The sequence below is a fragment of the Triticum dicoccoides genome, chromosome 6B (genome assembly GCF_002162155.2).
Source record: "Triticum dicoccoides isolate Atlit2015 ecotype Zavitan chromosome 6B, WEW_v2.0, whole genome shotgun sequence".
Lineage (NCBI taxonomy): Eukaryota > Viridiplantae > Streptophyta > Magnoliopsida > Poales > Poaceae > Triticum > Triticum dicoccoides.
Window position 1 is genome coordinate 91,427,237 of NC_041391.1, and position 56,986 is coordinate 91,484,222.

The 56,986-nt window shown below is 44.7% G+C and overlaps 2 pseudogenes; one reads left to right on the forward strand and one right to left on the reverse strand.

The window, feature by feature from the left end:
- The first annotated feature begins 24,566 nt into the window (after positions 1-24,566).
- On the forward strand, positions 24,567-25,687 carry LOC119321090 (annotated as a pseudogene).
- Positions 25,688-30,771: 5,084 nt separating this feature from the next.
- LOC119320825 lies at positions 30,772-47,748 on the reverse strand (annotated as a pseudogene).
- Positions 47,749-56,986: the final 9,238 nt, after the last annotated feature.

The following is a 56,986-nucleotide window of genomic DNA, read 5'->3' on the forward strand; positions in this document are numbered from 1 at the left end:
GAAAGTTAGTAGGTTATTAGGCAAATGGAAAACCAAGGTTGGGCCTTGCTGGAGGAGTTTTATTCAAAGCAAACTATCATGGGTTTCGCATAAACCCGACCGAGTGAGGAACGCAAAATCAAGGAACATAACGCTGGTATGACAGAAACTAGGGCGGCAAGAGTGGAACAAAATATCAGGCATAAGGCCAAGCCTTCCACCCTTTACTAGGTATATAGATGCATTAATTAAAATAAGAGATATTGTGATATCCCAACATAATCATGTTCCAACATGGAGCAATCTTCAACTTCACCTGCAACTAACAACGCTATAAGAGGGGCTGAGCAAAAGCGGTAACTTAGCCAAACAATGGTTTGCTAGGAAGGTGGGTTAGAGGCTTGACATGGCAATATGGAAGGCCTGATAAACAAGTGGTAGGTAGCGTGACATAGCGATAGAGCGGACAACTAGCAAGCAAAGATAGAAGTGATATCGAGGGTAATGGTCATCTTGCATGAAATCCCGCTAGGAAGAAGAACGAGTCCATGAAGTAGACGAACCAATGTAGTCGAACGAATCCTCACAACTCCGGAACGAAACCGAAGCTATCAAGAGAAGCAAACCGAAAAGAAGCAAACAACATGGTAAACCAACAAGCATCACATAAACAAGGCACGATGCACAACCAAGTATAATGCATGTCCGGTTTAAAAGCATGGCAAAGTGCAACAAATAATACTACAAGTTAAGTGGAGCTCAATATGCAACAAGTTGCATATTGACGAAACACCACATGCAAGTATTGAGTTCACTCTCATTTGGTACACATCAATATTAAATGTTGGTTAACATGGCAAGAGGTGAAGCATAATAAAACTACCTATCTAGGCAAGCTTAAATGAGGCTGGAACAACAAACAACAATTCTGGAAAAATCCCCATGTCATTTAGCAGTTTTAAAGCAAACAACAATTTCAAACATTTTAAATGTTGTTATCATGATGCGGATGACATATGCAAGTTTTATGCAATTTTATGAAAATGTTGACAAGAACATGTTACGAAGCATTTGGTCACCATGGCAGAACGAAAGGGGTTCCACAGTAACGACAATGGAAATGGTGCCACGGCAACATTCCGATGATCCGACAACTCATTGAGATACCGGTGCAAAAAAGCAAGTGTGCAGAGGTGCGGAACATGCTAGAGATGGTGGGGTGATCCCGGTTACCGGGATCCCATGGTTCGACGGCATGGCAAACGAGGAGGAACGTGCAAGCAACAACTCGGACATGGTGCAAACACAGTCATCTCATACATCACTCATGCATTTATTCGCGGGTTGTCGTCTCAGGGTTATACCTTTGAAGCGTGCGTTTCGAGGTGGAGCGAGACACCTCGTCATCCTTGCGGATCGGGATGGAGCGTATGTTGTATTTGTGGCATAGCTCGAGGGATCTTTTGCGACTTAGGCGAGTTCGGGGTCGCGTCTAAGTCCTCAAGTGGGAGGATCGCTCTCCACCCGGACTTTTTTAACTTAGGCCAGTACGGGGTCACAGCTAAGCCCCCGAGTGGGAGGATCGCTCTCCACTCGAAAAGTTTTTAACCTAGGTGACTACGGGGTCGCAGCTAAGCCCCCGAGTGGGAGGATTGCTCTCCACTCGGAATGTTTTTAACTTAGGCAATTACGGGGTCGCAGCTAAGCCCCCGAGTGGGAGGATTGCTCCCCACTCGGAAGGTTTTTAACTTAGGCGATTACGGGGTCGCAGCTAAGCCCCTGAGTGGGAGGATCGCTCTCCACTCGGAATATTTTTAACTTAGGCGATTACGGGGTCACAGCTAAGCCCCCGAGTGGGAGGATCGCTCTCCACTCGGAATTTTTTTAACTTAGGCGATTACAGAGTCGCAACTAAGCCCCCAAGTGGGAGGATTGCTCTCCACTCGGAATGTATTTAACTTAGGCAATTACGGGGCCACAGCTAAGCCCCCGAGTGGGAGGATTGCCCTCCACTCGGAATGTTTTTAACTTAGGCGATTACGGGGTCGCAGCTAAGCCTCCGAGTGGGAGGATTGCTCTCCACTCGGAATGTCTATAACTTAGGCGATTACAGGGTCGCAGCTAAGCCCCCGAGTGGGAGGATTGCTCTCCACTCGGAACGTTTTTAACTTAGGTGAATCAGGTTCGCGGCTAACCTTCCGAGTGGGAGGATGGCTCTCCACTCGGAATGTTTTTAACTTAGGCGAATCATGTTCGCACCTAAGGTTCTGAGTGGGAGGATTGCTCTCCACTCGGAAAGTATTTAACTTAGGCGAATAAGGTTCGTGGCTAATCTACCCACTGGGGGATTTGGACACAAATGATTATGGGGAACCGATCATTAAGATACTGTAAAAAATCTTGTCTTTGGAAAGCAAACTGAAATACTCTTATTACAACTCGTCGGTCGAGTGATTCTAAGTATAGAAAGGACGAAGCAACTCTGCGTTCCATGCACGCGGCTCGTCCATGTTCTTGGCTACATTGTAGATGTGGTTAGCTCCATTTTGAAGCACCTTGGTGATGATGAAGGGGCCTTCCCAGGCCGGAGTGAGCTTGTGAGGCCGTTTCTGATCCACTCGGAGCACAAGGTCTCCTTCTTGGAATACTCGACCTTTGACATTGCGAGCATGGAATCGGTGCATATCTTGCTGATAAATGGTCGACCGAATCAAAGCCATCTTGCGTTCTTCTTCCAAGAGATCAACTGCTTCTTTGCGTGCCTGCTCTGCTTTGGCTTCAAAGAAGAGTTCCACTCGGGGGGCATTGTGCAGCAAATCACTCGGAAGCACAGCCTCAACGTCGTATACCAAGAAGAAAGGGGTTCGGTTAGTCAACCGGTTCGACATCGTTCTGAGCCCCCATAAGACAGATGGTAATTCAGTCACCCAAGCTCCATCAGCGTGCTTGAGGTCGCGCATCATTCTGGGTTTTAACCCTTTAAGGGTCAAACCATTCGCAATTTCTGCTTGTCCATTCGACTACGGATGTGCGACAGATGCATAGTTGACCTGAGTGCCTTGGGACACACAGACCATCATGAACTCGTCAGAATCAAAGTTGCAGCCGTTATCTGTGATAATGCTGTGAGGAACTCCATATCTGAATAACTCCTTGATGAAACTGACGGCAGTGCCTTCGCCAAGATTCTTGATGGGCTTAGCTTCGATCCATTTGGTGAACTTCTCGACTGCTACAAGTAAATGGGTGAAACCACTTGTGCCGGTCTTGAAGGGGCCAACCATATCCAATCCCCAGACTGCAAACGGCCAGATGAGTGGAATAGTCTTCAGGGCAGACGCAGGTTTGTGGGACATGTTGGAGTAGAACTGGCAGCCTGCGCACTTGTCGACTATATCTTTTGCCATCTCGTTTTCTCGAGGCTAGTAGAATCCCACTCGATATGCTTTGGCCACGATGGTCTGAGAGGACGCATTGTGACCACAAGTCCCCGAGTGGATATCATTTAGGATCATTCGACCTTCTTCTGGGGTGATGCAGCGCTGAGCCACTCCTATGACACTTTCTCTGTAAAGCTGCCCTTTTATCACTATGAAGGCTTTGGATCGACGGACTATCTGGAGAGCTTCATCCTCATCCTCCGGGAGTTTCTTCTTGAGAATGTATGCAATGTACGGTACTGTCCAGTCAGGTGTGATCACCAAGACCTCCATGATTAAATTGACCACAACTGGAATCTCAATCTCAGTTGGGTTGGTTGAACTTATCGGTTGCGGGGGCTCTTCCTTGAAGGGATCTTCTTGTACTGACAGGGTGTGGAGATGCTCCAAGAACACATTGCTGGGGACAGGATTCCGAGTGGAACCTATCTTCACCAAATCATCAGCATCTTGATTCTTGATTCGTGGTATGTGGTGGAGCTCTAACCCCTCAAACTTCTTCTCTAGCTTTCTCACTGCATTGCAATAACCGGTCATTATGGGACTCCTGACGTCCCATTCTTTCATTATCTGACTTACCGCTAAGTCTGAGTCGCCATAAACCATCAAGCATCGGACGCTGAGTGAAATAGCCATACGCAACCCATACAATAGAGCCTCATACTCAGCTTCATTGTTTGAAGAATCAAAGTGAATCTGGAGGACATAATTGAGATTGTCTCCTCGTGGGGATACTAAGGCCACTCCTGCAAAAGAGCCATTTAACATCTTGGACCCGTCGAAGAACATGGTCCAATGTTCCGACTGAACTTGAGTCGGCTGCTGTTGTTCTGTCCACTCTGCGAGGAAATCTGCAATTGCTTGAGACTTGATGGCATTCTCTGCCTCAAACTTGATATCTAAAGGAAGAAGTTCAATCACCCATTTCGCCACTCGGCCGGTTGCATCTCTGTTATTCAGGATTTCTGACAAAGGAGCGTCGCTGACGACTAAAATTGAATGATCGGAGAAATAATGTGCAACCTTCTTCATGGATAGGTAAATCCCATAAACAAGCTTCTGATAATGAGGGTATCTCTGCTTGGACAAAGTCAAGACCTCTGACATGTAATAGACTGGGCGCTGAACTTTGAAGGTGTTGCCTTCCTCTTCCTGCTCGACCGTGAGCACTATGTTGACAACTTGTCCTATGGCTGCAATGTAAAGCAACAAAGGCTCTTTACTGACTGGAGCATCAAGCACCGACTGGGTGGAAAGCAGGGCTTTGAGCTCTTCAAACGCTGCTTCGGCTTCATCATTCCACTTGAACTTGTCAGACTTCTTCATTAGTCAGTAAAGAGGCAGTGCCTTTTCACCGAGGCATGAGATGAATCGACTCAATGCAGCCAAACAACCAGTAAGCTTCTGAACATCATGCACACGCACTGGGCACTTCATTCGGAGGATTGTGCCAATCTTCTCTGGATTCGCGTCGATTCCTCGTTCGAAAATGAGAAAACCGAGTAACTTTTTCCGGGGACTCCGACTATGCATTTAGATGGATTGAGCTTGATATCATACCTTCTTAGATTGGCAAAGGTTTCAGCAAGGTCACTCAGTAGGTCGGAACCTTTGCGTGACTTAACCACTATGTCATCCATGTATGCTTCCACATTCCGACTGATTTGAGTGAGCATGCACTTCTGAATCATGCGCATGAATGTGGCACCAGCATTCTTGAGGCCAAAGGGCACAGTAACATAGCAAAAACACACGAACAGGGTGATGAAAGATGTCTTGATCTCGTCGGGTCTGAACAGTCAGATCTGATCGTACCCGGAATAAGCATCCAAAAAGGACAGTCGCTCACAACACGTAGTTGAGTCGAATATCTGGTCGATGCGGGGCAGAGGAAAATGATCTTTCGGGTAGACCCGGTTGATGTGCTTGAAGTCAATACACATTTGAAGTGATTTGTGTTTCTTGGGCACCATAACGACATTGGGGAGCCATTCGGTGTGTTATATCTCACGGATGAACTCAGCGGCCAGAAGCCGAGCCACCTCCTTGCCAATTTCCTTTCTTTTCTCCGTGGCGGACCGATGAAGATGGTCCTTAATAGGTTTTGCCTTTGGGTCAACTCGCAAATGGTGCTCAGCCAGTCCCCTGGGTACACCTGGCATGTCAGATGGCTTCCATGCAAAGATGCCCTAGTTCTCACGGAGGAACCGGATGAGCGCTTCTTCCTATTTGCTGTCGAGTGTCATTGAGATATGGGTCGGAGCAGCATTGGGGTCGGTCGGGTGAATGTGAACTGGCTTGGACTCTCCAGCCGACTGAAATGCGGACTCCGAGGCAGGTCTCTTAGCATGCAACAAATCACTCGGATCTGTGGTCTTCTAATACTCTTGAAACTCCACAGCTGCCATCTGCTCATCTGCTATCTTCGCGTTGTCCTGAAGACAATCCTCTGCTCTTTTTCGGTTATCGGAGACCGTTATCACGCCTTTGGGGCCAGCTATCTTCAACTTAAGGTACATATAACTCGGTCGAGCCATGAAGCTAGCATAGGCAGGTCTGCCCAAAATGGCATGATAAGCACTCTCGAAATCCACAACCTCAAACGTCAACTTTTCCTTGCGGTAATTCTTCTCGTCACCGAAAACCACATCAAGAGCGATCTGGCCGAGTGAATCGTCTTTCTTTCCTGGGATGACACCGTGGAATCTCATATTGCTCTCGCTGAGTTTGGACATCGGAATGCCCATCCCTTTGAGGGCCTCAGCGTACAGGATATTGAGGCCACTGCCACCATCCATCAGAACTTTGGATAGTCGAGTGCCTCCAACGACTGGGTCGACCACCAGCGGCTGCCGCCCAGGGGTAGAAACTCGTGGCGGGTGACCTGACTGGTCGAAATAGGGGTTTTCGACCACTTCAAGTACTTCGGTGTTGCCGGAGCAACCACGTTCACCTCTCTGTTAATGACTTTCAGTCGACTTCTGCTCTCAACATCAGCAAAAATCACCAGAGTGGCATTAAAATCGGGATAGACACCATCCTCTTCTTCCTTGTCTTCTTCCTTATCAAAATCTTTATCCTTCTCGCTAGGCTAGCCTTTCTTCTACAAACTTTGAATCAGGAGTCGACACTATTGAGTGGTATGCTGATACGTCTCCAACGTATCTATAATTTATGAAGTACTCATGCTATTATATTACCCATCTATGGTGTTTTATATGCATTTATATATCATTTTATATAATTTTTGGGACTAACCTATTGACCTAGAGCCCAGTGCCAGTTTATGTTTTCTCCTTGTTTTTGTGTTTTACAGAAAAGGGATACCAAACGACGTCCAAATGACGTGCCAATTTTTTAGGATTTTTTATGGACCAAAAGAAGACCACGGAGCATCGAAGTTGAGCCATAAGAGCTCCGAGCTACCCACGAGATAGGAGGGCGCGCCTCTGGGGGGGGGGCTGTCTCCTGGACGGCCCGGAGACCCCCCTGACGTGAAACCAATACCAATAATTCCTATAAATACTGAAACCTTCGGGAATTAACCTAGATCGGAAGTTCCGCCGCCGCAAGCCTCTGTAGCCACGAGAAATCAATCTAGGCCCTCTCCAGCACCCTGCTGGAGGGGGCCATCAACATCGGAGGCCATGGAGGAGGATCTCGGAGGGGCCATCATCTTCATGAAGGCCAAGGACCAGAGGGGGAAAGCCATGGAGGGGGAAGCACAAGGGGGAGAACCTCTCCTCCTCTCTCTTGGTGGCATCGGAGTGCCATCGGGAGGGGAATCATCGCCGCGGTGATCGCATTCATCAACATCACCATCATCATCGCCATCCACATCTCTTTTACGCGCTCCACTTTCCCGCACCCCGCTGTAATCCCTACTTGAACATGGTGCTTTATGCCACTTATTATGATCCAATGATGTGTTGCCATCCTATGATGTTTTGTGTAGATATCTTTTGTCTTTGGGTTGATTGATGATCTAGATTGGTATGAGTTGTATGTTTTACTTTGATGCTGTCCTATGGTGCCCTCCGTGTCGCGCAAGCGTGAGGGATTCCCGCTGTAGGGTGTTGCAATACATTCATGATTCACTTATAGTGGGTTGGTGAGTGACTGAAACACAAACCCGAGTAAGGGGGTTGTTGCGTATGGGAATAAAGGGGACTCGATGATTTAATGCTATGGTTGGGTTTTACCTTAATGATCTTTAGTATTTGCAGACGCTTGCTAGAGTTCCAATCATAAGTGCATATGATCCAAGTAGAGAAATTATGTTAGCCTATGCCTCTCCCTCATATGAAATTTCAATAGTGATCACCGGTCTTGTTAACAATTGCCTAGGACAATTCCGCACACCGATCCACCATTATTCCACACTCGCTATTTATATTATTTAGTAGTATATTCTAACTTTATGATAACAGCACCTACTTTTATATTTTAGCTCTCCGATATCATACAAAGTTATCATCTTTATACCCACAACACAGTTTTATTTCTTGTTTCTTGTTGGAAGCAAACATTCGGTGCACATAGAGTCGTATCAGTGGCAATAGGGCTTGAGAGAATATTGATCTTACCTTTAGCTCCTTGTGGGTTCGACACTCCATACTTATCACTTCCACCTTTGGGAATTGCTACGATGATTCCCTGCACTTGGGGATTATCAACCTCTTTTCTGGCGCCGTTGCCGGGGAGCAATAGCGTGGGGTTGATATTCTCGTGTGTGCTTGTTTGCTTTCTCCACTTAGTAGATTTTTTTTCCTTTTTGTTTCTATTTAGTTGTGGGTGAAACATACAAAAAAAATTAAAAAGAATGAAAATACCAAAAAATGTTTACTTGCCTCTCATGCCTAAAAAGGTTTTTCAAAAAGAGAAGTGATTGGAAAGTTATGCATTGAAGAAATGAGGGTCGACCTTGAGCACTTGTGTTCATGCTCACGGAAACAATGTAGAATTTTTGATGGAAGTTTCTATGTAAATAATTATCCTCTTGTATATATCCATTGTATTATAAAAATATTGTGCCAAGCTTTGGTTTTAGTATGATAAGATTGCTTGCTTACTATGTGCAGAACAAAAACAGAAACTTTGGCTATAGTGCATGAATTTACATTTTTTACTGGAAAGTCAAATGGGTCTGAAACGTTTTGCACATTATTTCATATTTTTTGGACTTACAGAAGTTTACTAAGCTTCCAGATTACTACAGACTGTCCTGTTCTTAACAGATTCTGTTTTTCGTGTGTTGTTTGCTTATTTTGATGCATCTATGGATAGTATCGGGGGGTATGAACCATAGAGAAGTTGGAATACAGTAGGTTTAACACCAATATAAACAAATAATGAGTTAATTACAATACCTTAAAGTGGTAGTTTGCTTTATTACACTAACGGATCTCACAAAGTTTTTGTTTATGTTTTTGTGAATGAAGTGTTTGAAGAACGAGGAGTTACCGATGTGAGAAGAATAAAGAGAGACAAGAGTTTAATCTTGGGGATTCCCAAGGCACCCCAAGTAAATATTTCAAAGGATACTCAAGTATCTAAGCTTGGGGATGCCCCGGTTGGCATCCCATCTTTCTTCTTCGACAAATATCGGTATACCTCAGTTTTTGTTTTGTTCACATGACTTGTGTCCTTTGTGTTTGTATTTTCCTTTAAGATTAATACTAGTATGAGCTAGCTCTTCATTGATTTACAGAATTATTCATGTGCTTCACTTATGTATTTTAAGTATAATCTTATAGAATTGCTCTTTGTGCTTCACTTAAATCGTTTGAGTATGGTTTTATAGAATGCTTCGTACGCTTCACTTATATATTTTGAGATTGTATGTTGGCTAGTCTATATTAATTGTAGAATGCTCCAGGAACTTCCCTTATATCTTTTGGAGTATGAATAATACTATAGTTTAAAGTGGGTTTGGAAGAGAGTCAACTTTAGGAATTAGTGATCCCACTATCTTGGAGGGTGTTGAATCTCTGTACGATATTTATGAAAGTGGATTTGGAAGAGTGTCAACTTTAGTTAGTATTCCACTATTTCGGAAGAGGTTCCAATTGAGTATGAGAACAAAGTTGCTATCATGATGCTACTGAAAAAAATTATTATGAGGGAGGAATATGTGCTTGTAGGAGTTGCAATAATATCAAGTTTCCTCTCTATGTGCTTAGAGTTTTGAAGTTATACTTGTTTTGCCTTCCTATGCTAGTTGACTTTTGTTCCTATAGATTGTGTGCTCACGAAATCCCTAGGCATAGGAAGTGAGTTAGATTTAAATGTGCTAGTCATATTCTTCATGATGCTCTCTTTGTGTTTCAACTCTTATCTTTTATGCGAGCATCATTGAAATCATCATGCCTAGCTAAAAGGCATTAAAGAAAAGCGCTTGTTGGGAGACAACCCAATGTTTATACTTACTGTTTTTGTGTGTATACATGATTAATATACTGTAGTAATGATGATTTATAGCTTTTGTTTCAATAAAGTGCCAAGTAAGACCTTTGGGAAGACTTGGGTGAAAGTTAATGTGATCTTGCTGTAAAAAGCAGAAACTTTGCGCTCACGAGATTAGCTGTAATTTTTTTACAGAAAAGTGCTTTTTAGTTGATTCTTTTTGCAGAAGATTAATAGACAAATTCCTCACGTCCACCAATTTATTTCATAATTTTTTGAGTAGCAGAAGTATGGTTATTGTTCAGATCATTACAGACTGTTCTGTTTCTGACAGATTCTGTTTTCATTGCATAGTTTGCTTGTTTTCTAGTTTCTATGGATTATATTTCTCAATATAAATTGTAGAAATAATATGGTACAGTAGGCTTTATGTGAAAACAATTATGAACCTTGTCTTTTACAGTACCAAAGTGCATGGTTTACTCTTTATCATACTAACCTATCTCACGAAGTTTGGTTGAGTTTTGTGTGGTTGAATTTTTCAAGTTTTGGGTAAAGATTCGATGGACTATGGAATAAGGAGTGGCAAGAGCCTAATTTTGGGGATGACCAATGCACCCCAAGGTAATATTCAAGGACAACCAAGAGCCTAAGCTTGGGGATGCCCCGGAAGGCATCCCCTCTTTCGGCTACGTTCATCGGTAACCTTACTTGGAGCTATATTTTTATTCACCACATGATATGTGTTTTGCTTGGAGCGTCATTTCCTCTTGTTAGTATTTGCTTTCTGTTATTTAGATTAATGTTTTGCATCTTTAGTTTCAATAAAAATGTCAAGGATAGCCTTTACCATGCTTATTTTGCTAGTATACATGTTGCTGTTTCAAAACAGAAAGTTTACCGCTGTTGCAAAAATTCCCTAGAAAAGTCAGAGAATGGTATAATGTTGAACCTTTTTGCATATTAAGATCTGATAAATTTATTTCAGTGGGAATTTTATCTTATAATTTATGGAGTTAGGGAAGTATTGATACCCTTGCATTCTTTACAGACTGTACTGTTTTGGCAGATTGCTGTTATGTTTGCATTGTTTGCGTATGTTTGCTTGTTTAATGATTCTATTTGAGGATAGGAGTATTAAATATGCAGATGCATTTAGTATTAAATGTTGAATAATAATTTTAGTGATTTGTTACAGTAGAAAATGATAAAGTTTTGTATTGGTTTATACTAACCCATCTCACGAGTTCTTGTTGAGTTTGTTGTGAATGAAGCTTTTGATAAAAAGAGAAACCGTGATATGAGAGGAATTAAGGAGACATAAAAGCTCAAGCTTGGGGATGCCCAAGGCACCCCAAGATAATATTTCAAGAAGTCTCAAGCATCTAAGCTTGGGGATGCCCCGGTAGGCATCCCACCTCTCTTGTTCAGCAACTATCGGTTAGTATCGGTTAAGCCTACGTTTTTGCTTCTTCACATGAGTTGTGCTATCATTGCAATGTCATTTTATTTCAATTTTACTTGTTGTTTGAATAAAATCATAGGATCTGAATTATTGAATAAAAATAAGGGGACCCTACGATGGCTAGTTAATTATTTCACTACTCAGTGTCTTTCACTCATATCTTTTGGAGTAGTTTCTCATTTACTCGTGTGCTTCACTTATATCCTATGAGTAAATGGTTGAATGAGTTGAATGTCATGAATCTGAATTTATATATGTTTCATTTGCTTATAACAGGGATACTAATGACTTCACATATAAAGAGTATGAGGCATAAAAATTGTTGAGAGTTGGCAAACGTAGTTTTGGTCATCGTTGCAATTAATAGGAAGTAATAAGGAAAGAGAGGTTCACATACATTATATTATCTTGGAAATTTTTTATGATTGGGGGCACTCATTAACTATAACATGCTAAAAGAGTTGACGTTGGACAAGGAAGACAATGTAATGGTTTATGTTTTCCGACATCTCAGTTAAAGTATATTGTCATTGACCTTCCAAATATGTTGAGCTTGCCTATCCCCCTCATGCTAGCCAAATTCCATGCACCAAGTAGAGATACTACTTGTGCTTCCAATTATCCTTAAACCCAGTTTCTGCCATGAGAGTCCACCATACCTACCTATGGATTGAGTAAGATCCTTCAAGTAAGTTGTCATCGGTGCAAGCAATAAAAATTGCTCTCTTAATATGTATGACTTATTAGTGCAGAGAAAATAAGCTTTGTACGATCTTATTAGGAAGTAATAAAATTGACGGACTGCATAATAAAGGTCCACATACAAGGGGCAATATTAAGTGACATTCTTTTGCATTAAGATTGTGTGCATCAACCCTAAACATGCATGACAACCTCTGCTTCCCTCTGCGAAGGGCCTATCTTTTACTTTATGTTTTTACTTTATGCTTGAGTCAAGGTGATCCTCACCTTTCCCTTTTTCATTTTATCCTTTGGCAAGTCCTCGTGTTTGAAAGATCATGATATATTTATCCAATTGGATGTAAGTTAGCATGGGCTATTATTGTTGACATCACCTAAAGGTGAATACGTTGGGAGGCAACACAATAAGCCCCTATCTTTCTCCGTGTCCGACTGAAACTCCATAACCACAAGTATTGCGTGAGTGTTAGCAATTGTAGAAGACTATATGATAGTTGAGTATGTGGACTTGCTGAAAAGCTCTATTCTTGACTCTTTCTGATGTTATGATAAATTGCAATTGCTTCAATGACTGAGATTATAGTTTGTTAGTTCTCAATGAAGTTTCTGAACCATACTTGACTTTGTGAATAGATTTTTACTTGATCATGAAAATTCTTATGAGATACGTTACTATTATGACACATATTGATGCTAGAAAAGGTGATTGAAATTATCATTGATCAAACTTGTGCACCTACTAGCATTCGCACTTCATAAATTATTTCTTTATCATTTACCTACTCGAGGGCGAGCAGGAATTAAGCTTGGGGATGCTGATACGTCTCCAACCTATCTATAATTTATGAAGTACTCATGCTATTATATTACCCATCTATGGTGTTTTATATGCATTTATATATCATTTTATATGATTTTGGGACTAACCTATTGACCTAGAGCCTAGTGCCAGTTTCTGTTTTCTCCTTGTTTTTGTGTTCTACAGAAAAGGGATACCAAACGAAGTCCAAATGACGTGCCAATTTTTGAGGATTTTTTATGGACCAAAAGAAAACCTAGGAGCATCGGAGTTGGGCCAGAAGAGCTCCGGGCTACCCACGAGATAGGAGGGCGCGCCCCTAGGGGGGGGCGCCCCTCTGTCTCGTGGACGGCCTGGAGACCCCCCCTGAGGTGAAACCAACGCCAATAATTCCTATAAATACTGAAACCTTCAGGAATTAACCTAGATAGGAATTTCCGCCGTCGCAAGCCTCTGTAGCCATGAGAAATCAATCTAGGCCCTCTCTGGCACCCTGCCGGAGGGGGCCATCATCACCGAAGGCCATGGAGGAGGATCTCGGAGGGGCCATCATCTTCATGAAGGCCAAGGACCAGAGGGGGAAAGCCATGGAGGAGGAAGCACAAGGGGCAGAACCTCTCCTCCTCTCTCTTGGTGGCACCGGAGTGCCATCGGGAGGGGAATCATTGCCGCGGTGATCGTCTTCATCAACATCACCATCATCATCACCATCCTCATCTCTTTTACGCAGTCCACTCTCCCGCACCCCGCTGTAATCCCTACTTGAACATGATGCTTTATGCCACATATTATGATCCAATGATGTGTTGCCATCCTATGATGTTTTGAGTAGATATCTTTTGTCTTTGGGTTGATTGATGATCTAGATTGGTATGAGTTGTATGTTTTACTTTGATGTTGTCCTATGGTGCCCTCCGTGTCGCGCAAGCGTGAGGGATTCCCGCTGTAGGGTGTTGCAATACGTTCATGATTCACTTATAGTGGGTTGGTGAGTGACTGAAACACAAACCCGAGTAAGGGGGTTGTTTCATATGGGAATAAAGGGGACTCAATGCTTTAATGCTATGGTTGGGTTTTACCTTAATGATCTTTAGTATTTGCGGACGCTTGCTAGAGTTCCAATCATAAGTGCATATGATCCAAGTAGAGAAAGTATGTTAGCTTATGCCTCTCCCTCATATGAAATTGCAATAGTGATCACCGGTCTTGTTAACAATTGCCTAGGACAAGTCCGCACACTGATCCACCATTATTCCACACTCACTATTTATATTATTTAGTAGTATATTCTAACTTTATGATAACAGCACCTACTTTTATATTTTAGCTCTCCGATATCATACAAAGTTATCATCTTTATACCCACAACACAGTTTTATTTCTTGTTTCTTGTTGGAAGCAAACGTTCAGTGCACATAGAGTCGTATTAGTGGAAGATAGGGCTTGAGAGAATATTGATCTTAACCTTAGCTCCTTTTGGGTTCGACACTCCATACTTATCACTTCCACCTTTGGGAATTGCTACGATGATTCCCTGCACTTGGGGATTATCATATGCTTGGGGAGGATCAGATTCCCCTCTTCATCTTTCTTAGTGTGAATATGACATGGCAAATCCATCACATCATTTCCATCTTGATCTTTTACCTTCTTGGGATTCCAGGGCCCCTTGATCTTCCCTTTGAACTTGCCTTGATTCAACACTGCTGCCTCGGTAGGACCGGCTACCTCAGCCTTTCATTTCTGCTTCCGACTGGAATTTCCCCCTCAGGTGTCCTGGGGGACTGACTTGTGTTTGCCACTCCGGAGTCGGTCTTCCTCTTCGCCGTTAGCATATTTTGTGACAATCTCCATCATCCGAGTCAGGGACATATCTCCGGTCCGACCAAATTTCAGATTGAGCTCTCTGTAACGAATGCCTTCTTTAAAGGCACAGACTGCTTGGTGATCCGACACATTTTCCACTGTGTGGTGCGGAGTGATCCATCTCTAGATATAATCCCTCGAGGTTTCATTTGGTTTCTGTGCGCAATGTTGTAGCTCCGGTAGACCAGCAGGTCTTTTGCAGGTGCCCTCGAATGTTCTGGTAAACACTCGGGCCAACTCATCCCAATTCAGAATGCTCCCAGGGGCCAGCTGATTCAGCCAGGCCCTAGCAGAACCTTCAAGCATCAGAGGGAGGTGCTTCATGGCCACCTCGTCACTGCCGCCTCCATGGTGTACATCCACTCAGTAATCTTCAAGCTAGGTGTCGGGCTTTGGTTCTCCCATGAACTTGCTAACACCAGTCACCAATCTGAAGTTATGAGGAATCTTTGCTGCCCTGATGGCTCTTCCGAAACACTCGGGACCAGACACGTGGACCATGCTTCCACTGGGCCTGTCTCTATCCAACCCTTCTCTGTATGCTCTGTTCCGGTCGACCAAACCCTGCATAAGGATGGACCTTGCATCGAAGCCGGGCTCTCTGGGGTCGACTGGAACTCTGCGGTCGTTTCCATACGGACGCCTATCATCATATCGCCGGGGCACATATGACCCGTCCCTCGGAAGGTGCGAAGGCTCTCGACGGTGGTTGTCGCGGGCATACTCGCAATCATACTCTCCATGATCTCTTCCCAGGTGCCGATCCTAGCAGCAATCATGATCTTCACGCCGCAAAGGCGACCAAGGACTGTGTGCCGACTGAACGGTGTATGCTCTAACTGATCTGCTGTGGATTCGGTTCCGCGACTGGGACACAGTGGAGTTCTGGTCTCCCGCTGCTCGGAGCTGCACTCTGATCTGTTCCAAGCCCCTTCCAGCCTCTGAATAGGATGGCTGAATGGACTCTGCAATACGCGCACCAGCCGCAAGATTCTGAATTGGTGTACGGAATACCTGAGTTTCTGGTGGAAATAATTTTCGCGAACGCCGACTGGATCCGGGGATCAGTTGACGGGCACGCTCGTCGAGAGAATGTTGGAGATTCTCCAAACAAGTGCGCTCAGCCAACGTGGCCAGGCGCACTTCCTCCAAAGCCCGAGCCTCGGCGGTTTCCCCTATGATGGGGGTATGGAGAGCCTCCTCGTTGCGGCGGTGCAGCCCCTCCCTCTGCTGCGGGCTGAGAGATTGAGGCTGATACTCCTCGTGGCCGTCCCTGTTTTCGCCGCTGCGACGAAAACCAGGCGGGCCATGATGGGAGTCGACCATGAGGATCTCCGCCGCAGGGTCACAGCTCCCGCTCTCGGAAAGTGTATCTGCTAAGTCAGTCGACGGGTTGACTGAACCACAGTGAAGTACGTCGGGCTCGATCACCGCGACTTGGGGGTGAATGCCTGCCGAGCCACCGCGTGTTTCACCCATCGCTGGAGCCGCGATCGACCATATCGTTGATGTCTACTACACAACCTTCTTCTTGTAGACGTTGTTGGGCCTGCAAGTGCACAGGTTTGTAGGACAGTAGCAAATTTCCCTCAAGTGGATGACCTAAGGTTTATCAATCCATAGGAGGCATAGGATGAAGATGGTCTCTCTCAAACAACCTTGCAACCAAATAACAAAGAGTCTCTTGTGTCCCCAACACACCCAATACAATGGTAAATTGTATAGGTGCACTAGTTCGGCGAAGAGATGGTGATACAAGTGCAATATGGATGGTAGATAAAGGTATTTGTAATCTTTTGTTTTCTTTCTCTAACGGAGCTCACAAGATTTCTATTGAGTTTTGTGTTGTGAAGTTTTCAAGTTTTGGGTCAACTCTTTTGATGGATTATGGAACAAAAGGAGTGGCAAGAGACTAAGCTTGGGGATGCCCAAGGCACCCCCAAGATAATCCAACGACACCAAAAAGTCAAAGCTTGGGGATGCCCGGAAGGCATCCCCTCTTTCGTCCACTTCCATCGGTAATTTACTTGGAGCTATATTTTTATTCACCAACATGATATGTGTTTTGCTTGGAGCGTCTTGTATTATTTGAGTCTTTGCTTGTTAGTTTACCATAATCATCCTTGTTGTACACACCTTTTTGAGAGAGCCTTATATGAATTGGAATTTGATAGAATACTCTATGTGCTTCACTTATATCTTTTGAGCTTGATAGTTTGCTCATAGAGATTCACTTATATCTTTTTGAGCGTGATAATTTTTGCTCTAGTGCTTCACTTAGATCTTTTAGATCACGGTGGTAGATTTGTTTTAAAGAAACTTGATCTCTCATGCTTCACTTAGATTATTTTGAGAGTCGTTAATAGCATGGTAATTTGCTTAATGTTAGTATACTTGGTGTTCAAGATATGTGAAACTTTCTTTTGAGTGCGTTGAATACTAAGATAAGTTTGATGCTTGATAATTGTTTTGAGATATGGAGGTAATAATATCAAAGTCATGCTAGTTGAGTAGTTATGAATTTGAGAAATGCTTGTGTTGAAGTTGGTAAATCCCGTAGCATGCACGTATGGTTAAAGTTGTGTAACAAATTTGAAGCATGAAGTGTACCTGGCTTGTGCATCCTTACGAGTGGCGGTCGGGGACGAGCGATGGTCTTTTCCTACCAATCTATCCCCCTAGGAGCATGCACGTAGTACTTGATTTTGATGACTTCTAATTTTTTGCAATAAGTATATGATTTCTTTTGACTAATGTTGAGTCCATGGATTATACACACTTTACCTTTCCGCCATTGCTAGCCTCTTCGGTACCGTGCATTGCCCTTTCTCACATTGAGAGTTGGCGCAAACTTCGCCGGTGCATCCAAACTCCGTGATACGATACGCTCTATCACACATAAACCTCCCTATATCTTCCTCAAAACAACCACCATAACTACCTATTATGGCATTTCCATAGCCATTCCGAGATATATTGCCATGCAACTTTCCACCGTTTCGTTCATCATTATTGTGACATACATTACTTTTGTCATATTGCCATTGCATGATCATGTAGTTGACATCATATTTGTGGCAAAGCCACCATGCATTATTTTTCATACATGTCACTCTTGATTCACTGCACCATCCCGGTACACCGCCGGAGGCATTCATATAGAGTCATATCTTGTTCTAGTTTTGAGTTGTAATCCTCATGTTGTAATCAATAGAAGTGTAATGATCATCATTATTAGAGCACTGCCCAAAAAAAGAGAGAAAGGCCAAAAAAAGGAAGGCCCAAAAAAAGGGCAATGCTACTATCTCTTTTTCCACACTTGTGCTTCAAAGTAGCACCATGTTCTTCATGTAGTGAGTCTCATATTTTGTGCTTCAAAGTAGCACCTCATTCTTCATGTAGTGAGTCTCTTAAGTTGTCTTTTTCATACTAGTGGGAATTTTTCATTATAGAACTTGTCTTGTATATTCCTACGATGGGCTTCCTCAAATGCCCTAGGTCTTCATGAGCAAGCAAGTTGGATGCACACCCACTAGTTTTCTTTTGTTGAGCATTCATAGCTCTAGTGCATCCGTTGCATGGCAATCCCTACTCCTCATGTTGACATCAATTGATGGGCATCTCCATAGCCCGTTGATTATCCTCATCAATGTGAGACTTTCTCCTTTTTTGTCTTCTCCACACAATCCCCATCATCATATTCTATTCCACCCATTGTGTTATATCCATGGCTCATGCTCATGTATTGCGTGAAGGTCGAAAAAGTTTGAGATTATTTAAGTATGAAACAATTGCTTGGCTTGTCATCGGGGGTATAGAAGTTGGGAACATCTTTGTGTGACGAAAATGAAGCATAGCCTAACTATATGATTTTGTAGGGATGAACTTTCTTTGGCCATGTTATTTTGAGATGACATAATTATTTTGATTAGTGTGCTTGAAGTGTTATTATTTTAATGTCAATATGAACTTTTGTCTTGAATCTTTCGGATCTGAATATTCATATCACAATTAAGAAGATTTACATTGAAATTATGCCAAAGTATCACTCCGCATCAAAAATTCTCTTTTTATTACCTACTCGAGGGCGAGCAGGAATTAAGCTTGGGGATGCCTAATACGTCTCCAACGTATCTATAATTTTTGATTGCTCCATGCTACTTTATCTATTGTTTTGGACTATAATGGGCTTTATTTTCCACTTCTATATTATTTTTGGGACTAACCTATTAATCGGAGGCCCAGCCCAGTATTGCTGTTTTTCTGCCTATTTCAGTGTTTCGAAGAAACGGAATATCAAACGGAGTCCAAACGGAATGAAACCTTCGGAAATGTGATCTTCTCACCGAACGTGATCCAGGAGACTTGGACCCTACTCCAAGAAGTGTCAGAGGCGGTCACGAGGGTGGGGGGCGCACCCTCCCCCCTGGGCGCGCCCCCTGCCTCGTGGGCCCCCTAACGCTCCACCGACATAGTCCTTCCTCCTATATATACCTACGTACCCCCAACAGATCGGGGATGGAGCCAAAAACCTAATTCCACCGCCGCAACTTTCTGTATCCGCGAGATCCCATCTTGGGGCCTGTTTCGGAGCTCCGCCGGAGGGGGCATCTACCATGGAGGGCTTCTACATCATCACCATAGCCCCTCCGATGAAGTGTGAGTAGTTTACTTCAGACCTTCGGGTCCATAGTTAGTAGCTAGATGGCTTGTTCTCTCTTTTTGGATCTCAGTACAATGTTCTCCCCCTCTCTCGTGGAGATCTATTCGATGTAATCTTCTTTTTGCGGTGTGTTTGTTGAGAATGATGAATTGTGGGTTTATGATCCAGCTTATCTATGGAAAATATTTCATTCTTCTCTGAATTCTTTTATGTATGATTGAGTTATCTTTGCAAGTCTCTTCGAATTATCCGTTTGGTTTGGCCAACTAGATTGGTAGTTCTTACAATAGGGGAAGTGCTTAGCTTTGGGTTCAATCTTGCAGTGACCTTACCCAGTGACAGAAAGGGTTGCAAGGCACGTATTGTATTGTTGCCATCGAGGATAACAAGACGGGGTATTTATCATATTGCATGAATTTATTCCTCTACATCATGTCATCTTGCTGAAGGTGTTACTCTGTTTTTAACTTAATACTCTAGATGCATGCTGGATAGCGGTCGATGAGTGGAGTAATAGTAGTAGATGCAGAATTGTTTTGGTCTACTTGTCAGGGACGTGATGCCTATATACATGATCATTGCCTGGATAACCTCATAACTATGCTCAATTCTATCAATTGCTCAACAGTAATTTGTTCACCCACCGTAGAATACTTATGCTCTTGAGAGAAGCCACTAGTGAAACCTATGGCCCCCGGGTCTATTCTCATCATATCAATCTCCATCACTTTATTTACTTGCTTTTGCTTTTACTTTATACTTTGCATCTCTATACCAAAAATACCAAAAATATTATCTCTATCAGATCTCACCCTTGTAAGTGACCGTGAAGGGATTGACAACCCCTAAGCGTTGGTTGCGAGTAGCTATCGTTTTGTGCAGGTACGAGAGACTTGCGCGTGGTCTCCTACTGGATTGATACCTTGGTTCTCAAAAACTGAGGGAAGTACTTACGCTACTATGTTGCATCATCCTCTCCTCTTCGGGGAAATCCAACGCAAGCTCGAGACGTAGCAGGTACTAATGGAGAGGCAAGATCCTAGCTATGGAGTAGTTGTATACGCAAGAGGTTTTACGAGTTCAGGCCCTTCTCGGAGGAAGTAACAGCCCTACGTCTTGGAGCCCGGAGTCGGTCGACTAGATTATATGTGTATGAGTTATAGGGGTGCGAACCCTTTACACTGAGGAGGGGGGTGGCTTATATAGAGTCCGCCAGACCCCTCCGGCCCTCAGTTATGCAGGGTTTAAGATACATTAAGGTTGGGTGTTACCGGTAACGCTATACATAAAGTGTTATGATGACCATAAAAGCTACTTAATGACTGATCGTTGGCGTGCAGTGTGACTTTAGATCTCCTGGCCGTCGAGTGGTTGGCTTCATGGTCGAGTGTTTGGCTTCATGGTCGAGTGTCCTCGAGTCCGTCGAGTGGAATACTCCTGAGTCGATTGACAGGTGGTTTTTCTAGAGGTGTCCTTGGGTAGGGTACTTTGGACAGGTCCATGACCCTACCCTAGGTACATGGCTTCATCAGGGGCCGCCATCACCGTGGCCGCCCGAAGGTCCAGTCCGCCTCCCCTCTTCTCCTTTAGCTCTCCCCTCCCAGATCCCCAATGTTCTCCGACTCTCGCCTCCTCAGATCCTCCCCTAGGCAGCCCCGTAGTTTCTTATGCGGCCGCTCACTCAGCGAGGCGCTGCTAGAGGCCCACGACGAGATGGAGGCGGCCGCCAGTGGCTGCGATGGCCGCGCCTCCTAGGTGGAGGTGTCGTCCGATGCGCGTGGCAGCGCCGGCCACCATGCTGCCACAACCGATGTTGAGCACGTTCGAGGAGGAACAGGAGGACGTCGTGCTCTGCCTCCTGATGCTCTTGAGCGACATCACCGGTGGCATGCGGAGCTGCCGGCATTGAAGCAAGTGCACCTCCCGAGGAACAGCTACGCAGCTATGTTTCAGCACATGGAAGAATAGCAAGCAAAAATGAAAGGCAGGTATTTTTTTCTTTCAATGACAGGTGGACCCCACATGGCTCCACACATGATGACAATGTTACCATCCATCGCCGTTACCTGCGAGGTGTTAAGCGGTGCCACGTCAGCCTGACTGACAGGCCCATCTGTCATAAACACGCTTAATTGAGACAAAGCTGCCGATCAGTGGTTTTTGCAAAACGATTACGGAAGACGTGGTGTTTTTTGCAACAGAAGTGTAGCGTAGTGTTTTCTGCAAACCTAGCCTTCAAACTGGTGGTTTTGTACAATTTACTCTGCGAGTTGAGGATGGGCTTACAACTAGGAAAAAAATTAGGTCGGGCTCCATTTGCAAGTTAAGAGTCGGATTGCAACTGAGAGAAAAAAGCTTGGGCCCAGTTGCAAGTCGAGTGTGCACTTGCAACTGGAAAAAAATGTCGGGCCCCAGTTGCAGGTCGAGGGTGGACTTGTAACTGAGACAAAAAAATCGGGGCCCAATTGCGAATTAACAGTGGACTTGCAACTGGGACAAAAAAAAGGCTACACCCCAGTTGCGAGTCGAGGGTGGACTTGCAATTAGAACAAAAGGTCACACCCAGTTGCGAGTCGAGGGTGGACTTGCAAGCGAGACAAAAAAGGTCAGCCCCTGATTGCGAATCAAGGGTGGACTTGCAACTGAGACAAAGAAAGTTGGGCCCAGTTGCAAGTCGACCGTGGACTTGCAACTGGGAAAAAAGTATTGATCCTAGTTGTAAGTCAAGGTTGGGCTATCAATAGGGAGAAAAAAAGGTCGAGTCCAGTTGTGAGTTGACAGTGGATTTGTAACTAGGACTAAACAAATCGGGCCTCAGTTGCGAGTCGATGGTAGACTTGCAATTGAGACTAAAAACGATCATTTGCAAGTTGAGGGTGAACTTGCAATTAGGACAAAAAAAGTTGGGCCTTCGTTGCAAGTCGAGCGAGAATTTAAAACTTGGACAAAAAAGTTTTGAGCCCCAGTTGCAATTGGAGGATGGACTTGTAACTAAGACAAAAAATATCGAAGCCCAGTTGCGAGTCGAGGGTGGGATTGCAACTATGACAAAAGAAGGTTGACCCTAGTTGCAAGTTGAGGGTAGACTTGCAACTTGAACAAAAAATACAGGCCCTGTTTGATGGTGGTTTGATGGTGGACAATCAACTAATAGCAATGGAAAAATTCATGACAATTTTAAAAGGGAAAAATGAAAAAGAGAAAAAAAATAAAAATCATGAATTTAAAAACCTTACAAATTTGAAATAAAAAATAATAAAAAAGGAAAAACAAACAATAAAGAAGATTGAAAAAAGTGCACTTGTGGCCACAACAGTCAACCAGGCAATGCACGAGGAGCAAAATCAACTGATAGACAACAGCCTACTACCACCCGCGTGAGTGAAGCGTACAGGAACAAGTGGTTAGAAAATTAGATGCGAGATAACTATTTCACATTTATATGTGAAATAGCAAATCCGATCCCGTTATACTAATCCTCCGCCCCCTGATTTTCAAAAATGGGCCCACTTCCCCACTAATAACCAACTAAAAACTGCCCTGTATTCCGAGCCCTGTAACATCCCGTAACCTTTTTTTTAGGGGTAAAACCTGCCGCTGCTTTGTTAACTAATTAAAGTTTGGGATATCATCCGAAATAACATGCAAGATAAGATCAGGGGGAGACTGAAGCCAAAGCTCTGATCTCTCCTCTCCTACAGCTAATCTAGTGAGTTTATGCGCAGCGACATTTGCTGACCTTCTTACCCAAGAAATTTTGAACTCTAAAAACGAGTTGAGCATGTCCTTGATTTCTTGAATCCAGGGGCCAACTGCCGACAGAACCTTCTCCTTCTGAACAATCATTTTCACCAGCGTTTGGCAATCCAGCTCAACATGGACCCTCGCCGCATGCATATTAGTAGCGAGTTGGAGAGCACCCGTACACGCGAGGGTTTCCACTGCTTCCGGATCGGCTATATTTGGAAAGAAATGACAGAAGCCAGCCCGAAACGCTCCATCTTGATCCCGTAGGACCGCACCACCTCCCCCCTTGTCCCCATATCTCGAAATCGCACCATCCGAGTTGATCTTCAGCAAGCCATCATCAGGAGCTTTCCACTTCTCAATGATCTTGGGAACCGGCTGGCGAGTCTTGGCTACATGAACCTACCTCCGTTCCTGCATATGATCATAAACGGACATTATTATCGCATGTGGAGAAGCGATCTTTTTCCCATCTCTAGCCTCATTACGAGCTAGCCATAGGCCATAAACTGACTGTATCATCGCCTCCTTCTCCTCGTCGGCTGCCCCCGCGAACCACCCCAACAACCAGCTCGCTAATGCACTATGAGAGTTCATCGGACTCGGTGGGATCGCCACCGAAACTCCCTTTTCCAACTGCATCAACTGCCAGAATTGTGATGAATGTTGACATGTCCAAAATCTGTGATGAATCGTTTCCTCTCTACCACATGCAACACAAAAAATGCCAGGTTTTATCCGACGACGGTGTAGTTCCGCGCCTACTGCCACACCATTCCTGATAACTCTCCACATGTGAATCTTTGCTTTGCCCGGTGCATTTGTGCTCCATAGTCCCATGTACCCTTTATGGCCCTGGACAGAGCTAGAATGACCCGGCTGTCCGGTCATCACTCTTTGCATTGACATCCTGAGATGATATGCGGACCTTACGGTGAACACACTGTTCTTGGTGTAATTCCAAGCCAGGAAATCATCAACCCCCGGCCCGCCTACATCAATTTGTAAGATATCTTGTGCATCCCTCGGAGTAAACATCTCCTGGACCTTAAGAGCATTCCAGGTCGTGCCATCCGGTGACAGTAGATCCGCCACCTTGGTTATACCCTGCATATATGTTTGTCCAAGAGGGTGCATACATCCCGCTCGTGGAATCCACTTGTCATGGTGAATGTTGACCCTAGAGCCATCCCCAATCCTCCAAACCAGACCTTCTCGGAGCAAGTTTCTGCCATGTAACATCCCGTAACCAGTCCATTGTTGTAGCACGGGTGCGCTACAGCAGAGGATCGTAACCAGTAGTCACTCCTGCGTGCGGCATGCCCGAAAGGGAGCAACCAAAAGGAGCCTGAAATGTTACTCTTGCTTGCCCAACTCAAGTCAACCATAGCTAGCTAAAATGGTGCTCCAGTCAGCTATAGCTGCCTAGCGAGCTCAGTTCCACGTCTCGATCTGTCTCTCTGTATTTGCCTCCAGAATCCATCTATATATATCGCATTCGAGCTAAACAACCCTTCATCCAAACAAGCAAAGGCAATACCAAAGCTAGCTACGAGTAGAAACTAGAAACCAACAATGGCGCCGCTCGCACCCTCGAGGCCAGCAGCGTGCCTCCTAGCCCTTCTCTCCGTCGTTGCCGCGGCCCTGTCCCTGGCCGCGCCGTGCTTGGCGGCCGGGAAGACCGGCCAGGTGACGGTGTTCTGGGGACGTAACAAGGCCGAGGGGTCCCTGCGCGAGGCCTGCGACTCCGGCATGTACACCATGGTCACCATGTCTTTCCTCGACGTCTCCGGCGCCAACGGGAAGTACCACCTCGACCTGTCCGGTCACGACCTCTCCGCCGTCGGCGCCGACATCAAGCACTGCCAGTCCAAGGGCGTCCCCGTCTCCCTCTCCATCGGCGGCTACGGCACCGGCTACTCGCTCCCGTCCAACCGCTCCGCGCTCGACCTCTTCGACCACCTCTGGAACTCCTACTTCGGTGGGTCCAAGCCGGGCGTCCGCCGCCCCTTCGGTGACGCGTGGCTCGACGGCGTCGACCTCTTCCTGGAGCACGGCACGCCGGCGGACCGCTACGACGTGCTGGCGCTCGCAACATCCGCGGCGGCCCGGGGAAGCCGCTGCACCTGACGGCGACGGTCCGGTGCGGGTACCCGCCGGCGGTGCACGTGGGGCGGGCGCTGGCGACGGGGATCTTCGAGCGCGTGCACGTGAGGATCTACGAGGAGAGCGACAAGGCGTGCAACCAGTACGGGGCGTGGGAGGAGGCGTGGGACAGGTGGACGGCGGCGTACCCGGCCACCTGGTTCTTCATCGGGCTCACCGCCGACGAGAAGTCCTACCAGTGGATACACCCCAAGAACGTCTACTACGGCATCACGCCGGTGGTGCAGAAGAAGGACAACTACGGCGGGGTCATGCTCTGGGACCGATACTTCGACAAGCAGAGCGACTACAGTAGCTACATCAAGTACTACGCCTGATCGGAGCTATACTTCGACAAGCCACGCTTGCATCACCTCACCGTCGATTTGATTTTGATGTGTTGTTGCAAACTTGCAAGCGAGAATAAAGTGAGGCTTGTATACTTGGATAAATAATTGATTTAATTATCAACTTCATGATTTTGATGTTTGTGTTGTATTTGTAAAATTAGAGTGGCGCGGATTTGGTGAACATGGGTGCGCGCACCCTTTATAAATAGTAAATTCAAAAAAATGCTAGAAAAAAATCAAAAAAATCTAAATTTATTTTTTTAATATACATAGTGAACTGGTATACTCGCATATAAAGTTTCACGAAGAAATCACATCCGCGGTAATCTGGATAAAAATGACAAATCAAAGCTAATCGAAGCTATATTAAAAAAACACTGTGTGATGAATAGTATGGTCGCATTGTATTTTCTTCACTAAGAATATCATGGGTGTCAATACATCATGAAACTGCACATGTGAGTAGAATAATCGACTAAGGTTCATAACGCGAAATTTCAGATTTTTTTTCTAGTATTTTTTATGAAGTCACTATTCATGTGGGTGCGCGCGCAGCCATGTTCACCTTTGTATTTCGAATTAGAGCCTTTCAACAAACATGATAGTCCCTCAACAGCAAACGCGTGAAGAGGTACGAAGAGATTGGATCCCGACAAATTCCTCTAGTCGGTTTAAAATTCTCAAACTGATCATCAATGAAGAGAAGTGAGAACTAGAAAAGACACACGCCATCACTGACAAAATCCAAGCAAAACAAAAATTTAGTTTTCTCATGATAGCATCCAGATAATCCCAATCCAAACGGTCATTCATCATATCAAGTTTCAACGCATAACTCATGTTCTTCTTTGTGTTATTTATCTTCATAAAGTGCAAGCACTCAAAAGTCATAATAATAATATTAATACGTTTGCCTGAGACAAAAGCAAACTGTTCCACATAGGGGCATGGCCAACGCACTGCCTCATTGTGCTGCCCTGCAGGTCCATCTCGGCTCGGACTCTGCAAATCAGGTTTAGATGTTGCCTCGCAGAGCCATCGGTCTCTTGCAGAAGAGGTGGCCGCTCCATGAAAAAGCAAAGAAAAAGGTGGAGAGAGAGGATGAAGAATGATGGAAGAAGAAGCAGATCAGGAGGAAATCACTAAGACGTGGTCCACTAAGATGGGGTCTACATATGGCTGCTTCCATTGCTCATGCCATAATTGACCTTCAATGATAAGACTTTGAGCCCATTAGCAAGCACCTTTGCGGCACCACCTAACAAATCACATCACACAAGCTAATAGGTCTAAATTGCAACAAAAGAGTTGGTTAGTAATCTTGGGGGTGAGTACAATGATATTTTTCTTAATTACCTCCAAACTATCCTCTCCCCTAAGTATTTTTAAGGCCAAAATCACTATTTTGACCATTTAATCAAAGATTAGCGTGATTTGACCCTACTTCGAACCATGGCGTCTTCCATGCAACACAAACGCCACGGTGAATAGCGTCATCAAAAGGGTAAAATCCTGAAAAAGGTTTCTAATTAGGATCAAATTGTGCTATAATTAATAAAGGGTTTAAACAGTGATTTTCTCCACCGTATCTTTTCGTATCTTTATAAAAAATGCGGCGCCGTGCGTAGGTCAACCAAGGCTGGTGCGCGCGGGTGGGCCGGTCCAAGCTGGTGGCTAGTGCGGGCATGCTGGCTCAGGCGTGTGATGAACATGCACCTCCGACTGAAGCAGCACATGCAGATATGTTGATATTTCTTTTTTTGGAAAAGGTCCCAAGAGAAAAGGAGCACACGTGCACGAGAGCCTTCGAGGCGTCGGCAAGAAACATATGCATGTGTGTCATGCCTGACGTGTGCTTTCGCTTGGAAGATGATATTTGCATTACTTGCTAGCAAACACGGTTTGTCATGTGCTTGCTTGTACCCTGTTTTGTTGCAATGAAGTGATCCGGGAGCAGAGCAGGTGCCGAGGTGCGTATGTGGCTGATTCTGCACATGGTCAGTGCCAGCTGACTTTGGGCTTTTTTTCCTCGATAGCAAGCTTCTGGGTGACGGAGTGAGTTTTGAAAAATTTGGACCAAACCATCACAGGCCGCAGCAAATCATTGAAGTGTTAAAAAAAAGCAAATCATTGAATGGTCGATAAATTAGTTTATTATTATTATTTGATATTCTCGGAAAAAATATATTATTTCATATGCATCCCGGCTCAAACTACTTAAAAACCTTTGGAATAACCAATCCATACAAATCACCCCCCACGCGAGTACTCTCGAACCTAATTTGTACTCTTTTTTTCCAGGTGTGTGCACGCGCCTGCGTGTGTGTGCGCGCCCGCCTGAGCGTGTGTGCAGGGAAAAAATGGCTGGGTATCTACACACATATACGTATGTGTCTGAACCCAGTGAAATATCAGGATTGAACGCATCAACTTGAAAGCAACACTTGATGGGAAGCCCAAAAGCCCACAAAGTAAAACCCTCCATGCAGCTTCCTAGGGAGTATTTTCAGAGAAAGTTGATTATATAGGTCGATGAACCGCCTAGCTTTGTTGTTCGGTAAAACCAGACATAACTGTTACTTGATGGTAATGAAGTAACAAAGTCTTATTACATAATTGTTTGGAATAGACTTTCTGATATGCGGTAAACAAAATTACTACAATAGTGCTACATGGCACTGACAATCTCACCCTGAAAAGGAGCAACTGATGATCCATACCGTAGGACAGATGGCAACTGCTGATCAATAGAATATGTGTGGTTTATGAGCATAACCTGTGAATATCTGCACACATCGAAATCAAAGGCTTTAATTGGCGAGCAACTGAGTAACCACTCTGTTAACTATCTCAGCTATATGCTCAAATATGTGAATCTGCTGGTGCAGAGGCAACTGGTGTCGCAGCTTGTGTAGATACATCGATGTGTAAATGTTGTTCTGGCTTTGATTTACCTATCCCTGTCCTGATCATAGTAAATAGACATTTTATGACTAAACTCATAAAAACCCAAAATTTACAAAATTCATCCTAGCATCCGCAGCATCTCAACGAGAGCCAAGTAGCACCGGTTGACCTATTTATGCGTTAGCAGATACTAGTACCGCCAGATAAGCAGGTGGAATTCAACGAACATGAGCTTCTCCAAGCATTCATTAGCCAGCCCAGAACTAAGATTATAAATACACAGCTTCAAACCAGATAGAAATTAAACAAAAACACACACAGAATGGGACATCGTGGAACATGAGCAGATATCGGAGGTAGAACATCCACCTGCCTGACACTACACGTGAGATAACCAAACGCTTGCACGCATGCGCACACACTGAAATGCAAGCAAGATCGATTGGCAAGCGAGCCTGCCACAACATGTTTGCTTAAAAAATAAAGCAAAACAAATTGAACGAAACACAAGTCAAGTACTCATTAACCGAAGAAAGTCAATGTACCTTTCACCATTCATGCCGGTTGACAAATGTCCATACGAATAGATAATAGACGGGAGTTACCAAAGTAAGCGACTAATTCTTACAAGTCCATTTCACAGCTGATCCTGTGCATATGCTACATAGATGGTCAATCTCCTTGGTTGAACATACAAAATGCAAATACCTACACCCGACAAGCCCTTTCGGCATTTCAGTTGCCAGAATAATGTAAAGAGACCTGTGGACCAAGCAATACCATCAGCCAAACAATTTTCTACTAGGAATCCAATGGGAATTATTCTCATGACTTCTGTATGACTATTTTTTCTTTTTCTTTTTGTGGAACGACTTCTGTATGACTTGAGAAAACATCAGCTTCGCGCTTCGCCATTGTGGAAGTAAAATCATCTTAGCATTACTAGGAAAAACCAACATTGAAAAAGAAAACAATACTCCCTCCGATCCAAAATAAGTGTTGTGGTTTTAGTTCACCACGACACTTATTTTGCATCGGAGGGAGTACATAATTTGTAGCGTACTATCACACATTTGACCTTAATTTTCAGCAGTTTTTTGCTACATTTGATCTAAGTAGAAGCAAACAGAACAATGGGCATATGAGGGGCTCGTGGTCTTATGGAGTAGAAATGAAGGGGCATTTGGTTTCTAGCTCATAGGCATACTTTTTAGCAATGCAAGACCCAGCTAGACACTAACAAATCAAAGCAAGGGATCATGTCGTCTTATTAACTAAAATTTGCTTAGATCCAAAATAACTGCCATTTTGTTTGTACTCTTCACAGCATCAAGCAATAATTTCAACACTACACCAAAGATAATATGCTAGTGAAACTAAAAAGATCTTATGAGGGATGAAGCAGTTTTATGTGACGACTCTAGTCATGATTATGAAGTGCTATTAAACATCCATGGTGCCAAAATTGAAGAACTGAACTCCAGATAAAGCACGGCCAATGTATGTCGGACCGACCAAATTATTTAAGTGGCTAATTAATGGCCAATTACATATATATGCAAGTTTAGCGGACAATGAGTGACGCGCTGAGAAAATGTTTAACAAAACCTCCTGAAACTATGACAATTGCCCAAAACTATACTACTACAATAACTCCAAGCAAAACGATGATTAGCAGTATAAGATTTAACAAAACCGCCTACAGTAACCACCTTCCAGGGGTGAACAATCATTAGTTCACTACTAGGTATCACAGTGACCCAAAATAAGCAGCAATGTAAAATGGCATACCTATACAACGGTATAAATAAAGGAAATCTGAAACCAGATACGTGGGTATTGTTCGCTATCAATTACTTATTTACTTGTGTAGACAGGACAACATGCAAATCACACTAGGACTTGATAGACCCATAACCACAGGAAAAAAAATGTAGAAGGCAGCCGCGACAAGTAAAACAAAAACAAAAATATAACCATAAAGCACAACAAGGGTTAGTGCTTCATTTGCTACTACTTAGTATAACAACATTCTCATTTCCAAGCAGGCACAAACATGAGCACAATATAGAAAGAGGAAGGTCCTAAGCCATTATTCATCGGAGGGGCTAGAGGGAGAAGAACCCACACTACCAGAAGAAACTTGGGAGTACTAAGGAGGAGGTAAACTGAAAGCAAGGAAGCTGGATGGAACGGAGGGCAATCAAAGGAGCATATCCAGTAGAGGAGGTAGAACATCAGCTGGAGATAAGCTTACCTGCTCAACCAGCAGGTCAAATAGCATGCCCAACCGGACAATCATCTTACTTATCAACCAAAAGCTCAGCCCCATCGTGTCCAACATCAACACGTGTTCCTACAAACATAAAAAGTCAAACAACATGTCATGTGGGCAGAGAATATCGCTGCCACAACAAGGATAAGGTGAAGGAGCTCAAAGCTTGGTCCTCAAGTCAGTCCCCCTGATTTCCATATCAAGTATATTAGATTGTTACTGCACCATATCCATACGATACATCTGAAGCTTTCGCATTTACTAAGGCCCTGTTCGGTAATGGTCCGCTCCCGGAATCTGCGGAGCGGGTAAATGGCAACTCCACCATTTGACCTACAGCTCCGCCAACTCCGCTCCGGGAGCTGGGGAGCTGAGCGATGCCGAACAGCCCCTAACTCACTCTATAACGGGAGCCCTGCTCTGTAACCAATATCAGCGTCAAAGCCCCTCAAAAAAAATCAGCGATCAATAAACCAGAAACATGAATTTAGGCTCAAAACCCTAAGCACATGACGCCACGGCATTCCAACAAAGGATAAGTAGAAACGAGCACGTGTCAACTAGGTAATAGATAAATCCATTGTTGTAACAAATACTGGAACAAGACTCCAACTCAAAACCATGCTCTTGGTTTTAGTTGTTATTCCTATACTTCTAGTTCTTCACCATAACATAAAGAGAGCGATCAAACTGTAAATTTTAATTCCAATTCGACGATAAACCTCTATTGCTACCAGATCCACGACCTTGTGCAGTCTCCTTACTAATGTCTATCCTCTTCTGTTTCACGATTTGAAATGTTGTATCACTTTAAATCTAGCAAAGGGCCTACTTTCCTTAAGATTATCCAAGGCTTGCCACATGAAAAACTCTCTTTGTAATATTGTATTTTCACTATGATTTTAATCATGAACGGCCCAATGGCCAAATGACACCAACGTCTTTCAACGATATCCTAAACCAATAGCTTAAGTCCTCAACTCCTCATACTTTTTTGGTGGCTTCGTAGCAATGCATGTGCATTGTGCTGGTTTACTGAATATTCCCATAACAGCGTCAGCGTATACTCATTAATATCATAAAAATGAAGAACATGGACAATCATACTGTTAACTCGTCAGAATGGACAAGTTATCTAGAGCTATCCTGAAGCTCATATCGGAAAATAAATCTAATACTAATAAATCTTTATAACATGTTGGATCATGATTTAAATCATCTTTAAGTAAATTTTAGCACTAAAAGATGAAAATGAACTCCGCTTAGTGTTTCCTGGTACAAATAGACTTGCCACATGGAGGGCAATCCTACAAATGATAAATGAATAATTACTCATAATTTCAAACAAAGTGGTTATGTTTTATTCAAACTCTGTTAGAAATATCAGCAGAGGTAACATACAGAACAAAATAAATATAACTAAGCTTAAGCTTCAAAGGGCATTTGAGGATTATATCATCCTTCAATAGGCAGGAAATAAAATGGTTAAATTATTCTATAAAGGGATTTGCCAATCTTGTTAATCATTGTATATTTCTGGAATACATACACAGGTAAGCATTGTTTTATTATATGGATATTCATATAATAAGCCGGTGATGACAGTTTGCTAGTTTCGACTTAAACCGCAAAAATAATTAGAAGAAGCTAACAAACTGCAGCCCAGTGCCTGGCTACAGAACATAAAGAAAATGAAATACCAAAATATATTTTTGTTAATCAATCATAGTCATTACCTAAAAGACACCACACACATCAGAACAGAACACTACAGAACATCATCGATGTACATTGAAGAGGCCATGAAGCAGCAAACGAAACAAATGATATGGTGGTAATTCAAATTGTTGGCTTAACACGGAATGACTTGAGCATAATTTCATCAGCCAATTGTTGAATAATAATTTGTTTTTTTGTATCGACAATGTAATCCATGCTATTACCTGCAGTGTAGACACTTTCGAATGGACGATAGTGAGGACGGGTTATGGTGGTTTCAGCAAGCTTCTTGAAATCCAATGACTCGAGGTGGATCATGAAGATGCCATTAACTGTCCAAATTAACATGACATTATTCTGCTCAGCAAACCCTAGTATCGAAAGGGCTATGGGGCTTTTATCCTCCGACTTCAGGGAAAGTAGCTTGTCCAATTCAATAGTTCTTCCAAGCTCCCATGAAACAACACCGTCGCAAGCGGACTTCCTCTTCCATAACTGAGCGGTGTAGTCTGACGTTGACATGAAGAGGAAACCCAGCCCACCACCCTCAGCCCTCATAACCTGAAAGTAGTTGCCCTTGCCATACATATCGACTGGAACTCGTATCACAGCTAGGCTCTGCTTCTCCAAATCAAACTTGAGAATTCCCTCAAAATTCCCAGAAAACATCCAGTAAAGGGAATCTCCAACCAGCACAACATCAAGCTCATAAAGCATGGTGGGAGAACCGCTCACAACAGGCTAGTATGGAAGCGGTTGTAAGCAGTACAGAGCAGACGATCGGGAGGACCAAGTCTTCGGGTGGGACAAAGCAGAGTTAAACCATTGTGTGTTGGGCTGGGCAAGAGTGAGCGCGTGAGTGGGCCGTGGGCCTTGTAATGTGTCCGCAGTATATAAGCGGGCGTGTGCGTTGGGCAAAGACAAGTTTGAAATGAGAATATTCTGAATCTATTCTATCTTATCTCTTCCTGTCCACCGCTCGTCTCTAAGCTCTGTCCTCCCCTGCTGTTGTTGGGGAACATAGTAATTTCAAAAAATTTCCTACGCACACACAAGATCATGGTGATGGCATGGCAACGAGAGGGGAGAGTGTTGTCCACGTACCCTCGTAGACCGTAAGCGGAAGCGTTATGACAACGCGGTTGATGTAGTCGTACGTCTTCACGATCCGACCGATCCAAGCACCGAACGTACGGCACCTCCGAGTTCAGCACACGTTCAGCTCGATGACGATCCCCGGACTCCGATCCAGCAAAGTGTCGGGGATGAGTTCCGTCAGCACGACGGCGCGGTGACGATGATGATGCTCTACCGGCGCAGGGCTTCGCCAAAACTCCGCAACAATATGACCGAGGTGAAATATGGTGGAGGGGGGCACCGCACACGGGTAAGGAACGATCCGTAGATCAACTTGTGTGTCATGGGGTGCCCCCCTGCCCCCGTATATAAAGGAGCAAGGGAGGAGGAGGCCGGCCCTAGGAGGAGGGCGCGCCAAGGGGAGTCCTACTCCCACCGGGAGTAGGACTCCTTCTTTCCTAGTCCAACTAGGAGAAGGGGGGAAAGGAGGGAAGTGGAGAAGGAAGGGAGAGGGGGGCCGCGCCCCAAACCCTTTGTCCAATTCGGACTGGGCTTGGGAGGGGCGCGCGCCACCTCCTGGCTCCTTCCCACTAAGGCCCATTAAGGCCCAATACTCTTCCCCGTATTCCCGTAACTCCCCGGTACTCCGAAAAATACCCGAATCACTCGGAACCTTTCCGAACTCCGAATATAGTCATCCAATATATCGATCTTTACGTCTCGACCATTTCGATACTCCTCGTCATGTCCCCGGTCTCATCCGGGACTCCGAACTCCTTTGGTACATCAAAACTCATAAACTCATAATAAAAATGTCATCGAAACCTTAAGCGTGCGGACCCTACGGGTTCGAGAACTATGTAGACATGACCTAGAACTATTCTTGGTCAATAACGAATAGCGGAACCTGGATGCTCATATTGGCTCCTACATATTCTACGAAGATCTTTATCGGTCAAACCGCATAACAACATACGTTGTTCCCTTTGTCATCGGTATGTTACTTGCCCGAGATTCGATCGTCGGTATCCAATACCTAGTTCAATCTCATTACCGGAAAGTCTCTTTTCTCGTTACATAATGCATCATCCCGCAACTAACTCATTAGTCACATTGCTTGCAAGGCTTGTAGTGATGTGCATTACCGAGAGGGCCCAGAGATACCTCTCCGACAATCGGAGTGACAAAACCTAATCTCGAAATACGCCAACCCAACATGTACCTTTGGAGACACCTGTAGTACTCCTTTATAATCACCCAGTTACGTTGTGATGTTTGGTAGCACCCAAAGTGTTCCTCCGATAAACGGGAGTTGCATAATCTCATAGTTACAGGAACATGTATAATTCATGAAGAAAGCAATAGCAACATACTAAACGATCAAGTGCTAAGCTAACGGAATGGGTCATGTCAATCACATCATTCTCCTAATGATGTGATCCCGTTAATCAAATGACAACTCTTTTGTCTATGGTTAGGAAACATAACCATCTTTGATAAACGAGCTAGTCAAGTAGAGGCATACTAGTGACACTATGTTTGTCTATGTATTCACACATGTATTATGTTTCCGGTTAATACAATTCTAGCATGAATAATAAACATTTATCATGATATAAGGAAATAAATAATAACTTTATTATTGCCTCTAGGGCATATTTCCTTCAGTCTCCCACTTGCACTAGAGTCAATAATCTAGTTCACATCATCATGTGATTAAACACAAATATTCACATCTGTATGTGATTAATACCCATAGTACACATCGTCATGTGATCAACACCCAAAGGGTTTACTAGAGTCAATAATCTAGTTCACATCGCTATGTGATTAACAACCAAAGAGTACTAAGGTATGATCATGTTTTGCTCGTGAGAGAAGTTTAGTCAACGGGTCTGTCATATTACAGAGTCGTATGTATTTTGCAAATATTCTATGTCTACAATGCTTTGCATGGAGCTACTCTAGCTAATTGCTCCCACTTTCAATATGTATCCAGATTGAGACTTAGATCATCTGGATCGATGAAAAAGCTTGCACCGATCTAACTTTCTATGACGGGCTCTTTTATCACCTCCATAATCGAGAAGTATTTCCTTGGTCTTTACTAAGGATATTCTTGACCGCTGTCCAGTGATCTACTATTAGATCAAAATTGTATTCCTTTGCCAAACACAGAGCAAGGTATACAATAGGTCTGGTTCACAGCATAGCATACTTTATAGAACCTATGACTGAGGCATAGGGAATGACTTTTCATTCTCTTTCTATTTTCTGCCATAGTCGGGTTTTGAGTCTTACTCAACTTCACACCTTGCAACACAGGCAAGAACTCTTTCTTTGACTGTTCCATTTTGAACTACTTCAAAAAATTTATCAAGGTATGTATTCATTGAAAATTTATCAAGCGTCTTGATCTATCTATATAGATCTTGATGCTCAATGTGTAAGCAGCTTCACCGAGGTCTTTCTTTGAAAAACTCCTTTCAAACACTCCTTTATGCTTTCCAGAAAATTCTACATCATTTCCAGTTAATAATATGTCATTCACATATACTTATCAGAAATGCTATAGTGCTCCCACTCACTTTCTTGTAAATACAGGCTTCTCAAAAAGTCTGTATAAAACCATATGCTTTGATCAACTCATCAAAGCGTATATTCCAACTCCGAGAGGCTTGCACTAGTCCATAAATGGATCGCTGGAGCTTGCACACTTTGTTAGCACCTTTAGGATTGACAAAACCTTCTGGTTGCATCATATACAACTCTTCTTTAATAAATCTATTAAGGAATGCAGTTTTGACATCCATTTGCCAGATTTCATAAAATGTGGCAATTGCTAACATGATTCGGACAGACTTAAGCATCGATATGAGTGAGAAAATCTCATCGTATTCAACACCTTTGAACTTGTCGAAAACCTTTTGCAACAAGTCGAGATTTGTAGATAGTAACACTACTATCAGTGTCCGTCTTCCTCTTGAAGATCCATTTATTTAACATGGCTTGCTGATCATCGAGCAAGTCAACCAAAGTCCATACTTTGTTCTCATACATGGATCCTATCTCAGATTTTATGGCCTCAAGCCATTTCACGGAATCTGGGCTCATCATCGCTTCCTCATAGTTCGTAGGTTTATCATGGTCTAGTAACATGACTTTCAGAACAGAATTACTGTACCACTCTGGTGCGGACCATACTCTGGAAAACCTACGAGTTTCTGTAGTAACTTGATCCAAAGTTTCATGATCATCATCATTAACTTCCTCACTAATCGGTGTAGGCATCACTGGAACTGATTTCTGTGATGAACTACTTTCCAATTTGGGAGAAGGTACAATTACCTTATCAAGTTCTACTTTCCTCCCACTCACTTCTTTCGAGAGAAACTCCTTCTCTGGAAAGGATACATCTTAGCAATGAATAACTTGCCTTTGGATCTGTGATAGAAGGAGTACCCAACAGTTACTTTTGGGTATTCTATGAAGACACACTTCTCCGATTTGGGTTCGAGCTTATTAGGTTGAAACTTTTTCACATAAGCATCGCAGCCCCAAACTTTAAGAAACGAAAACTTTGGTTTCTTGCCTAAACCATAGTTCATAAGGCGTCATCTCAACGGATGTTGATGTTGCCCTATTTAAAGTGAATGCAGCTGTCTCTAATGCATAACCCCAAAACGATAGTAGTAAACCGATAAGAGACATCATAGATCGCACCATATCCAATAAAGTGCGGTTACGACGTTCGGACACACCATAACGTTGTGGTGTTCCAGGTGGCATGAGTTTGTGAAACTATTCCACATTGTTTTAATTGAAGACCAAACTCATAACTCAAATATTTTCCTCCACGATCAGATCGTAGAAACTTTATTTTCTTGTTACGATGATTCTCCACTTCACTCTGAAATTCTTTGAACTTTTCAAATGTTTCAGACTTGTGTTTCATTAAGAAGATATACTCATATCTGCTCAATTCATCTTGTGAAGGTCAGAAAATAACGATACTTGCCACGAGCATCAATACTCATTGGATCGCATACATCGGTATGTATTATTTCCAATAAGTCAGTAGCTCGTTCCATTGTTCCGGAGAACGGAGTTTTAGTCATCTTGCCCAAAAGGCACGGTTCGCAAGCATCAAATGATTCATAATCAAGTGATTCCAAAAACCCATCAGTATGGAGTTTCTTCATGCTCTTTACACCGATATGACCCAAACGGCAGTGCCATAAATAAGTTGCACTATCATTATTAACTTTTCATCTTTTGGCATCAATATTATGAACATGTGTATTACAACGATCGAGATCCAACAAACTATTTTCATTGGGTGTATGACCATCGAAGGTTTTATTCATGTAAACAGAACAACAATTATTCTTTGACTTTAAATGAATAACCGTATCGCAATAAACATGATCAAATCATATTCATGTACAACGCAAACGCCAAATAACATTTATTTAGGTTTAACACTAATCCCGAAAGTATAGGGAGTGTGCGATGATGATCATATCAATCTTGGAACCACTTCCAACACTCATCGTCACTTCCCCTTCAACTAGTCTCTGTTTATTCTGTAACTCCTGTTTCGAGTTACTAATCTTAGCAACCGAACAAGTATCAAATACTCTGGGGCTACTATAAACACTAGTAAGGCACACATCAATAACCTGTATATCAAATATACCCTTGTTCACTTTGCCATCCTTCTTATCCACCAAATATTCAGGGCATTTCCGCTTCCAGTGACCATTACCTTTGTAGTGTAAGCACTCAGTTTCAGGCTTTGGTTCAGCTTTGGGCTTCTTCGTGGGAGTGACAACTTTCTTGTCATTCTACTTGAAGTTCCCTTTCTTTCCCTTTGCCCTTTTCTTGAAACTAGTGATCTTGTCAACCATCAACACTTGATGCTCTTTCTTGATTTCTACCTTCATCGATTTCAACATCACGAAGAGCTCGGGAATCGTTTTTGTCATCCCTTGCATATTGTAGTTCATCACAAAGTTCTACTAACTTGGTGATGGTGACTAGAGAACTCTATCAATCACTATCTTATCTGGAAGATTAACTCCCACTTGATTCAAGCGATTGTAGTACCCAGACAATCTGAGCACATGCTCACTAGTTGAGCGATTCTCCTCCATCTTTTTAGTTATAGAACTTGTTGGAGACTTCATATCTCTCAACTCGGGTATTTTCTTAAAATATTAACTTCAACTCCTGGAACATCTCATATGGTCCATGACGTTCAAAACGTCTTTGAAGTCCCGATTCTAAGCCATTAAGCATGGTGCACTAAACTATCAAGTATTCATCATATTGAGCTAGCCAAATGTTCATAACGTTTGCATCTGCTCCTGCAATAGGTCTGTCACCTAGCGGTGCATTAAGGACATAATTCTTCTGTGCAGCAATGAGGATAAACTTCAGAGCACAGATCCAATCCGCATCATTGCTACTAACATCTTTCAACACAATTTTCTCTAGGAACATATAAAAATAAACATATGAAAGCAACAACGCGAGCTATTGATCTATAACATAATTTGCAAAATACTACCAGGACTAAGTTCATGATAAATTTAAGTTCAATTAATCATATTACTTAAGAACTCCCACTTAGACAGACATCTCTCTAATCCTCTAAGTGATTACGTGATCCATATCAACTACACCATGTCCGATCATCACATGAGATGGAGTAGTTTCAATGGTGAACATCACTATGTTGATCATATCTACTATATGATTCACGTTCGACCTTTCGGTCTCCGTGTTCCGAGGCCATATCTGTATATGCTAGGCTCATCAAGTTTAACCTGAGTATTCCGTGTGTGCAACTGTTTTGCACCCGTTGTATTTGAACGTAGAGCCTATCACACCCGATCATCACGTGGTGTCTCAGCACGAAGAACTTTCGCAACGGTGCATACTCAGGGAGAACACTTCTTGATAATTAGTGAGAGATCATCTTAAAATGCTACCGTCAATCAAAGCAAGATAAGATGCATAAAGGATAAACATCACATGCAATCAATATAAGTGATATGATATGGCCATCATCATCTTGTGCTTGTGATCTCCATCTTCGAAGCACCGTCATGATCACCATCGTCACCGGCGCGACACCTTGATCTCCATCATAGCATCGTTGTCGTTACGCCATCTATTGCTTCTATGACTATCGCTACCGCTTAGTGATAAAGTAAAGCAATTACAGGGCGTTTGCATTTCATACAATAAAGCGACAACCTTATGGCTCCTGCCAGTTGCCGATAACTTCGGTTACAAAACATGATCATCTCATACAATAAAATATAACATCACGTCTTGACCATATCACATCACAGCATGCCCTGCAAAAACAAGTTAGACGTCCTCTACTTTGTTGTTGCAAATTTTACGTGGCTGCTACGGGCTTAGCAAGAACCGTTCTTACCTACGCATCAAAACCACAACGATAGTTCGTCAAGTTAGTGTTGTTTTAACCTTCGCAAGGACCGGGCGTAGCCACACTCGGTTCAGCTAAAGTGAGAGAGACAGATACCCGCCAGTCACCTTTAAGCACGAGTGCTCGTAACGGTGAAACCAGTCTCGCGTAAGCATACGCGTAATGTCGGTCCGGGCCGCTTCATCTCACAATACCGCTGAGCCAAAGTATGACATGCTGGTAAGTAGTATGACTTGTATCGCCCACAACTCACTTGTGTTCTACTCGTGCATATAACATCAACGCATAAAACCTAGGCTCGGATGCCACTGTTGGGGAACGTAGTAATTTCAAAAAAATTCCTGCGCACACACAAGATCATGGTGATGGCATGGCAACGAGAGGGGAGAGTGTTGTCCACATACCCTCGTAGACCGTAAGCGGAAGCGTTATGACAACGTGGTTGATGTAGTCGTACGTCTTCATGATCCGACCGATCCAAGCACCGAACGTACGACACCTCCGAGTTCAGCACACGTTCAGCTCGATGACGATCCCCGGACTCCGATCCAGCAAAGTGTCGGGGATGAGTTCCGTCAGCACGACGGCGTGGTGACGATGATGATGCTCTACCGGCGCAGGGCTTCGCCTAAACTCTGCGACGATATGACCGAGGTGGAATATGGTGGAGGGGGGCACCGCACACGGCTAAGGAACGATCTGTAGATCGACTTGTGTGTCATGGGGTGCCCCCCTGCCCCCGTATATAAAGGAGCAAGGGAGGAGGAGGCCGGCCCTAGGAGGAGGGCGCGCCAAGGGGAGTCCTACTCCCACCGGGAGTAGGACTCCTTCTTTCCTATTCCAACTAGGAGAAGGGGGGAAAGGAGGGAAGTGGAGAAGGAAGGGAGAGGGGGGCCACACCCCAAACCCTTTGTCCAATTCGGACTGGGCTTGTGAGGGGCGCGCGCCACCTCCTGGCTCCTTCCCACTAAGGCCCATTAAGGCCCAATACTCTTCCCCGTATTCCCGTAACTCCCCGGTACTCCGAAAAATACCCGAATCACTCGGAACCTTTCCGAACTCCGAATATAGTCGTCCAATATATCAATCTTTACGTCTCGACCATTTCGAGACTCCTCGTCATGTCCCCGGTCTCATCCGGGACTCTGAACTCCTTCGGTACATCAAAAATCATAAACTCATAATAAAACTATCATCGAAACCTTAAGCGTGCGGACCCTACGGGTTCGAGAACTATGTAGACATAACCTAGAACTATTCTTGGTCAATAACCAATAGCGGAACCTGGATGCTCATATTGGCTCCTACATATTCTACGAAGATCTTTATCGGTCAAACCGCATAACAACATACGTTGTTCCCTTTGTCATCGGTATGTTACTTGCCCGAGATTCGATCGTCGGTATCCAATACCTAGTTCAATCTCTTTACCGGCAAGTCTCTTTTCTCGTGACATAATGCATCATCCCGCAACTAACTCATTAGTCACATTGCTTGCAAGGCTTGTAGTGATGTGCATTACCGAGAGGGCCCAGAGATACCTCTCCGACAATCGGAGTGACAAAACCTAATCTCGAAATACGCCAACCCAACATGTACCTTTGGAGACACCTGTAGTACTCCTTTATAATCATCCAGTTACGTTGTGATGTTTGGTAGCATCCAAAGTGTTCCTCCGGTATACGGGAGTTGCATAATCTCATAGTTACAGGAACATGTATAAGTCATGAAGAAAGCAATAGCAACATACTAAACGATCAAGTGCTAAGCTAACAGAATGGGTCATGTCAATCACATCATTCTCCTAATGATGTGATCCCGTTAATCAAATGACAACTCTTTTGTCTATGGTAGAGGCATACTAGTGACACTATGTTTGTCTATATATTCACACATGTATTATGTTTCCGGTTAATACAATTCTAGCATTAATAATAAACATTTATCATGATATAAGGAAATAAATAATAACTTTATTATTGCCTCTAGGGCATATTTCCTTCAGCTATCTCTCTCTCTCTCTGCTGATCACCGTCGACTCCGGCCACCGTAGGGCCGTGACAGTTGGTATCAGAGCCATCGCTCCAGCGGGCCTGTGGGGGCAGCGTCTCGCCACGCCACCGCGCTGCAATTTTTTTCCCTGAGTCGTACCTGGCAAATCCGAGGCAACGGTAGCGGATCACCCTAGGGTTCGATATGCGTAATTCCTGACTTGAGGTGGGTTGATTCGGAGGAAAACCAGCGACCACGACGACATTCAAGCCCAACCCGCAGTCGTGTTTTTTGGCGGACGAGATGGAAGCGTTCCAGGAGCAGATGCTGCAGGAGTTCGCCGCGTTGCGGGCCGCGCAGAGCAAGCTGGATGCGGTCGATGGGATCTGCGCTCAGCTGGAGGCTCTCGACGCGAAGCTCTCGGAGCAAACAGCGCGGCTGGACCAGGTACAAGTCAAGGTCAATGTCTCCTGTGATACGTTGGGGCAGGTGCAGCAGAACCAGAGTCTTGCCGTTCAGATGCACAAGCGGCAGGATACTGCGGAAGCGTCGTCTCCAACCGCATCAGAGGTCTCCAACAACATTCTGGGGGCGGGACCCAAGTTACCTGGGCGTCCTCCACCACGTCCTATTCAGGTGACTGACACCACGCCTGAGTTTCAATAACCCGGGGCTCCGATCGGTGACGAAAACTCCAACAAGCGGCAATGGATGCCAAAAATGGATTTCCCGCAATTTGATGGTACCGAGGTCCGGATCTGGTTGGACAAGTGTGAGGCATTTTTCAGATTGTATAACATTCCAGACAGCTTCAAAGTTACTTCTGCTTCTCTGTACTTATCTGACAACGCAGCTCATTGGTACCAGTCGTTCAAACAGACAGGTGCAGTTCACACATGGGAACAGTTTTGTGCTGCGGTGTTATTGGAGTTTGATGTGGATGTATACAGACTCAAGATGAAAGAACTGATGATGCTGAAGCAGTTGGGTACAGTGGATGAGTATAAGCAACAGTTTCTCCAATTGGTCTATACAGTAAGGCTCTATGAACCAACACTCAGTGAGACATTTCTAGTGACAAGGTTTATTATGGGCCTGAAGGATGAGCTGCGCTCTGCAGTGGAGTTTCAGATTCCTTACTCAGTACAAGTGGTAGCTCAATATACTGCTATTCAAGAAGACTTAGTTCTGCAACAGAAAAGCTACAAGCCAAGTTTCCCCAAACCTGCTTACACTAAGACTGACAACTGGTCAAGGTTAGCAATAGGGGAACTGTGGAAAGCAAAGCAGTTGAAAGAATATAGGCGTGCAAATGGTCTATGTTACAAGTGTGGGGATAAGTATGTGCCAGGCCATGTGTGCCATCAGCCAGTAGCAGTGAAAGGCCAGTTGAAAGCTGCTGAAGTTGTGGATCCTCATGAGATAATCTCCGATGCAGTCCTGGATGCTCTAATTACAGGAGAAACTGAGGAATGTGCTACTGTGTCAGCTGCAGCTTTGTCTGGGGCTACTCATCCTAAGACAGTCCAACTAAGAGCTTTAGTGGGTAACAAAGTGGTCCTGATTCTTGTTGATTCAGGCAGCACACACACATTTGTGGATCAGTCATTATTGAGCAAAATTGCTGTCACTCCAGAGAAATTAGAAAGACCAATGCCTGTGAAAGTAGCAAATGGCCACTTAATAAATTGTGTGGAAAAAGTACCTAAACCGACCTGGTGGATTCAGGGACACAACTTCTGCAGTTCTATGCAAGTATTACCCCTGGGAGGACATGATATCATATTGGGAATGGATTGGTTAGAACAATGGGGAGTGATGAAGTGTCATTGGGCTGACAAGTGGATCCAGTTTCAATATCAAGGTCAAGAAGTTAAGTTACAAGGGGTATTGCCAGTAAAACAAGAAAAATTTGAGGAAGTTTCTGCAGATCAATTGGCCAAGTGGGAAAAAGGGAATGAGGTGTGGGCAACTGCTCTACTCAACAGGATTGTAATGGCACCTATGTTGGAAACACCACCAGCTGTGCAGCAGGTGTTAGACAGGAACAAGGAAGTGTTCAGAGATCCAAAGACTTTACCTTCCCACAGAGCTTTTGATCACTCTATCAATTTACTGCCTGATACAGTGCCTGTTAACTATAGACCTTACAGATACTCACCTCTACAAAAGGATGAAATAGAGAAGCAGGTAAAGGAAATGTTGGGTGCTGGTTTAATAACACCTAGTATGAGCCCTTTTGCTGCTCCTGTGTTGTTGGTCAAAAAGAAAGATGGTACCTGGAGGTTCTGTGTAGACTATAGAAAGCTTAATGATGTAACTGTGAAGAACAAGTTTCCTATGCCAGTTATTGATGAGATACTGGATGAATTAGGAGGAAGGAAATGGTTTTCCAAATTGGATCTAAAAGCTGCGTACCATCAGATAAGAATGAAAGAAGAATATGAGTTCAAAACAGCCTTCAAGACACACCATGGACAGTTTCAGTTCAGAGTGATGCCCTTTGGTCTAGCTACTGCACCAGGTACATTCCAATGTGTGATGAATTTCCTGTTTGCAGGACCTAACAGGAAGTTTGTGTTGGTATTCATGGATGACATCTTGATATTTAGTTTCACATTGGAAGAGCATTTGGAGCACCTGCAGTCTGTTTTTGATATACTCAAAGCAAATCAGTTGTGTGTCAAGGAATCTAAATGTGTGTTTGCTTAGAATTCTCTGGAATATTTGGGACATATCATTTCTGACCAAGGTGTGGCAACAGATCCTGCAAAAACTAAGGCAATGCTGCAGTGGCCTGTGCCAACTAATGTTACCGAGTTGAGAGGGTTTTTGGGTCTGACAAGATATTACAGGAAGTTTGTAAGAAATTATGGCATATTGGCCAGACCTCTCACTACCCTTCTCAAGAAGCAATCATTTGTATGGACAGAGACAGCCCAACAAGCTTTCCATCTGCTCAAACAAGCTATGGTCAACACACCAGTGTTAGCTCTGCCTGATTTCAACAAGACATTCACTGTGGAAACAGATGCTTGCAACACAGGTGTGGGGGCAGTGCTGTCACAAGAGGGCCATCTAGTGGCCTTTTACAACAAAGCACTGGGAGTCAACAATCAAAAAAAGTCCATATATGAAAAGGAATTCTTGGCAATTATGATGGCAATTGACAGGTGGAGATCTTACTTGTCTAGAGCCCCTTTGTGATCAAAACTGACCACCAGAGTTTGTGCCACTTGGGATATCAAAATTTGACTTCAGATTTGCAAAGAAAAGCAATGACCAAGTTAGTGGGATTACAGTTTAATATCCAGTACAAGAAAGGGGTTGAAAATTCAGCTGCTGATGCTCTATCTAGAGTGGCCCATCTGTTTCAAGTACAACATGTATCCACCAGCAAGCCAGTGTGGGTGCAAGAAATATTGAATTCATATTCAGTGGATCCTGTAGCTTCTGCAATGCTGCAAAAGTTGGCAATAGACCCAAAGGCTTGCCCGGGATTTCAGTTGCAAGAGGGTTTGATTAAACAAGATCACATAATTTGGGTAGCAGCTAACACAGGTCTTCAAACTAAGTTGATACAGGCTTTCCATTCCAACCCTGTAGGGGGACACTCTGGCATCCTGTCCACATATCACAGAGTGAAGCAACTCTTCTGTTGGCAGGGATTAAAGGAAGCTGTAGAGAACTTTGTGAAACAATGTGACACTTGTCAACAAGCCAAACATGAATTATGCAAAAAACCTGGCTTACTGCAGCCTCTTCCAGTACCTGACAGCCCATGGCAAGAGATCAGTATGGATTTCATTGAAGGTTTACCCAAGTCAGAAGGATACAGTGCAATATTAGTAGTGGTTGATCGCTTTACTAAAGTAAGTCATTTCCTGCCTCTAAAGCATCCATTCACAGCTGCTTCTGTGGCCAAGGTTTTCCTGAACAACATCGTCAGACTGCATGGTTTGCCACTGGCTATAGTGTCTGACAGAGACAAGATCTTTACTAGCTCATTCTGGAAGGAGCTGTTTCGTGTATGGGGAACTGAGTTGCAAATGAGCACAACGTATCACCCACAAACGGATGGTCAAACGGAGCGCGTAAACCAGTGCTTGGAAATGTATCTTCGATGTGCAGTACATGATTCTCCAAAGAAGTGGGCGGCGTGGTTGCCACAAGCAGAGTTTTGGTACAACACCTCATATCACTCCTCCTTGGGCTGTACACCGTATCAAGTGCTCTACGGACATGCCCCCAATATGGGCCAATTGTGGGGACAAGCTACATCTCAAAATTCAGACGTACAAACTTGGCTGGCCTCTCACACTGAACACAACGCTGCTCTGAAGGAACATCTGTCGAGAGCTCAGTCCAAGTACAAACAGTTTGCAGATCGCAAACGGTCTGACAGAGAATTTGCGGTGGGTGAAATGGTCTACTTAAGATTACAGCCATGTGCTCAATCTACGGTGGTAAATCGTCCGTGTCACAAGCTTGCTCTCAAATACTTTGGCCCTTACAAAATTCTGGACAAGGTGGGAAATGCAGCATATCGTTTGGAGTTACCTAGAGGGAGCCAAGTACACCCAGTCTTCCATGCCTCACAGCTAAAGGGACACATTCCAGATCACACCCCAGTGTTCACCTCTTTACCAGTACCAGTGGATCTATCACTGCCAGGTGTGGTGCCTGAGGAAATTCTTGATCGACGGCTGGTTAAGAAGAAGAACGCAGCACACTTACAGATCCTGGTGAAGTGGGCGACGCTGCCTGCTGCATCCGCAACCTGGGAGGATTACAACATTCTCAAGTTGAAGTTTCCAAATGCACCAGTTTGGGGACAACCTGGTTCTCTAGGGGACGGTACTGTAAGCAGTCCAGAGAAGACGATCAGGAGGACTAAGTCTTCGGGCGGGACAAAGCAGAGTTAAACCGTTGTGTGTTGGGCTGGGCAAGAGTGAGCATGTGAGTGGGCCGTGGGCCTTGTAACGTGTCCGCAATATATAAGCGGGCGTGTGCATTGGGCGAAGACAAGTTTGAAATGAGAATATTCTGAATCTATTCTATCTTATCTCTTCCTGTCCACTGCTCGTCTCTAAGCTCTGTCCTCCCCTACTGTCTCTCTCTCTCTCTCTGCTCATCGCCGTCGACTCCAGCCACTGTAGGGCCGTGATAGCGGTGTTGAGATACGGTCTCCCCACAAGCCGGTCTTTGACGAGTAGCAGTCTCATGTGTATGTTGCTCGTCATCCGAATGTGTAACTACCAAGACCACCTGGAAGTGTTCGTCTCCGGTGGTGTGAAGCACCGCCCTGTGCGTCCTCTCGAACCCTGGGGGAACGGCAATGCGGTGCTGGTCTGCGGTGACGGGGTCCCACACCACGACCTGGAAACGCTTCATAGGCCAGAAGAGTAGGAGGCCATGGCGGCACCCAAGGGAAAAGCGGTAATCATCAACGTCGAAAAGCAAGGAGAAGCGCCCGGGAGGGACTTGATTGGGGGCATCCAGAGTAGGTAGGAAGGACAGATCATTGTACTTGTCAAAGAAACCGAGGAGAGGGGCGTTGCAGCGGTGGCGGAGGCGGAAGCGGCGGCAGAAGCCGGGATCGGAGATGAGGCTGCGCTAGAGCTTGCAGACGAGGGACGCGCGCGGGAGGGAGGAGGGCTGCAGGGACAGGCGGAGCAGGATCTCGGAAAGCAGGTCGTCGTCTTCCAGCGGCGCGGCCACCGGCGAGCGGACGTGGCGGCGGCGGCTGCACATCTCGCGTGGGGAATGGGCGAATGGCAGTGGACTCGAACCAGCACGCAAGATTTCCTTTTTGAGGGGTCGCAAGATTTTTTTTTGAGGCGCCGCAAGGATAAAACTGTCGCTGGCAATGAGGGCCCTGTGAGTTCATTTTGTCCTGATGGTTCGAGAGCCCATGGCCCATGGCTACACAAACATTGAAGCCCATGAGTTGCCTTTTGTTTTTAATTTTTGCAAGGCAAACTCTACCAGAAGTTCAGAAACCCCTAAATAAAACTAGGGACACGTTTGGTTGCTTGTATATGTGCCAATCAGACCCACACGGGATGTAAATCAGCTGTTTAGTTGCATGGGTTGTACCCACAAAGTAGTCCCGGGCCAGGCTCGCGAGCTACTACCGAATCGACAGTTTCTTCATAGCCAGGCTGAGCGCGGCCACGCGTGGCTCCTCGCTACACGCCTTAGGACGCGCGGGAGATGTGACGGGACGTCTCATAACTCCCCTCCCTCTTATGTCATCGCCCACACCCTTTCACACCACTCCCCCTCACTCTCCTCTCACCGTCGGCCCCTTATTCTCCTCTCCTCCGATGAGTCTCCCTCTGTCACGCCATCTGCTAACCCCCATCAGCGCCGGCAACAACCGCAACCACGAGCAGTGGGTTGCTGGCTTGGCGAACTCCAGGGTCGATCTGGTGCGGGCTTTGCACACGCCCTCCCCTATCTGCACCAGGCCGCCTTGTCTGGTCAATCCGGTGCCGACAGCTCCGGCTCCGCTGCCGTTACCAAACCTCGAGGTCCTGGGTTCGGTGGCACCGTTGACGGGGGTCGGCAATGCGACGCTGCACGGAACCCCTATGCTTGGGGGGGGACCCCTCGAAGGGTTTGCCCTGGGTATCTGCAGGCCCATGGACGACGCCAAGTCGCCGACCTCCTCCTCCTCGACCGCGCGCATGGGCAGCAGCACTGGGGCAATGCCGACGGCCGTTAGCATTGGCGGCTCCTCCTCGCTTGCCATCTTCTTCCCGTCGGGGTTTTCTCCCAGGCTGGCATACGCTCCAACTCCACCGGCTCCGGTAAGAACAATCCCTCTGCTCGTCGATTTCTAGGTTAGGGTTTTTTCGTCATTAGCATGTTCCAGTGAGATGTGAATGGATTCCTTCCTGTGCGGTACTGTTCATAAGCGGTGAGATGTGGTTCAATTTGATTGGAATCGAATCGATTCCTTATTGTGCGGTATTGTTCATAGGCAGGGTAGTGTTCTTGCTTGTTTTGTGTTTCATGTGCATGCCTAGTATAGTGTTCATAGACATGCTAGATTGGATTGTGCTTAGTGCGGATGATGTAGAAGGTGTTCTTGGGCACGGTAGGTACGTGTTTTTATTGATGTTCATGCCTATTAGTGATCATAGGCATGCAAGATTGGTGTGTGCATAGTGCTTATGATGTACAATCTGTTACTGGACATGGTAGATTGTGTTTGATGTTCACCATTAGTGATGATGTGCGGCGCAGCCGGCGAGCAGACGTGGCGGCGGCTGCTGCACATCTCGCGTGGGGAATGGGCGAATGGTGACGGTGAAGAGAAGGGCCCTGTGAGTTCATTTTGTTCTGATGGTTCGAGAGCCCATGGCCCATGGCTACACATACATTGAAGCCCATGACTTGCCTTTTGTTTTTTATTTTTACAAAGGCAAACTCTACCAGAAGTTGAGAAACCCTAAAAAAAACTAGAAGTTCAGAACAGGGTTTGCCACACAATTGAGTCCAATCACAAGGGCACTTGCCTCTGCTTGCTCTGCATCTTCACATGCCTGAATATGACAACCTACAGAAAATACCACCGATCCCGCTCTATCGCAAGCGACCGCCCCTGCCCACGCCGATCCCAAAGCTGAAACAAAAGAAGCATCGACGTTCAGTTTAATGCAAGCTCCTTGGGGTCTGGACCAGTGATATTTTGGTTGTATATTCCTATCTGGTGACTACCAGGGACGAAGCTAGAAAAAAGCTTGATGGGGTCATCCATGGCAATGAGGTCATCTTCTATAAATCAACAGTGATTGCTACTAAGATAATGAAGGATTTAGTAATTCCATTGGGGTCAATTGACCCCAATGCCTACATGCCAGCTCCGTCCCTGGAGACGACTGTATCTCAGTAACCTGCAGGAGTTTTTTCCCTTTGATATCACATTTAGCTGGGACTTGAGAGTTCAATGTTTCCCAGTAATTCTTCAGGAAAAGGACCAAGTCCGAGATCTTTGCTTCCCCTTTATTATGTACAATATCCTCCCTAAGATGCCATGACCGCCAGAGAACCAGTAGCAGTTTTTCTCGCATGTGTCCAGGGCATTGGCTTAAAGCATTTAATAGCCAACCGGATTAGGTTCAGCAAGTACTGATTCTTTTGGTAATGCCCAAAGTTCTCTTATCTTTTCTCTAAGAGCTCTAGCCTTGGTGCAGTTGACAACAACATGGTGATCATCCTCTTTCTCTATGCCACATATATTACATATGCCATCAATTTCCAGGGTCCTCCTTCTTTTGTTTTCCTTTGTGGGGAGTGAATCTGTGGCAATTCTCCAGGCAACAATACGAACTTTCTGAGGGACATGAGCTTTCCAGATTAAATTCCATAGATTTTCCCTTCCATTATTGATGCTATGAGATGAACCAGCTGTTTCTTCCCGTTGCTTCAAATTCATACCCAACCTATAAGCACTTCTTACCATGAAGATGCCATTTTTCTCATAGTTCCAAGCTAGATGGTCTTCAGTCTCATTGAGAGGAATCTTTATTTTGCATATTTCCTCAGCGTCAAAATTATGGAATAGCTGGTGGATAAGGGAAATATTCCACTCCCTTGCTTGTGGCAACATGAGCTGGTTAACCCATCTGATTCGGCTCCAGGTCTTAAGAGATAGAACCTTGAGTCCAAATTGCCTTGGGATCCAATTATCCCTAAGTATTTGGATACTATTCCCATTTCCAACTCTCCAAACAACACCTTTCTTTAAGAGTTCTATGCCAAATAAAATCCCTCTCCACACAGGCGATGCATCAGACGCGAAGACCGTGTCTAGTAGATTGCCATTCAGATAATATTTTGACTTCAGAATCCGAGCACACAAACCCTCTGGTCTTTGAACTAAGCGCCATGCTTGCTTAGCCAGCAAGGCCTGGTTGAAAACCTGCATGTCTCGAAATCCCAGGCCTCCATGACATTTTGGTTGTGTCATTTTCTCCCATGACATCCAGTGAACTCTTCTTTTATTTTGCTCATCACCCCACCAAAAATCACGCACCATTTTCTCATATTGCTCACAAAATTCCACACTCATCTTGAACATACTCATGGTATAAGTCGGCAATGCTTGAATAACTGATTTGATCAAAACATCTTTAGAGCCATGGGACATAAATCTTTCAACCCAATTAGTAAGCCTTTTAGTGAAGTGCTCAAAGATAGGTTAAAATTGGGACCTCTTCATGCGCCCCTTAGGAGTGGGCAAACCCAAATACCTCTCCTCAAAAGTGACTCTATCCAGAATCTGCTTAATTTCATTCTAGACCTGCACAGGACAAGCTCTGCTAAACAACATGGAACATTTACTTGGGCTTAACAGTTGGCCTGTCCCATGTTGAAATTTGTTGAGGGCATCCTTGATACTCCTTGCTTCAGCACTATCAGCTTTAAAGAAGAGAAGGCTATCATCTGCGAAAAGAAGATGGGAGATACCTGGACTCCCTCTCGCCACCCTCAAAGGGGTGATCTTACCAGCAGCACATTCAGCCTCGAGGGCACGTGATAGAGCTTCAGCCACAAACAAGAACAAATACGGACTTAAAGGGTCTTCCTGACGGAGACCCCTCGAAGGTTCAAAGAAATCCAAAATTGTTCCATTTAGTTTCACTGCATATCTCACAGACCGAACACAGGTCATCACCCAATTTATCCACTGCTGACAAAACCCGAATCTGGTAAGAACTCCCTCTAGGAAACTCCAATCCACACGATCATAAGCCCTGGACAGATCAAGTTTATAAGCGCAATGGTTGTTAGTAGCATTTTTGCTGTGTTAGATTTTACGAAAACACTCAAAGGCGATATACACGTTGTCCGTGATGAGTCTTCCAGGGATGAAAGCACTCTGTGATTCTGACACTAACTCATCCAAGAAGGGTCGGAGGTGGTTGACAAGGCATTTAGAAATCACTTTATAGATGACGTTGCATAGGCTGATTGGATGAAAATGTTTCAAGTATTCAGGAGCATTACCTTTAGGAATAAGGACAATCATCGTGTCGTTAATTCCTCCTGGCATTATTCCATCATCAAAGAATTTCTTTACCGTGCTAATCACATCCGTTCGGAGCTCAACCCAATTCCTTTGAAAGAAGCGGGCAGGGAATCCATCAATGCCCGGGGCCTTCAAAGGTCCAATTTGAAATAGAGCATCACTTATTTCTTCATTTGTAAAAGCCTTACAAATCTGTTCATTTATCTCCGGTGTAACTTTAGCTACAAACAGCTCCAGCAGGTTATTGGGGTTCAGAGTAGTGTCAGCCTCATAAAGCTTCATGAAAAACTCTCTTGCCATGGTGCTTAACTTACCCGGGTCATGGATCCACTTACCAGCAGGATCCTTGAGCTTGCTAATTTTGTTCTTTTTCTGCCTCCAAGTCGCTTTTTGCTGGAAGTATTTTGTATTTTGTTCCCCTTCCCGAAGTTGAGTGACACGTGATCGTTGTCTCCACAACATTTCCTCCCTAAGGAGAAGCTGGTCCAGTTCTTTAGAGGTGAGCTGGATCCTCTTATCTCGGTCAGGAGAAGGTGCCATACTCCATAGCCTATCAAGTTTCGTACGCAGCTGTTTGACCTTGCGAGGAATACACCCAAACTTTTTCCTACTCCACACCTGCAACCTCTTACTGGCAGAATTTAATTTGCTAGCCACATCAGTTAAGCCTGGTGCCTGCTGTTTCTCCTTGTGACAAGCCTCTTTCACTTCCTCAGTTAAAGTTGCATCCCTTTCCCACATATGTTCATAGCAAAAAGGCCTTGGGCCCCTTTTGCTAAAGGGTTGGACAGAATAACAAAGCAAAAGGGGAAAGTGGTCAGAGCGACTTGAGGTGATGTGAGTCACAGTTGCGTCTTTGAGCAGATCCAGCCAACATGGGGATGCCACTCCTCTATCAATCCTTTCCTTGACATTTCTATCACCACCTTGTTTGTTATCGTAGGTCCATGGCCTGCCTCTGAACCCAAGATCATGTAAATTACAATAAGATAACATATTCCCAAATCTTGCCATTTGTGCTTCAGATCTTCTAGTACATGACAAGTGTTCAGATTGCCACATCGTCTCATTAAAATCACCGATCATCATCCATGGTTCATTCGCATTTGGTCCGATTCTTTTCAGCAAAGTCCACATAAGATGCCTATCTTGAGTTCTGGGTTCACCATAAACAAAGGTTCCCTGCCACATCGGGCCATGGGGCTCATCACACACAAGCACATCAAAGTACCGAGGACCATATGACAATACTTTTATTTTAATTTGATCATCCCAGTACAAAGCAATGCCTCCACCTTTACCCTTACCATCATGAGTAAAACAGTGTCTCATGCCTATTATCCATTTTATTCTTCTAACTTTCTCTTCGCATTGCCTTGTTTCAGACAAGAAGACGATCTTAGGGCGGTAGGTATGAACAAGGCATACCAACTCTTGAACTGTTCGGGGCTGCCCAAGGCCCCGACATTTCCAACAAAGGATACTCATTGGTCCTGACGGGTGATGCCAGTCGCGCCTGTCAGTTGACCGATAGCCCCGGGATCGGTTGCTGCCTTTCCACCTTCCAACCCTATGTCCTGCCCTATCCTATGAATCTCATCTCTAGTACATTTCTTTTTTGGGATTACATTTTGTTCTGAGTTCTTACTCTCAAGAACCGATCTACAATGCCTTTTCCCAAGAGCTGATTTGACAATGGAGCTAGCTCTGCCATCCCCTATAGAATCATGCTGGTAGGTATGATTGTGCCCCTTGCGTCCCAGCTTAGCAGCGCCAAAACCCAGCTTGCCCAACCCAGGGTTGAACAGAAGAGTAGCCCTGGATTCATTTGCACGCACCATGGCTTCTACAGGGGGAACCATATTATTTCCAGGATCAACTTCCCCGAGGTCCTTGGAGATCTGTTTCTGCTCATCAACACCGCCCTGGTAAGCCTCTGTTGGATTAGGCATAACCTGAACGTTGCCGGTGTCATTGGAGTCGGGCACCTTGTCCGGGTCGCTGCTAGCACTCATATCCGTCACTGCTCCAACCTCCACCCCGACCTTGGGGCCAAGCACTATTGTGGAATTAGCAGCTACAACCATCTTACTACCATCTGGCATCTCCTTTGAAGTGTTCTATTCCACCGTTTTGCTCGCCATCATGTTTGCAGGATCTGTCATAGAGATGTTGTTCTCGATTAAGGACAAAGCGGCAATATTGTCAACTGTCTTCAGGTTGGTGACGGCCGTGGTGAGAGTCACATTCAACGCCAATGCATTGGAGGCGTCAGCTTCCTCATCCATCAGATTTGTTGTGTTCTGGACTTTGCTAGATGTGGCCTCTGTAACCTTCAGATTTGTGTCAGTTTCCATCCCGTCACCCACTGAGAGACAAGCTACAACCTCCCGCATTTGTTCCACTTGGGTCGACATAGTCTTGTCATGGCTGACAGGCATTGGAGCATGCCACAGGGACTGTGATGACTGGCAAGCCTGTTTTTGCCCCATCTTCTCAGGCAGGAACCAAGCACGAGGGTCGTCAAAGTGCACTGGAAGCACACTGAGCTCCTTACTGTACCTCAATTTCTTCTCTTCATTTGGGATATCACACCTTGCTTCCATATGTCCTATATATCCACAGAATAAACAGAAATTTGGCAATCTTCCATACCTCAGGTAGACTGTAACCTCCTCCTCTGTGATCTCATCAGCCAACGTAATCTCCTTCTGAAGTGCCGAGTACAAGGGCAGTTGTACTCTCAATCTGAGAAACTTGTCACAAATGTTTCCCCTCAAGTGCGGATCGATCATAACCATCGGCCCCACTTGGTCCCCAAGGTTGCGGGCAAGCTCCTTGGTGAGTAGGTAGAAGGGGATTCCCCTAAACTGAACCCACATCGGCATATGGGAGAATATAGCCGAAGTAGGAACAACTTCCTTCTCCAAACCAACGACGAGGAACACATCGCCCTTGTATTGCCACGGCCAACCCTTGATGACGTGTTTCCGGTCTCCCTCCTCTAAGAACTCGAGGACGAATTTGCGCCCTTCCTCCGCAGCAAGTTCATGGTCACCCAGTTCGCCACGAACCTTCCATACCTTCTTCATGTAGTCAATCAGTTGCGTGGAGTTCACTAGCAGAACAGACAGGAATAGTCTGACCGCCAGGAAGCGCGTCTGCACCGCCTTTCGAGCCCCGGTCATGTTGATCACCAGGGTCTTCTTCACAGGTTCCGCACAAATCTTGGCTATCTCCTTCCCTGGGCGCCAGATGTTGGTGGGGAGGGTGCAGTCGGCGTGCACCATAACCGAGCTCGCGGCTGTAGGCACAACCTCCATCGCCCTCGTAGCATCAGGACCCGTCGCCTCCTCGAGGCTCATCTTCCCCTCCATCGTTGCCCTCAGGCAAATACACGAACACCTTATGTGCGTGGGTAGAACAAAATACTGGATGCGTGGATCTTGGGATGGAATCTGCAAAGGTAGGCTCCCTCTAAATAGCAAATCATCCATGGCGTTGTTAATTCCTCCTTTATTCTCCGCCTTAATCCCTATAAATGACAGTGTTTCCTCCTCATCAGGGAGAAACGGCACCCACGAATCGCCGTGTTCTTCATGTACCTTAATGGACGAATTAGTTCTGGCCTCCGTTGATTGTGCACGTCCTGGGTCAGGAGGCTCTTTTCTCTCATCCTTAGAGAGAAGGAACACAGGAGATTTGGCTCTTGCTCTCTCCAATTCAACTCTCAAAAAAGCGAAGCGAATCTTCAGGCTTCCGATGACTCTTGTGGTATATCCGAGACGGTCTTTGACAGTGGCGAAGGAATTGGGATTTAGTTGGATAGGATTGTAGAGGAGAGTCTCAGGATTGGTTTTCGTGGGGCTTCGGTTTTCAGCGAATATCCATCGGTGATTTCTGACGGAGAAAAGGAGATCGCCTTTCATGGGTTGCGGGAGAGGAACAGATGCGGGAGCCATCTCATGGCTTGGCTGTTGGTGATTGTTTGTGGTTTGCCTATCGTCGTCACCAAACGCACCAACGTTGCCTATCACTGTCCTAATCACAACAGCTAGATTATTCATCTTTTTTGAGAAGTGGGGCCTTATTTGTTAAACACTCTCAAAAGAATCCAAATGTTAGATAGCTCATCCAAAATTTCCACAAAATCAAAATATAGCAATGGAACCGGACCCTGGCTGAATCGCGAGCTATTTATGCAGGTAGTGGCAAAGAGCAATGCTATAAGGCAGGCACAATTCAACACACATGAGTGTGACGCCCGGATAATTAACCTATAGTGAACCTCTTCTAATGATGCCACGTCACCTTGATTACTGTTGACAAACTCACATTGATTCGAAATCGATTCAAATTCAAATTAAACTCAAGTCAAATGGTAAAGGTTTTCAAATATTAAAACTAAAATGTTTGGGTTGAGCCAGATATTGCATAGGTAATTATGGTGAAGGAACCACACTTTTATAAAATGCTTAAAAACTCTAAAATGAATAAAACAGCAACATAACCAATTTAATAAATGCCTTTTATTATTTATAAGATGTTAAACCATTTATTTAGGGGTTTAAACTTTTTATAGCAGAGGTATAATTAGTGATACTAATTTAAGCACAACTTTTATGTTTTTGTAAAACTAAAATGAGATGAAACTAGAAATAAAACAGGAAAGAAAAATAAGAAAAAGAGAAAGGCCAAAACAAACAAAAGAAAAACAAAAGGCCCTAACCCCCACCTGGGCCTTGGCCACCCGATCGGCCCTTCCCACCACCCCTACCCTGCTTACCCCCCAGACCCCGAAGTCCTAGCCCACAACCGCACTACCCCACTCCTCCCCCCGATCTGGATCAAGATCGGGGACTCGACGCCAATGGCTCTCGTTGCCGATCCCCGACGCCACCCAGTGATGCCCCGCCGTCGTCGGCGCTCCTCGTCCCCGTCGCCGATGCC